Source organism: Salmo salar, chromosome ssa11, assembly GCF_905237065.1.
Source record: "Salmo salar chromosome ssa11, Ssal_v3.1, whole genome shotgun sequence".
NCBI lineage: Eukaryota > Metazoa > Chordata > Actinopteri > Salmoniformes > Salmonidae > Salmo > Salmo salar.
Window position 1 is genome coordinate 78396173 of NC_059452.1, and position 65335 is coordinate 78461507.

The window sequence follows — 65335 nt, forward strand, 5'->3', positions numbered from 1 at the left end:
AAAGGTGCATACACTGAATGCACAAAACCAACAGAAAAAAACAAAACAAAAAAACAACAACACACAATTAACCTCCTAACTAAAGGGAGGGAAGGGAGGGTGGCTGCCGTCAACGACGGCACAGTACTACACCCCCCCTCCCCAACCCACCTATATTGGAGGTGGCTCCGGTTCTGGCCTACTGTCCAACAGACCGTAGACAGACCTGTTGGGCTTAGGACAGTAGGCAGACTTCTTTGGTTCTGGTTCGTGGGCCGACTCCGTCGGTCCCAGGCTGTAAGCAGACTCCTTCGGTTCTGGGTTGTAGGCAGAATCATCACAGTCATAGTTAATCAACTTTATTTTAGAATTGTGACCAGACTCACCCGGTTCTGGGTCACAGGCAGCTCCCCTCAGTCCCGGGTCGCAAGAGGTTGTCGGATACTCTGGTCCGCACCCCGGTGTCGGATCCTCTGGGCCGCACCCCGGTGTCGGATCCTCCGACGGCCCTGACCCAGGATTCACCAGGCTGGGGAGACATGATGGATGCCTGGCCCTGGGCACAGGCACAGGACTCACCAGGCTGGGGAGACATGACAGAGGCCTGGCCCTAGGCGTAGGCACAGGACTCACCGGGCTGGCGGGCGTCCCTGGCCACTCTGGCAGTTCAGGGCAGTCTGGCCACTCTGGCAGTTCAGGGCAGTCTGGCCACTCTGGCAGTTCAGGGCAGTCTGGCCACTCTGGCAGTTCAGGGCAGTCTGGCCACTCTGGCAGTTCAGGGCAGTCTGGCCACTCCGGCAGTTCAGCGCAGTCTGGCCACTCCGGCAGTTCAGCGCAGTCTGGCCACTCCGGCAGTTCAGCGCAGTCTGGCCACTCCGGCAGTTCAGCGCAGTCTGGCCACTCCGGCAGTTCAGCGCAGTCTGGCCACTCCGGCAGTTCAGCGCAGTCTGGCCACTCCGGCAGTTCAGCGCAGTCTGGCCACTCCGGCAGTTCAGCGCAGTCTGACCTCTCCGGCAGTTCAGCGCAGTCTGACCTCTCTGGCGACTGTTGACTGGCGGGCAGCTCTGACGACTGTTGACTGGCGGGCGGCTCTGACGACTGTTGACTGGCGGGCGGCTCTGACGACTGTTGACTGGCGGGCGGCTCTGACGACTGTTGACTGGCGGGCGGCTCTGACGACTGTTGACTGGTGAGACCCACTGGAGGCCTAGTCCTGGGAGGTGGCACAGGACGGACCAGGATGGGGAGACCCACTGGAGGCCTGGTCCTGGGAGGTGGCACAGGATGAACCAGGATGGGGAGACCCACTGAAGGCCTGGTCCTGGGAGGTGGCACAGGATGAACCAGGATGGGGAGACCCACTGGAGGCCTGGTCCGAGGAGGAGGCACAGGATAAACCGGGCTGTGGGGGAGCACTGGAGTTCTGGTACGGACACTCTTTACCCACACTCCAGGCTGAATGCCCACTTTGGCCCGGCACGGGCGGAGAGCAGGCATTGGGCGAACTGGACCCTCCCAGCGCTCTGGAGACACAGTGCGCAACGCCGGCGCAGGATAACCTGGACCGAGGAGGCGCACTGGAGACCAGACGCGCTGAGCTGGCACCATCCGCCCTGGCTCGATGCCTGCACTCGCATAGCACTTGCGGCGGGCTGGTATGTAGCGCACCGGGCTTTGAACGAGCACTGGGGACACCGTGCGCTCCACAGCATAACACGGTGTCTTACCAGTACCATGCTGCTTCCGGTAAGCACGGGGAGTTGGCTTAGGTCTACCACCTGACTCCGCCAATCTCCCCGTGTGCCCCCCCCCAAAAAAAATTGTGGGGCTGCCTCCCGTGTCCGTTGCGCTCCCTCTCCTCATACCAGCGCCTCTCAGCTGTCGCCGCCTCGATCTCCCACTGCGGGCGGCGATAATCCCCAGCTTGAGCCCATGGACCTTTCCCATCCAGGATTTCCTCCCAAGTCCATGACTCCAGAATGCTTTTCTCCTGGTGCCTCTCCTTGTGCTGCTCCTTCCTCTGCTGCTTGGTCCGTTGTTGGTGGGTAATTCTGTCACGTTCCTCGTATTCTCCCTCATCGGAAGATATGTCGAAATCACTCGATGACCAATACGCAGCAGGTTGACTGTTCCACATCATATTTATTTTAGATGGAAACGACAAAACAAAATAAACACGCAGAGGAGAAAGGTGACAGTTTCACAGGTGAAACGAAACACAGTGCAAAATTACAATTACCCACAAAAATCAAACACAAACACACCCCACTATATGGGACTCTCAATCAAAGGCAGATAGACAACACCTGCCTTCAACTGAGAGTCCCAACCCCAATTAACCAAACAGACATACACTCACTAAACTCCACATAGAAATACCTAACCTAGAACCTACCCCAACACTCACAACCCCACTATACCATAACCAAACATAACTGCCACGTTATAACTGCCTTATAACCAAACATAAGCCCCACCAAATATAATACAAAAAAACCTAAGTATATGGTCAGGACGTGACAGTAGACTACTTTATCACTGACCTCAGCTCAGAGTCTCTTAGAGTGTTCACAGTCAGTCCACTGACACCCCTATCAGATCACAGCAAAATCAGACTCTACTTGTACAGAGCTATGCTCAATCATGAGGCATCAAAGCCAAAGGAACTAAAGAAATGCTATTGATGGAAGGGAAATAGTGTGGAAATCTACCAAAAAAACAATTAGGCAACAACAAATTCAATCCCTACGAGACAATTTCCTGAAAAAAAGGTGTGGAAAAACCTAAGAAAGAAATTGAGAAAGAAATTGAGAAATCTATCCAAACAAAAACATAAATACCCAGAAAACCTGAGCCTACGCCTTCACTATGGTGAATCACTAAAACAAAACAGAAATACACTACGGGAAAATAAGGAACTCAGCTCATTGTAACAAACAGAAAACATATACATAATCAAATACAAATCTTAACATCAACTATTAAAGACTACCAGAATCCACTGGATTCTCCAATTACATTGAATGAAATACAGGACAAAATACAAACCCTCCAACCCAAAAAGATCTGTCGGGTTGATGTTATCCCAAATAAAATGATAAAATATACCCACCACAAATTCCAATTTGCTATACGTAAACTCTTTAACCAAAGACGGATCACCCCAATCCACAAAAGTGGAGACAAATTTGACCCCAATAACTACCGGGATATGCGTCAACAGCATCCTTTGGAAAATCCTCTGCATTATCATTAAGAGCAGATTCATACGTTTCCTCAGCGAAAACAATGTACTGAGCTAATGTCAAATTGTATTTTTAGCTAATTATTGTATGACAGACCACATAATCACCCTGCACACCCTAATTAAAAACAAACAAACCAAAACAAAGGCAAAGTCTTCTCAAGCTTTGTTGATTCAAAAAAGCTTTCAACTCAATATGGCATGAGGGTCTGCTATACAAATTGATGGAAAGTGGTGTTGGGGGAAAAACATACGACATTACAAAATCCATATGCACAAACGACAAGGGTGTGGTTAAAATGGACAAAAAACACACACATTTCTTTCCACAGGGCTGTGGGGTGAGACAGGGATTCAGCTTAAGCCCCACTCTCTTCAACATATATATCAACAAATTGGAGAGTGCACATGAACAGTCTGCAGCACCTGGCCTCACCCTACTAGAATCTGAAGTCAAATGTCTACTGTTTGCTGATGATCTGGTGCTTTTCTCCCCAACCAAGGAGGGCCTACAGCAGCACCTAGATCTTCTGCACAGATTCTGTCTGACCTAGGCCCTGACAGTAAATCTCAGTAAGACAAAAATAATGGTGTTTCAAAAAAGGTCCAGTTGCTAGTACCACTAATACAAATTCCATCTAGACACTGTTGCCCTAGAGCACACAAAAAGCTATACATACATCGGCCTAAACATCAGCACCACAGGTAACTTCCACAAAGCTGTGAACGATCTGAGAGACAAGGCAAGAAGAGCCTTCTATGCCATCAAAAGGAACATAAAATTCGACATACCAATTAGGATCTGGCTAAAAACACTTGAATCAGTTATAGAACACATTGTCCTTTATGGTTGTGAGGTTTGGGGTCCGCTCTCCAACCAAGAATTCACAAAATGGGACAAACACCAAATTGAGACTCCGCATGCAGAATTCTGCAAAAATATCCTCTGTGTACAACGTAAAACACCAAATAGCCGAATGCATGCAGAAAAGAGCCATTCAATTCTACAACCACGTAAAAGGAAGCGATTCACAAACCTTCCATAACAAAGCCATCTCTTGCAGTAGTACTGTAGACTACTTTATCACTGACCTCAGCTCAGAGAAAGGAACCTGGAGAAGAGCCCCCTAAGCAAGCTGGTCCTGGGGCTCTGTTCACAAATACAAACAGACCCCACAGAGCCCCAGGACAGCAACACAATTAGACCCAACCAAATCATGACAAAACAAAAATCAAATGACTTGACACATTGGAAATAATTAACAAATATACAGAGCAAACTAGAATGCCATTTGGCCCTAAACAGAGAGTACACAGTGGCAGAACACCTGACCACTGTGACTGACTCAAAATTAAGGAAATCTTTGATTTCTATGTGGAGAGGGTCTGCCTTCGGCGGCCTTTCTCAATAGCAATGCTATGCTCACTGAGTCTGTACAAGTTTTAATCACTCCCATCTCCAGTCCTACACGGAATGCACACACAATCGATGGGTTTAAAAGTGGAAAAGGTTAAGTTAATTTATTTAGCCTTAGCTTCTAACGTAGCTGTCTGTTTCCAAATTAACCTATGATACTGTATAGGAGTATCCATTTCAGACTTTTTCTTTTTCTAAAAGCTTGTCAATTTGATAAATTAAACAAAGCATTATCATAAAGAGAAAAAAATACTTATTTTTATAGTGCTCCCATATAGAGACATGTTTTATGGATAGGGATTTAGCGATAAATTAATGTTTGTGTGTTGGCATGGTGTAAGGAATGTTTATGGGTGAATAGTGAAGTGAGACTATGTGTAATTGGAAACGATATTGAGGATGTGTATGTGTGTGAGTGTGTGTGTGTGTGTGTGTGTGTGTGTGTGTGTGTGTGTGTGTCAGTGGAGGCTGCTGGGGAGGGCGGCTCATAATTATGTCTGGAAAGGAACTAATGGAATGGCATCAAAAGCATGGATCCCATGGGTTCTTTGTATTTGATACCATTCCACTAATTCTGTTCCAGCCATTACCACTAGCCTGTCCTACCCAATTTACGTGCCACCGACCTCCTGTGGTGTATATATGTGTGTGTGTCTGTGTGCGCTGCATGGGTGGGCTGAGTTAGAGGACAGACATGGTCTGATACGTGGCCAGACAGTCACAGCCGCAACCAGCCATAAATAACAGGTTGTTCAGAAATACCAGCTGGAGCGTCGCCCCCCTTTGCCCTTTCTCTCTCTCTCCAATTTATCTCCCCATCTCCTTCTCCCCCTGACCCATCTTTATCTCCTTCGATCCCTGTCACGCTTGCCACTTTCAGTCGCCATCCGTTGTCCTCTGTTGTTCACCATGATAACATACAGTAGGTGTTTGTCTGTCTGCTCAGACACCTGTTTTCCTGGCCATATTTACCCTTGGTAAGCAGTTTTGTTGTCACAGAGGTGTCCTTTATTGGATTTTCTACATATACTCCCTCAATATTACCCCAGTAGGTTGGTATGTCCTGTTGCACTTCAGAACTGGAAGGTCATGTTCTGAAATAAACCTCAAATATCATCCCAATTCTAATATCCCAATCAACCAGTTTTGTGACTTCAGTATGCTGATGCCGATATTGGCATCATTGTGAGGTAGAGTATTTTGTTTTATTAATCAGTGTGGTAACTGCCTGGTAGATCAATATAAATATGTAGTATATCGCTGAGGAAAGTATTTTGATCAAATCTATGAGCAGAGCTGTGTGCTGAATGTCATAGTGAATAGCATAGATGGGCGTGGCTGGATAGTGCTCGCTAGTGTGGGGAGAGGGACGTAACCTGGGATATGGCGTGAGTGAATCAGCACCAAACTGTACTGGGATGGGGTGTGTGTGCCGGGAAGGAGGGAGGAGGAGGGAGAGGGGGTTGACGAGTCAGAGGCTCTGGGGAGCCGAGCTGCATGGGGTGAGGGTGGGGAGGCAGTGATGTCATATCGAGCATTTGGGGCGGAAGGGTGCATGGAAAATGAGATGGGAGGGGTTATCCAAGATCTGCAGTTTATCTGCAATGCATCAGCAGCAGCTCTCTCTCTCTCTCCCTGTTTCTCTCCCTCTCTCTCTCTCTCTCTCTCACTCTGAATTTGTGAGTAGCATAAGGCAGATGCAGCATGTTCTACTCTAGATGGTCCTTTAATGACTTCTATGTAGCCACACAAATTAAACCATTCCCTATTTCCCCTCCCAGGGGAGATATTTTCAAAACTGTTTTAGTTAGATAGCCTTAAAATAGTGTGTTGGGTTTAGACTGCATTTAAATGTGGCTACAGTAATTGCCACTTATAGGGACAGTGGGTAACTAATTAAGTCGCTCTGCTAAAATGTAAAATGTACATCCTTCCATCCATTGACTACAACCTTGTGTCATTGTGAACGTTTTCATCCCAATAACATATTTCTCCCTGCCCTGTGATAGAGATGGAGCATTCGGAAAGTATTCAGACCACTTCACCTTTTCCACATTTTGTTACGTTCACCGGGAGTCTATGGATCTGGAAGACGTGCTGCCCCATGAGCTGGGCCATCTCTTTGGCAGAGGGTAGCTTGGGGAGAGGAATGACGTGGGCGGCTTTGGAAAACCAGTCCACTACTGTCAGGATGGCGGTGTTGCCATCAGACGGGGGAAGACCCATGACGAAGTCCAGGAATATGTGAGACCAGGGACGGTGAGGGACAGGCTGTGGTTGAAGAAAACCAGCCAGAGCTTGCCGAGGAATCTTGTTCTGCGCACAGACCGTGCAGGCGGCGATGAACGTGGAGACGTCAGGGACCATGGTATGCCACCAAAAGCGTTGTCGCACAAAGGCCAGGGTACAACGGGAGCCTGGGTGGCAGGCAAGCCTGGAGGAGTGGGCCCACTCCAGGACCAAGGAGTGGACAGCGTCAGGCACAAACATCCGGTTATCTGGGTCCTATAGCGGCGTGACAGCAAATCTGGCTTGATGTTCTTGGATCCTGGTCGGTAGGAGAGGGAGAAGTTGAACCGGGTGAAGAGCAGGGCCGACCTAGCTTGCCTGGAATTGAGATGCTTGGCGGTGCAGAGATATTCTAGGTTCTTGTGGTCGGTCCACACAATGAATGGATTATCCGCCCCCTCCAGCCAGTGCCTCCACTCCTCCAATGCCATCTTCACTGCGAGAAACGATTCCCCACATCTTAGTTCCTCTCCATGGCATTGAGGCGATGGTAGAAGGCGCAGGGATGTAACTTGAGGTCCAGGGCAGAACTCTGGGACAGGACAGCCCCCACACTGACATCCAAAGCATCGGCCTCCACCATGAACTGGGGGGACGGGTCAGGATTAATCAAGATGGAAGCTGTGGTGAAATGGTGTTTGAGATCCCGTAACGCCCGGTCAGCAGCTGGGGACCACGTGAACCGAACCTTGGGAGAGGCGAGTGCAGACAGGGGGGAAGCCAGGGTGCTGTAACCCCGGATAAATTGGCGATGACATTTGGCGAATTTCATTAAACATTGCAGCTGCACCCTGGACGTAGGCTGAGGCCAATCCACCACCACTCTCCCTGCAGCGATGGTGTAACCCAGGAATGGAATAGTGGAGCGATGGAATTCACACTTCTCCACTTTCACAAAAAGCTGGTTTTCCAGGAGGAGTTGGAGAACCTGTCGGATGTGGAACACGTGTTCTTGGGTGGAATGAGAGAAGACGAGGAAGTTGTCAAGGTAGACGAAGACGAACCGGATCAACTAGTCGTTAGCCTGGAACACAGCTGGGGCATTGGTAAGGCCAAATGGCATGACCAGATACTCGTAGGTTGATGGGAGTGGTATTGTGAGTGACCCGGCCTATAGACCGCCCGCCCAGCGCTCTAATGTCAATAGGAATGGAGAGGGGCTGAGTGGGGATGCCACACTCGGATGCCAGGGTAGCGTCCAAAAATCTCTAATTTGTCCGAGTCGATGAGTACCCGGAGAGATTTCGACTGGTTCCCCCACAGCAGGAGGGCATGGAAAGGGGTGCGAGTAAGGTGAGAGGAAAAGTTCTCCATAAGGCCCACCAGAGTACTCGACCCTTCTTGATTAGCCTGGTTTTTTAATGGGCAGGTGGCTACGAAATGTCCCATAGCTCCACAATATAGACAGTTCTGGGTGAGGAGTCGGCGTAAACACTCAGCCGGAGTCAATCTAGCCCTGTCCAGGTGCCCGGACTCAAAAGGAGGTGAGCCGGCAGCCCTCGGTGATTCTCGAGAGAACTCGGGTGACGTCGGGTTCACTCGGATATGTAGATTTCGGGGATCTCGGGATTCTTCGGAGACGAAAAGGGAATCAAGGGCGAAAGAGGGTGACAGGGCACAGATTTCCTCTCCCTCCTACCTTCTCGAAGCCGTACATCAATCTAGATGGTCAAGGCTATGAGGGAGTCACAGTCCATGGGCAGCTCCCAGGCTGCAAACTCATCTTTGACCACCTCCGATAATTTGTGAAGGAACATATCGAACAATGCTTCCGAGTTCCAGGCACTCTCAACCGCCAACATGCGAAAATTCACTGCGTAGTCTGTCACACAACGAGAGTCTTGACGTAGGTGGAGTTTACGAGCAGCCTCTCTCCCGGACAATGGAGAATCAAACACCTTCCGAACTTCCGCCACAAACTCCTCTAGACTGAGGCAGACGGCGGACTGTTGCTCCCACACCGCCGTAGCGCAGGCGAGTGTCCTCCCAGACATCAGCGTTATGATGTACGCTATCCTCGAGCGGTCCGAGGTGATCGAAGAAGGCTGCAGCTCAAAAATGAGGGAGCACAGGGAGAGAAAAGCCTGGCAGGTCCCGGAATCTCCAGCAAGTGCTCTGGAGGAGGTAAGTGGGGTTCTCGGGACACTGGGGCAGGCTGGGAGATTACGGGTGTGACCTGCTGCCCAGTGTGGAATCCGCGGAATTGCAGTCTCGAATGCCTGGTCATGGTGTTCTGCCAGGGTATGGAGTCCCTCCATAAGACATTGCAGTAACTCCTCGTGTCGTCCAATGGTGGCTCCTTGCAGGGAGCTGGCATTGTGGACCTGGTCTGAGTCTGCTGGGTCGGTTGTGGCCAGTTCATACTGCCACGTTTTAGGGAAGACCCAGATGCAGACAGTGTCGAAGTAACACATTTCATTACTAGAACAGGGGGAAGGCAAAACGACAGGTCAAGGGCAGGCAGAAGTCAGTAATCCAGATCAGTGTCCAAAGGTACAGAACGGCAGGCAGTCTCAGGGTAGGCAGAGGTCAATAATCCAGTGCGGTGGGACAAGGTACAGGACGCCAGAAAGGCTCAGGGCAGGTAGAACGGTCAAAACCGGGAAAAACTAGAAAACAGGAACTTTAGAAAAGAAAGGCGCAAGGAGAAAACTGCTGGTAGGCTTGACAAACAAAACAAACTGACAAACAGAGAACACTGGTATAAATACTGAGGGGAGATGGGAGACACCTGGTGGGGGGTGGAGACAAGCACAAAGACAGGTGAAACAGATCAGAGTGTGACATGGAGTCCACCTGTGGTAAATTGAATTGATTGGACATGATTTGGAAAGGCACACACCTGTCTATATAAGGTCCCACAGTTGACATGTCAGAGCAAAAACCAAGCCATGAGGTCGAAGGAATTGTCCGTAGAGCTCCAAGACAGGATTGTGTCCAGGTACAGATCTGGGGAAGGGTACCAAAAGAATATCTGCAGAATTGAAGGTCCCCAAGAACACAGTGGCCTCCATCATTCTTAAATGGAAGAAGTTTGGAACCACCAAGACTCTTCCTAGAGCTGGCTGCCCAGCCAAACTGAGCAATCGGGGGAGAAGGGCCTAGGTCAGGGAGGTGACCAAGAACCCGATGGTCACACTGACAGAGCTCTAGAGTCCCTCTATGGAGATGGGAGAAACTTCCAGAAGGACAACCATCTCTGCATAACTTAGGCCTAAACAATCAGGCCTTTATGGTAGAGTGGCCAGACGGAAGCCAAAAGGCACATGACAGTCCGCTTGGAGTTTGCCAAAAGGCATCTAAAGACTCTGTCTCTGGTCTGATGAAACCAAGATTGAATTAATTGGCCTGAATGCCAAGCATCACATCTGGAGGAAACCAGGCACCATCCCTACGGTGAAGCTTGGTGGTGGCAGCATCATGCAGTGGGGATGTTTTCAGCAGCAGGGACTGGGAGACTGGTCACGATTGTGGCAAAAATGAACAGAGCAAAGTACAGAGAAATCCCTGATCAAAACCTCCAGAGTGCTCAGGACCTCAGACTAGGTCGAAGGTTCAACTTTCAACAGGACAACAACTCTAAGTAGACAGCCAAGACAATGCAGTAGTGGCTTTGGGGCAAGTCTCTGAATGTCCTTGAGTGACACAGCCAGAGCCCGGACTTGAACCCGATCTAACATCTCTGGAGAGACCTGAATATAGCTGTGCAGCAACGCTCCCCATCCAACCTGACAGAGCTTGAGAGGATCTGCAGAGAAGATGGGAGAAACTCCCCAAGTACAGGTGTGCCAAGCTTGTAGCATCATATTTTCTGTGTAACCAACTGCACTGTTGGTTATGGGCTTGTAAGTAAGCATTTCACGGTAAGGTCTACACTTGTTGTACTCGGCACATGTGACAAATAAAGTTTGATTTGATACCCAAGAAGACTCGATACTGTAATCACTTCCAAAGGTGCTTCAACAAAGTACTGAGTAAAGGGTCTGAATCCTTATGTAAATTACTTATTTTATTTTTTTATTTTTAATACATTTGCAAAAAATTCTAAAAACCAGTTTTTGCTTCGTCATTATGGGGTATTGTGTGTAGACTGATGAGGAAAAAAATGAGTTTCATACATTTTAGAATAAGGCTGTAACATAACAAAATGTGGGGTATGAATATTTTCCGAAGGCATCATATCCACAGATAATAAATAATTTATTTATGACAAACTGAGCATGGAAGCCATATTGGAGCCGCCTCATTGACCTTCTTTGAAGGAGCTGTAGGTTCTTTATCATGGGAACAGAGATGGCAGTCTCCAACATCCATAAGGAAATGGTAATGGCACTCCCTCACCCAACCCAGGTATTCTACAGACTATTGATCCAACATGACTCAAATCTATGGGTCTGTACAGCCCTGCAGTAACGCTTCCTTCATCAATGGCACCCTGGCTCTGAGACCCCTTGTTTGTAGTCTGAGCCCACCATGTGAAGTGCCCAAATGGGCTTTAGGGGGTCTCCTCTTAGCTGGTCTGTCTACGCTGCAAGGAGTCTGTATGAACATGAAAGTCAGAGTTACTGAGGACACAGTGCAGCACATTGCTCTAACACACAAAAGCACACACTCTTTTGTACTGACTAGGTTTTGCCCTCATGCTGAGGTTAAAAGCGATGTGCGCTAAAGTCAGCTATTTTTCATCAGGGAAGGACGTGAATGGCTGCCCAACCACCAGCAGAGTGAATAGATTAACCCTATAATAGTGTATGTGACTGGAATAGAATATCTCTAATGCATTTACATCGTCTCTTTCCTCCATCTAATCTTACCCCCGCTCTGTCTCCCTCACCCATACTCTATTTTGGCATATCTCCTCCTCTCTATCCCTACCTCTCTATCCATCTCCCACTCCTCTTCTCCCCCTTCTCCTCTCCTTTATGTCTCTCTTCCCTCTACTTATATTGCTCTATTATTTTTGGCAATTCACTGGAGATCAGTAAACTGACACACAGTTTTTTCTGCATTCACCATCACACTCCTTCTCCTCTGCATTCCCCCCTCCCCTTCCATCTCTGCACTTCTTCTCTTGTTTCTCCCACTGTTTCTCTCTTGCCTATAGGTTCTATATATTCCGAGTAAGATGCCTTTGGTGGTAAAAATGTCCACTGTCAGAGAGAACCTGCCCAAATACCATTGCAATACAGTGACCTCAACTGACTTTGTCACAAACCCCCGTATTGTCTGCGGTCAAAAATAACATGGGTTAACCATATGCCCTGTCTGTCCGTATTATCTCTGGTTGTGCCGGCTCAGCTAAATCAGACACTGAGTGAGTCAATAGTAGCGCCATGAAAGATACACCACTTGGAGTACATCCCTCATGAAAAAGTACATCTGAATTACTACTGATCACTACTACACAATATCTACACAAAACCTACTGGTTTTACTACTTTATTGCTATTGAGTTGTGTAGTAAACCAGTAGTGATTTATGTAGTAATTTAAGTAGTAATGAGTGAGAAATTGGGAAGTTTCACTACTGGTGAATACTAGATATTTCCTCCTAAAATCACTACATTATTCTTCCTTAATGACTACTGTGTAACTACTGAGCTTTTGGGTATCTACTACTTAAAACCTAAACATACCTACACAATTCCTCTTCGTATGTTCCCTATTGAATTACTACACATTACTGCTGTATGCCTACTCAATCTCTATTGAATTATTACTGCCAGGGACATCTGTGTGTGTAGCGTTGTGTCACTATGGATCACTACTGAATTAGTCCTGATCCTTATTCATTTCCTACATAAACCCTTTTGAATTACCATTGAAAACATTTATTGACATAAAGATCCGTTGTGTTGAACACTGTGCGATGTTTAACAATGAGAATGGCAGAACGGTGAACTTACTAAATGACTGAGAGTTTGACTGTGTGATATTAGGTTGCTTCTTGTGTAAATATTTTCCGTCTGGATTTTAATTCTTGTTAATTCATATTCTTTTTACAGAATATCTAAAATATTCTGTAACAAGTGTTGTTTTTGTGCTCAATGGTGGATCTATACATAATTATACATAATTATTATTTATGTCGCTACTGACATCATCTTGATTCACTACTGTGTCACTACTAGACTAGTGCACATGTTATTTCCTGAAGTTTCTAACTGCAGTTATAACATCCAAAATTAAATAATATGCTTATACAAACTTTATTGCAATATTTTATTTATTGAATTATGTATTTACACTTTTTTTTATTCATCCCTTTGAGGCTTTGTCTTCATTCAGCTTTGATTTAAGCTTCTTCAGATCCTCTTTATTGTTGCAGCCACATTTCTCCACCACGTACAGTAACTGTTTAGAAAATAAAGACAAGCAGAAGAGAACTAATTATAAACCATTTTCAATCATCTGCTAACAGAGGTCATATAAGACAACACAGAAAAACATTTGATAAACAATATTAATCTTACCAACAATAGCCTCCAGTCTTCTTATGTCGAGGGCCTCCTTGGTAACAGGTCAAAAGAGGTAAGAAGAATTGGTAAGTATACCAATATGAACATACCGTACATTTGCATACAAACACAGCATGGCGAAAACAAAGGCTAGATAGCTACATTTCAAGGGAGATAGGAAACAGCTAGGCTAAAATCAATACAACTCTATGACAAGGCTAACGGCTAAGACTGTTTTGGCTAGACAACGACATGAAAGTATTCATAAAACATAAAGGAAAGTTACATTTTACAGATGGTGCCAGCATAAAGGCTATGAAAGACAGGATGACAATGGATGGAAGATGATTACATTGGGGATTGTCAAATACAGTAGCTAGCTAACAACAACCAACTACTTCCTGTTTTGTCTTCTTCTGCAGTCGCGAAAAGCCGGTGTAGTCTGGCTGTAGTGTTGTGATATTTATTTACTACCAACATCAAGTAGTAAAAAATCTACCTGATTACTAATGAAAAGCCTGTTTAGTAAAGCTATATAGTGTTTTGACTACTTATTTACTTCCAACATCAACATCAATCTACCTGACTACTACTGGAAACCCGGCTGTTTTCCTACTGAACACTACAAAACTCTACTTGTGTATCTTGACTAGTGTGTAACCTACACATTCACTACACAGTCTCTGCATAGTCACTACTGCACGAATAGGTTTTGTACAGTAATTAGTACTTTTTCATGAGGGATTACATAGTAAGGCACTGTCTGTATGTGTGTATCTATATGGCTCTGCATCAGCCTTTCTGTATATATTTATGTGACTATTCTGTGTATTTGCCTATGTCTATGTGAGTTTGCCTTTGTCTGCGTTTTATCGGTTTGTGTGTTGAAGACAATCTCACTGTGACTTCTTGTGAATTTTTGTTTCTCTTCTGGTAAAGCTGTGTGATGTGCTGTGTAATTGGCAGATTTGTTTTGCAGGCGTAATGATCTCTTCCAGATGTAATTAGCCCCCGTGTGTGTGTGTGTGTGTGTGTGTGTGTGTGTGTGTGTGTGTGTGTGTGTGTGTGTGTGTGTGTGTGTGTGTGCGTGTGTGTGTGTGCGTGCGTGTGTGCGCCAGCCTTAGTGTCAACACTGGGACACTGTGGTAGACTGCTGCAAGGCTGTTTTTCTGTATTTTGAAAGATTTTGGGACTATATCAACAATTGACTAATAGTTTTTGGGTGGAGTTTTCCTTTAAGCCATAAAGTCTCACTCTGGAGGGTACTTGTTAAAGATAGATGAGAGAGAAGGAAGGAGATTTAAGAAAGGGAGAGGGAGCACACTGCAGACTCTCTTGAAGGGAGGGGAGTGTAGAGGGCGCATGAGTGGTGCATTGAGATGATTAGTAACTGATGACGGAGGAAGATAAACAAGGGGGATGATACAGTAGAAGGAGGCGCTGTAGGTTCCAGTTCACCCTGGGAGGCAAAGAAAATAAATATCTATTCAAAAGAGGTTACATAACAGTCGGATCCTGCAGTGTGAAATATACAACTTGCCACACTCTGATGGCAGGAAGCCTCTGGCTGGTGTTTGATTAATTTGTGACTTATCTACCTCTTGAACCCAATCAGTGGGACTGATCTAATGGTGTCTAACCAATGAGAGTGAAGAAAATGAAGTGTGTGTGTGTGATTGACAAGCATTTCGCTACTCTCGCAATAACATCTGCTAACCATGTGTATGTGACCAATACAATTTGATTTGATTTTGTGTGTGTGTACTAAGCCTGTGTTTACACAGGCAGCCCAATATTGATATTGTTTCCACTAATTGGTCTTTTAACCAATCACATCAGATCTTTTCACATCAGATCCAGAGCTGATCAGATTATTATCAAAAAAATAAGCAGCTTTGATATTGCAGATTATGGGTTCTATCAATTTAATTGTTTGCGTCATTTCTAATCCCCCTTATTTATTTTTATAGATTTTTCTCCCAACCCTACCATCCTTCGCCTGATTGGAGTAAACTAATGGACAACAATACTTCTACTGCTACTTATAGCTATTTTTGCTCACATGTCTGGTACATGTACGTGTAGTTAAATAATTGTACATATATTCCTAATTTCCTCTTTCTGCAAGTGTTGGGTTTTCACCCAAAGCGGCCAATCCACCATTAATTCTGATCAGTACTGTACAGTACAGGTGCATCAAAGCCGGGACCGAGAGACTGAAAAACAGCATTCACTAGCACAGACAGGCTGCTGCCAACATACAGACTTGGAATCATTGGCCACTTTAATAAATGGAACACTAGTCACTTTAATAATGCCACTTTAATAATGTTTACATATCTTGCATTAGTCATCTCATATGTATATACTGTATTCTATACTATCTATTGCATCTTAGCCTATGTCGCTTTGACATTGCTCATCCATATATTTATATATTCTTATTCCATTTCTTTACTTAGATTTGTGTGTATTAGGTATTTGTTGTGAAATTGTTAGATATTACTTGTTAGATATTGCTGCACTGTCGGAACTAGAAACACAAAGCATTTCGCTACATTCGCAATAACATCTGCTAACCATGTGTATGTGACCAATACAATTTGATTTGATTTTATCTTAACTCCAACTCTCCGATTTCCACAGATGAACTCATCTTTCCCAGTATAATTTTGCTATTTCCTTTTACAATACATCCCTTCATTTTACTAGGATGTCTTACGAGGGTCCTGAACCTCCCTATTTGTAACATTTCTACCGATATTGCCCTAAAATAAATATTTTACCCAAGAGTATAATGATATTTCCCATTGACTGATCGTGGTTTTTCAGATCACCTAACAATACAGTTCGCAGGTCCACCGGAACCCAGATTTTTTTGACATAACAACCATTCTGAAACCTTGCTCCAAAAACGAGCCACCAATGGGCAATACCAGAAAATAGCTCTTGATTCTCTCTTGATTCAGAATCTGCACAAGGCTGACTGTTCAATGCCCAATATATTGAGCATTATTTTTGTAGCAAGTATTTTATATAATAGCTTAAATTGAAATGAATGGATTGATGTGTCAATTGTTGTTTTATAGGTCAGTTTATAGACCCGATGCCAAGGTATTGGGACATCAAAAACCTGTTCCCAACTGACTTGATTTTTATATGGCATTGCTGGCAAACCTTTTGACTTTAAGTGAAACTGATACATTTTTTGATTTATACTAGGCATTGTAAGCCAGTCATAATTTTTATGAGTTGATCTGAATGGTCAGAAGACCAGTTAGTGAAAAAAATATTAGAATTGGGATGCCTGTGTAAACAAGGCTGATCTCAAAACATTTGAGCTTTATTATATGGGGCTACTCATATAAAGCTGCCAACCAGGAATCAGGGAGGGAGGGGCACAGGCTGAGGGTGAGGCTGGAGGGAAATAGAGGGGCGAGTTATCCACAAAAACACAGGATCGGTCTGGTAAAGCCAATCGTAGTGCCTCTTTATATTTCGCAAGCGAGAGGGCAAAATCCCTCAAGTCATTGTGACTGCTGCTCTGTCTCCCTGTCCCGGCTGTGAGAGGGTGCAGACAAGGACACGCCTGCCTTAACAATGTCCCAGGCATAGGTCCCAGATACTGAAACCAATCCCTCATCCCAAATGACAAGTGTGGGTAGAGAATTTGGATTTGCCTGACTCTATGTCAGGGCTCTCCAACCTTGTTCCTGGAGAGCTACGGTCCTGTAGGAAAACTTACAGGAGGCTAGCTCTCCAGGAACAGGGTTGGAGACCCCTGCTCTATGTGGTTCTATAAAGGAGCTATTTAGTGTATAGTGTTATTTCTATATTCCTCCGTGTCCATGTATCACCATTGACTCAGTAGATACATTAAACAGGCTGTTTAATACTGTAAACACTTTGCTGCTGGCTCTCTCGCTCTCTTTGTTAGGGAAAGGGAAATGTGCTGCGTATGCAGGGAGGCTGGCTGGTGTTTGGTGCAGGAGACAGGCGTACTATATAATGGTGCCACTTCTTTTGCTATGGTGGTGAGCTACCTTCGCTTTTACTAACTGTGTGTGTGTGTGTGTGTGTGTGTGTGTGTGTGTGTGTGTATGTCCAGGTTCAGTTTGGTAGGTTGTAGATGACAGTCACACTGCCCTCTGCTGGATGTGCCCCACTCACTGCAGGTTTCTCTGCTCTAGTGTAGTTTATAACAGATAGTAATAAGGAAGTTCTTCTGGAAATACAGAGTTAATAGCTAAATCTAGTGGAATGTATAACTCATTGGTAGAGTTTGTTAGAGTCTTCTGAAGGCTGAATCCTGTGCATTAACCTTAAAGTATGTATTCAGTGTTATTGTCTTAGAATGTATATGTGTAGTCCACCTTGTTTCCTGCATATCGCTATCACAGCATTGAAAAAAAGGTTTGTCTGTTGGGTCCTTTGAGACAAAGCTAGAAATGATAGTAGCTAGGTACTAGACTGTCTCTCTGTGAACAGCACTGAAGCATACTGTATAACAGTAGAGGCTGCTAAGGGGAGGATGGCTCATAATGTCTGGAACGGAGCAAATGGAATGGCATCAAACACATAGAAACCATGTGTTTGATCTATTTGATACCATTCCACCAACACCGCTCCAGTCATTACCATGAGCCCGTCCTCCCCAATTAAGGTACCACCTACCTCCTGTGCTGTATAATGTGGTTTCCTCCTATGAGACAACACTGATCCACCACTGACTATGTGACTGACATATTGATGAGAATATCTTTCTCTGGCACCTGCTTGGAATTATGTAATAGAAAATTCTAACTCATTAAATGCACAAGCACGAGGTCAGTTGTCACAAGGTAAGGAAAGAGTCAACCATGATTATTTTCTTACCTCAATGTTTGAGTGCACATTTTCTGTTTGCCTTTGTGTAATTTAAAGCAGGGGCATCAGAGCGGCATTCTGGTATTCTATGTGTGATAATGAAACAAAAGAGGATTAAGTAATACAAGAGTCAAAAGGTAAGATTCTGTAGATGTGTTGCTGGGACAAAAAAAACTAAGCCCAAACTTGGGTAACAAGAATAAATACAGTTGTATTTCTAATTTGAATCCTTTGACGAAAAGGCTAGTTTTCCACTTTATTCTCAGGGGAACGTTTGGCACGTACTCGCATTGCAAAATTATACTTTCCCTCTCCCTTCTGACAAAAGGACTAAAATATGCTGATAAAGTCTAGACTATTCCCTGGTATTGAGAATGGTGCATTGCAATGCGGTTTGGTTTTGGGCATCAAAGTAAATATGGCAACCCGAGGGAGAAACTGTTGCTGTTTCATCTTTTGCTACTAAACAGCTTTTATTCACCTACACTACATAACCAAAAGTATGTGGACACCTGCTTGTCAAACATCTCATTCCAAAATCATTGGCATTAATATGGAGTTTGTAACGACTCTACGAGAGGTGGGTGTAGGAGTCAGGCGCAGGAGAGAAGATAATTTCAATCACAAGAGTTTAATAAAGTCCATCAAAAAACATACAGGCAACGGATCAAAAATACACAGTCCAAAAATGACCAAAAGAATGAAATCCAAAGGACATAACCTGAATGAGAAATGAACAAAATAACGTTACCCAACATAAAACAGGGAAACAAAAATAAACCCGCACGACACAAAGCGGGTAGAAAGAAAATAAATACCCACACTAATCAACCCTAACAAGGAACAGGTGCACAACCAAAACAGACAAGACTAAACGAAAAGGAAAAAAGGATCAGTGGCAGCTAGTAGACTGGCGACGACGACCGCCGAGCATCACCCGAACAGGGAGAGGAGCCACCTTCGGTGGAAGTCGTGAAAGAGTTGGTCCCTCCTTTGCTGGTATAACAACCTAAACTCTTCTGGGAAGGCTTTCCACTAGATGTTGGAACATTGCTGCGGGGACTTGCTACCATTCAGCCATAGGAGCATTAGTGAGGTTGGGCACTGATTTTGGGTGATTAGGCCTGGCTTGCAGTCGCTGTTCCAATCCATCCCAAAGGTGTTCATTGGGGTTGAGGTCAGGGCTCTGTGCAGGCCAGTCAAGTTCTTCCACACCAATCTCAACAAACTATTTCTGTATCGACCTCGCTTTGTGCACGGGGGCTTTACAGTTGGCACTATGCATTCAGGCAGGTAGCGTTCTCCTGGCATCCGCCAACACCAGATTCGTCTGTCGGACTGCCAGATAGTGAAGCGTGATTCATCACTCCTGAGAACGTGTTTCCATTGTTCCAGAGTCCAATGGTGGCAAGCTTTACACCACTCCATCGGACGCTTGGCATTACCCATGGTGATCTTAGGCTTGTGTGTGGCTGCTCGGCCATGGAAACCCATTTCATGAATCTCCAGACGAACAGTTCTTGTGCTGACGTTGCTTCCATAGGCAGTTTGGAACTCAGTAGTGAGTGGACCACCGATTTTCATACACTACGCGCTTCAGCACTCAGCGGTCTCGTTCTGTGAGCTTGTGTGGCCTACCACTTCACGGCTGAGCCGTTGTTGCTCCTAGATGTTTCCACTTCACAATAACAGCACTTACAGTTGGCAGCTCTAGCAATGCAAACATTTGACTAACTAGCTGTGTGCTCGATTTTATACACCTGTCAGCAACGGTGTGGCTGAAATAGCCAAATCCATTAATCTGAAGTGGTGTCCACATACTTTTGTATATATAGTGTACTACCAGAAACAATGCGCAGTGGTTATTAGAATCTGTCTATGTGTCTCTGTCTCCCTGTTATTTCACAAAGGCTATGTTCCAGTTTGCTTTTATGAGCCGGGCTCTCCTAAAGATTTGAAGACCTCACACAGACTGCTAGCAGCCATTTAGCCAGCCTCTGCAGTTTCTGTCTCATGAAACATGTGCGACGTTAAGCACAGTCATCAGTCACTTACATCTATCTGCATGATATCCTGTTTCCTGACCAACTAACACTGACGCGGCTCTGATATTCAGGCCACTGACTGACTGAACTATAGTAGAGTTCCTGTCTAACGACAATGTCCGAAAACAAAAATAAAATACCCTTCTTCCCTGTTATGAATGTTTCAAAAGCTACAGTATGGTTGGTCACTGTATACCACATGGTATTTCTGAACTAATATGAAAATGTCCCCTGTCTGGTATGAATTTTATGACAACTGCAATCCATTCTCCCAGAGTGGAGCAATGTACAAGTTTGATGAGATTCTGTATGTGATATATGGTGTGGCTGAATAATTGTGAATCAGTGTGTCCTTATTTCATATTGGTATATTGGAGAAGTACAGGTTGAATAAACCAGACATTTTTACCAGTGGGTTGGGACAGCAGTGGGGGGATAGATGGGTTAGAGACCAGGTTAGGGGTGTGTGGGTGGGAGGTATGACTCTGGCACCAGGGTGCTGTCTCTGATCCTTTCCAAAAGTGGTGAGTCATCTCTATCTGGGCGGGACACCTCCCTCACTCCCTCCCTCCTTTCCTCCCTCCCTCCATCCCTCTGCTGCTATGCCTATTCTGTCTAAGTAATTCATGGTTTCCCTGGAAGCCCAACAAATGCATTTCATACACATAGCCATATGAGTAACAGGCAAACCAGGTAAAAATGTAATTTCTAAATATCAATGTAATATTCGGTGTGTACAGTGTGCCATAGCTCAGTTAATAGACCCTTGTTAAAATGTGCTGAGCAGCTCTTCAACGATGCAGACACAAAGCTGGTACGGCTGCATAGTGAAGCTAGAGTCACGTATAAGGAAATGAGAGGGGAGAGAGTTGGGAGAGCAGGTGTACTAACTAGCCTTCCTCCTTAGCCTTGATAGAGAATGAAGCAGGTCTTTACCTGAGCTCGGCCAAGTGTGAAACACAAACTGTCACTCAGTGGCACACATACATGCATGAGCACACACACACACACACACACACACACACACACACACACACACACACACACACACACACACACACACACACACACACACACACACACACACACACACACACACACACACACACACACATTTTCTTAATGCAATGGAGCTTACTCATGTACCTGACACCATTTACTTAGAACTGAAAATCAGCAATATATTTTGCTAACCAAAAAGTTACATATTAGTTTCTAACTGTCTACAGGGATTCATGTAATACTCATTTATACATAACCCAACATCTTTAGTGGTTAGCCATAGTTTGACCTTTTAATGAATATTCTTATAGTAACCTGTTGGTTGAACCTCCCTCTCCTATTTAGTTTCATGTTCCTTCTATCCACTTTTTCACTTTCTACCAGACAGATACTCCCTCTCTTCTGTCTGTCCTCTAAGCCTTTCTCAAAATAACATATTTTATGTTCCTGCACCACTTGTGTTTCATTCTCCCTCTCATCCTCCTTTCTATTTTTCATCTATTCTAATGTGGAGCCAACGCCCAGTTTCTGCAGTGCTGCGCAGTCTCTCCCCTCCTTTCCTCTCTGTCTCTCTGCAATGAGGGGGAGGAGGGAAGAGAGGAGAGTTTCACTATCACTCAGTAGCTCGATGCTGCAGTGCACCTAAGTTGGCCATATATATGAACATAATACACATTTAGATCAGATTGTTGGTCATTGAAATCTTTTGTCAGTCACTTGCCTATACCCTCGTTCAGTAACAAGGTTATTATAGTTTTGGTTTCTATTCGTTTATAAATTTTTATTTGGAATTTAGTTTAGTTTCAGTTAGTTTTCAAACCTGATTTGCTAGTTTTTATTTAGTTCCAGCTGTATAAAAATGCAGTATTTCTATTTCGTTTGTATATTATTTAGCTTCAATTTTAGTTTCAGTGTTAGGGACAGAAAGCATGTGTTGGCCATGTTAGGAGCCATTTGTTTTGTATAGTTTTTTTTGTGTGTGTTTTCTAGGATGTCACTTCTTACTGGGGGGCAGTAATACATACGGTGATGGATGAGGTCATAGGTTAGGTTAGGTTAGGGGCAATCAGCAGTTGCTACATCCATTTTTGGACTTATAAAATAATTATATTTACCCATTGATTCTTGAAGAATATAACTTATAAATGCCTCATGAGATTACTTCAACTATCAATCCCCATCAGAACCACAAATATAAGCTTGTTTTTCTCCAATGTTTGTGAACAAAGTAAATGTAAACAAACATTGTAAAGCCTCAAAACATGGCTCAAACTTTAATTTGTATATCATGTATCGTCAGTTCTTTGAACCAATAGCTATGTTTATGAATTTGAATGGTTACATTTCTTCAACCACATCCCTCAGCTTTTATTTTTAACCAAACTGTGGTGGGGAAAATCTTTGTTATTGTTTCAATTGCTTCAATTACCGATTGGCCCTTTAAATTATAAAGTAACCAATCCAATGCTATTTCACTTCAGTAGGACATCATGTTAGCTAGCTAGCTAGTGATAGTTAGTGACAGTGATGTAGTCTTGGATATCCCAGACCTTGGAGCATCATGAGCTAGGCAAGCAACCCGTCTGTCTAGACTAGAGAGACTAATAGTGATGCACAAATTAGGCATTGCCATTTCCTGTCAGCATTTACCCGCCAGATTCAGTAGCTTGAAAACCCCTCAAAAGCTTAATTAAAAATAAAAATAAAAAGTTTGTTTTGGAGTGAAATATAATATTTTCAGTATAGTTTTAGTTTTTCAAAGGGTTTGTATATTATTTTATTTCAGTTTACTAAATAGTTTTTTATGATTTGTTTTAGTTTCAGTTTTATTTTACTATAATAACCTTTCTCAGTAACTCGCAATCACTTATCCAAAGACTAACAATTCACAGACTCACTCATCTGAAAGTTCAGTAACTCATCTAACCACCTGCTCTCTCACTCATACATTCCCTCAACTACCCTATCTAGGGACAATCCTTCCCAGCCATCACTCTCAGCTCTTTAATGTGGTGTAATATAAAACTAGTCTGGAGATGGGGACAGTAATTGGAGCATGGAAAGAGGCCAGGGTTAAATTGCCTCAGCGAGGAGGATGGAGCCATAAGGAGAGGAGAAATAGATGTTGAGGTATTACATGAGCAATGATTCACTCAATCCTTCAAAGCCAGCAGACTTCAGATGCCTTGGTCTGTGACTGAGAGCTCTGTAGAGTAGAGCTATCCCAAGATGCATGTCTGTGTGTCTGACACATCTAACTAATGACATGGAGAAGCAGAGGAGCCACTTCAGGAGAAGGGAAATAGGGGGTTTACAGAGGTATAGTGTACCATAATGTTTTCATTTAATGTCATACTAATCTGGGAAATCATATGTTTGGTCACATCTGCACCAGATCCATATCCCATCAGGCACTTTTTGTGATATCCTTGAGTGAGAGTGTCAGTTGAATGAGGTCAGGTCCAATAGATAGAATATCAATAGACCTGGCTTAATCTATGGAACAATGGAGTTGCCGGTTGCAGAATCACTGCAAAGCAAACACATTTACGGTAATGTATTACTTGTCAAAAGGCAATTCGACGTGCATTGATCGGCAAGCAGTGGCACTATTCTCAGGAGGCAGGGCAATCTAGCCCTCAGAGGTCAGCACATTTCTAGGCAGGACCAGGGAGAAGCCACTCAATAACAGACACTGCCACTCTGCAACGCGGGCCTGTACTGGGTTCAGAAAGAATGGGACGGTCCAAGAATTAATCAACACCTTTTAGAAGATCTCATTTTACCCTGCAAGCCCTATGACATACATTTGGATGGATGGTTTTCTCATAAACTGTGAGGATAATGATGGGGTACCAGCCTCATACACTCCGAGTGTACAAAACATTGGGAACTCTTTCCATGACTGTTACTGTCACGTTCTGATCTGTTTCACCTGTCTTTGTGATTGTCTCCACCCCCCTCCAGATGTCACCCATCTTCCCTGTTATCCCCTTTGTATTTATACCTTTGTTCTGTTTGTCTGTTGCCAGTTTGTTTTGTCAAGCCTACCAGCGCTTTTTCCCTCTGTTCCTGTCTCTTGATTGTTCATGTTTTCTAGTTTTCCCGGTGTTGACTTTTTCTGCCTGCCCTGACCCTGAGCCTGCTTGCCGTTGTCATGACGTTGGCCTGTGGGTAAGGTTTATGACCCCCCCCCCCCATAAATACCTTTCCCCCTTCCCCTCTCTTACTGACCCTACTGAAGGACTGCTGTCCTGTTAAATATAGACAGTCTGGGAACATCAAACAAATGTGGAAAGGTACCACACATTTTGTTAATAAAACCAGTTGGAAATATGCTTGGGAACGTAATGAGTATGTATGTCAGTTCGGTTGTCATCTGAGACATTATGACTGATGACAGGACGACATAAACTGTATCTGAGAAAGTATACACCCCCTTGTTATCAGAGTCACATGGAATTGTTATGCAATTGAAATGTTTGATATTGAAAATGTTTGTTAGGAGATGAAATGTAATTTTAGCTTCCGAATGAGAGATTTGGGTTTTCATAAGGAAAGTGCCCTGCTTGGCTGATTTCTTTTGATTTTCCCATGATGTCAAGCAAAGAGGCACTGAGTTTGAAGGTAGGCCTTAAAATACATCCACAGGTACACCTCCAATTGACTCAAATTATGTCAATTAGCCTATCAGAAGCTTCTAAAGCCATGACATCATTTTCTGGAATTTTCCAAGCTGTTTAAAGGCACAGTCAACTTAGTATATGTAAACTTCTGACCCACTGGAATTGTGATACAGTGAATTATAAGTGAAATAATCAATCTGTAAACAATTGTTGGAAAAGTTACTTGTGTCATGCACAAAGTAGATGTCTTAACCGACTTGCCAAAATTATAGATTGTTAACAAGAAATTTGTGGAGTAGTTGAAAAACGAGTTTTAATGACTCCAACCTAAGTGCATGTAAACTTCTGACTTCAACTGTACGTGTTCCTCTTGTCCAGATGTGTTAGGGCCGTGTGAATAGCGATGGAAATGGCAGTAGGAAAATTGGAGTTGAGTTTCTTGGACACTGGGGCGATGGTGGTCTCCTTGAAGCAAGTGGGGACTACAGCCTGTGACAGGGACAGGTTGAAGATGTCCGAGAAGATGCCCGCCTGCTGGTTAGCGCACACTGAGGACGCGGCCAGACATGACATCTGGTTCAGCGGCTCTTTTGAGAGTTTTCCTCACGTCAGCCTCGGAGAGAGGTTGGCTCAGTATTGTAGAATGTGTTAAGCTCGTCTCATCAGCATTTCAGACATAGAGACAGAACGTTTGCATTATTCTACTCTGTGACAGGAAGCAGCACTGCAGGCTTCAACAGGGGCCACTCAGATACATTCTGAGCGTCTGCCAAGGGCTTTTTGCCCCCAAGCACTTTGTTACTCAGAGTGGCTACACCACGGCCAGACTGTAATTATCGATGGTTCCTAATGGACGTAACACAATTGAGTAATTTATGAATTTCCATTAATTTCGCAGATAAGCTTCATCAAGCTGGAAAATATATTGGAACGCTATGGATAATGGCAGCAAGAACCGATAGAGTTTAACTAAAGGCCCAAATATTTGTGTAGAATCATTCATGCTGGTGGATGCTCCTACAGCTTGCAAAAATAATGTAAAAATGATACAATACTTTGTAGGTCAATACTGTATGTTGTATTTGTATGTTTTGTTGTAGGCTATGTTGTATATGGTTGTATATCACAGGATGCTGCTGAAGGGAGAATGGTTCATAATAATGTCTGGAATAGAGTAAATGGAATGGTATCAAACACATGGAAACCATTTGTTGATGTATTTGATACCCTTCTGTTCCATCCATTACTATGAGCCTGTCCTCCCCAATTAAGATTCCACCAGCCACCAATGTTGTATGTTTTTTTGCAGTTGGTGATATGTCCTCTCTGATGGACTGAGTTTGTAGCCTACTCATGATTTTACTGCCATCTATAAGATCTATAGTGTTGAAGCACCTGAAAAAGAGACATGTTGTTGGACTATGTGAACTGTGCTCATTATAACAGTATTCTAGCCTACTCATGACTAAATTAAATATTTGTTTATATATATATATATATATATATATATATATATATATATATATATATATATATATAAATAACATCAATAAAAAAAGCGGAATAGTCACATACAAAAAAATTATTCATAAACTTTTTACATTGCACCTTTTGTTCACCAGATATGGAAACCTAGGATGGTTTAATTGATGCATGGAATTTTGAAAAGGAGCTAACAAAGCAACTATGTAGGGAACTCAGACGGTAGTCACTAGTTAACACAGCCACAAAGTCATAAACCTTGCCTATTTCTTAAATTCAGATTTTAAACCTACCCACAATGCAAACCGTACAGTGCATTCGGAAAGTATTCAGACCCTTTGACTTTTTCCACATTTTGTTACGTTATTCTAAAATGGATTAAATTTTAAAAAATCATCATCAATCTACACACAATACTCCATAATGACAACGTGAAAACAGGTTTTAGAAAGAAAAACAAAAAACAGAAATACCTTATTTACATAAGTACTCAGACCCTTTGCTATGAGACTCGAAATTGAGCTCAGGTGCATCCTGTTTTTATTGATCATCCTTGAGATGCTTCTACAACTTGATTGGAGTCCACCTGTGGTAAATTAATTAGATTGGATATGATTTAGAAAGGAACACAGCTGTCTACATAAGGTCCCACAGTTGACAGTGCATGGCAGAGCAAAAACCAAGCCATGAGGTTGAAGGAATTGTCCGTAGAGCTCCGAGACAGGATTGTGTCGAGGAACAGATCTGGGGAAGGGTACCGAAATATTTCTGCAACATTGAAGGTCCCCAAGGACACAGTGGCCTCCATCATTCTTAAATGGAAGACGTTTGGAACCACCAAGACTCTTCCTAGAGCTGGCCGCCCAACCCAACTGAGCAATCGGGGGAGAAGGGCCTAGGTCAGGGAGGTGACCAAGAACACAATTGTCACTCTGACAGAGCTCCAGACTTCCTCGGTGGAGATGGGAGAACCTTCCAGAAAGACAAGCATCTCTGCATCACTCTACCAATCAGGCCTTTATGGTAGAGTGGCCAGACGGAAGCCACTCCTTAGTAAATGCACATGACAGCCCGCTTGGAGTTAGCCAAAAGGCACCACAAGAAACCAAGAGTGAACTCTTTGGCCTGAATGCCAAGCGTCACATCTGAAAGAAATCTGGCACCATCCCTACGGTGCTCATGGTGGTGGCAGCATCAGGCTGTGGGGATGTTATTCAGCGGCAGGGACTGGGAGACTAGTCAGGATCAAGGCAAAGATGAACGGAGCAAAGTACAGAGAGATCATCGATGAAAACCGGCTCCAGAGCGCTCAGGTCCTCAGACTGGGGTGGAGGTTCACCTTCCAACAGGACAACGACCCTAAGCACACAGCCAAGACAACGCAGGAGTGGCTTTGGGACAAGTCCCTGAATGTCCTTGAGTGGCCCAGCCAGGGCCCGGACTTGAACCCGATCGAACATCTCTGGAGAGACCTGAAAATAGCTGTGCAGTGACGCTCCCCATCCAACATGACAGAGCTTGAGAGGGTCTGCAGAGAATAATGGGAGAAACTCCCCAAATACAGGTGTGCCAGGCTTGCAGCGTCAAACCCAAGAAAACTTGAAGCTGTAATCGCTGCCAAAGGTGCTTCAACAAAGTACTGATTAAAGGGTCTGAATATTTATGTAAATGTGATATTTCAGTAAAAAAAAAAAAAAGCAACAATTTGAAGATGTGTCACTCCTCCAAAGACAAACAGGATATCTACTACCATTTGGCCAATGATGAGGGCTGAATGGCCAGGAGTGTCTTCAAACTACTGCAGTTTGACGAGGAGTTTGGCTTGATCTAAGACAAGAAGGCCATTTGGGTAAACTTTTCTGGGCATAGTTCACTAGTTCACCCTAAGTCAACATCAGATATTTATGGCTTATGATATTGGGTATCGATGGATGTTGTAAGATATAACATCATGCCAAAGGAATAGGAAGATGAGTTTTATCATCCATATTTGTAATGTTACTTGTATATGATTTTCACATCCATTTCTCCTTCCCAGGTGTGAAGAGGGCAGTAGGCCTGTGTGCTGCCTCATGCCCCGTGTACACTAGCACGCGGTGCAGCGTGGTGAAATACCGCTTCCCATTCATTTTCAACAAAAGGAAAGTGGTGAGAAGCGGAGAGGTCAGGGGACCGTTGGGCATCACAAACATAGCATGGAAGGCATTGAAAAAGTTCTACATTTCCCATCTTTATGCAAATCACCAGCGACGACCGCTGGGCGATGACCAATCATATCAAGTGGTTCCCATGACGAATTTGAAGCTATGGGACCCAACGCTGAAGACTTTCTTCAGCAAAGATAGCTGACAAAAATACTAGGATGTCAGCAAGCGTAAGTAATTATAACGTCATAACAAATAATGCATAACATGTACAGTTGAGAGGAATATGTTAGTTAATGTAGAGACTAACAATTATGCATAGTTATGTCAAAGTAAATTTACAAAAATCGCTATTTAGCAAGCTAGGTGACAAGCTAACATTAGCCAGATAGCTAGCTAGCTTTATGGCGTTGTGACATGAGTATGCAATTGTAGTTAGTGTTTAGTGTTTTAGGGACTCCTGAGAAAACCAGGCTGTCATCTTGTGAAACAGTGGATGTAAAGAAACTAGCAAGCTAAAGCATTTAATGCAAATTGAATGTACAACTTTGTAAGCTTGCCTTGCTGATATTTGCCATGCAATGCAGCTGAAGTAACGTAGCTAGCTAACTATGTTCTTGCTTATTGTGCAGTGGAGGATAAAAATACCTGTATGCCTAAGGATGCGTAGCTAGCTATGTAGCCGATCTGTGTATGGACCCTAAAACGTTTGATATAAATATTGGTTCAGAACCTAGCTATGAACCTCAGCTATCATAGCCGGTTGTATCAACTTCAAAACAGTCTGAATTACATTAATGTAGAATATAATATAAATGTATGCCAATGATGCAAGTCGTATATACATGTAGTTATTACCATGCATGAGATCCCCACATTGTAGCCTGTACATTGAATATATTCACTGATCATGTACTCTACCTTGGCAAATAAAGGTCCAGTTCAGGTATGAATGTGTGGGAGACATTCCTTTTCTGTCCTATCAAACTCCAGTCTTTGAAAAATGCTGTGTCTGCATGTATGTATTACAATTATAAACTTCAACCGTGTCTACAAATCCTGGTTCTGGGACATAAATGGTTACATATTTTAACTATGCAGTAGACTAGAAACATGATTTAACTTGTTAAAGGCTGATTTGTAACAGAATTTAAAAAAAACAGTACACTACACCTATGCATCATGTAAATAATCTAAAACCGGTTCATCTCAATATCCAATTTCCTTCAACTGCACTGATCTGAGGACACAGGAGTATTATTTCATCAAATGAGAGACTTAATTTCAACCAGTAGAGAATGTGAAACACTTTATGGAAAGAAGTTCATTATCATTAAGTGTTATAAATACATAATTCATGCATTCTAAATATTATAAATACAAGTTCAATCTGTTCTTCAATGCACATCTAAAAACAGAGGAAGAAAGAGGAGGTGGTGAGAGAGGTGTAAAAGACAGAAAGGGAAAGCGCTAAGAACAGAGGAGCAGGGAATACAGCATATGATTAATGAATTACAGTGCTACCCTAATATTCTCTCAGTTCATCACAATTACATAATAGTGTCTCTAGCGGTGTCTCCTAACCAGCCGTTGGCTCCCAGTTGGCCCAAAGGTTATCTTAAGAGCGGGTGGGGTGGCAATGTCCGGGACTGGGGGTTGGCATCCTCTTTCACATCAAAACATACCTGCAGGCGAGAGACAGATGGAGAGAGAGATAGAATAGAATAAATACAAATGTAAAAAAAGTTTTGAACATGCTAACACTGTCGGTCATCATAAGGAGGTGAAATGCAAAACTGACCTTGGATCATTAACTCCGGGACTACTACATCGCTATCTGAATTTCAATGTAAAGCATCTCTTTAATAATATATCCTGTTGGCCTGACCGAGTGACCTCTCATCATGCTGTGCCCTCTATGTAGCCAGTTCAGATGCGGGAGGGGTTCACCCACACAGCTGATATAACCTAGAGGATTTAGGGAGAAGGGGAGAGAGGATGAAGTGAAGAGGAGAGAGTATGTTATTGAGAAAATAAGGTAGTTAAGGAGACAGTGTCCAACAAGAATCTCTGTGTGTGGCCTCACCTGGTGTCCACACTAAGTGGCTGCAGAGTACTTTATACTGAAAAACATGGACAGACACACGGACAAACAAAGCAAATCAAATGTATTTGGTCACACACACGTTATTAGCAGATGTAATTGCAGGTGTATCGATATGCTTGTGCTTCTTGCTCTGACAGTGCAGTAATATCTAACAAATTACACAACATATACCCAATGCACACAAATCTAAGTAGGAATGAATTAAGACTATATACACATATGGACCAGCGATGTCCAAGCGGAACAGACTAAGATGCAGTAGAATAGTATAGAAAACAGTATATACATATGAGATGAGTAATGCCAGATATGTAAACATTATTAAAGTGGCTAGTGTTCAATTCCTTAAAGTGGCCAGTGATTTCTAGTCTATGCCTATAGGCAGCAGCCGCTAATGTGCTAGTGATGGCTGTTCAACAGTCTGATGGCCTTGAGATAGAAGCTGTTTCAGTCTCTCGGTCCCAGCTTTGATGCACCTATACTGACCTCGCCTTCTGGATGATAGTGGGGTGAGCAGGTAGTGGCTCGGGTGATTGATGTCCTTGATGATCTTTTTGGCCTTCCTGTGTCATCGGGTGCTGTAGGGCAGGTAGTTTGCCCCTAGTAATGCGTTGGGCAGACCGCTCCACCCTCTGGAGAGCCTTGCGGTTGCGGGCGGTGCAGTTGCCATACCAGGCGGTGATACCGCCGGACAGGATGCTTTAAATTGTGCATCTGTAAAAGTTTGAGGGTTTTAGGTGACAAGCCACATTTCTTTAGCCTCCTGAGGTTGAAGAGGCTCTGTTGCGCCTTCACCACACTGTCTGGGATGTCCATTTCAGTTTGTCAGTAATGTGTACACCCAGGAACATGAAGCTTTCCATCTTCTCCACTGCGGTCCCGTCGATGTAGATGGGGGGTGCACTCTCTCCTGAAGTCCACGATCGTCTCCTTTGTTTTGTTGACGGTTTGTGAGAGGTTGTTTTCCAGGCACCACACTCACTGAGCCCTCACCTCCTCCCTGTAGGCTGTCTCGTCATCATTGGTAATCAAGCCTACTGCTGTTGTGTCATCCACAAACTTGATGATTGAGTTGGAGGCGTGCTTGGCCACGCAGTCATGGGTGAACAGTGAGTACAGGAGGGGGCTCAGCACGCACCCTTGTGGGGCCCCAGTATTGAGGATCTGTGGAGTGGAGGTGATGTTTCCTACGTTTGCCACCTGGGGGCGGCCAGTCAGGAAGTCCAGGACTCAGTTGCACAGGGTGGGGTTCAGACCCTGGCCCTCGAGCTTAATGAGCTTGGAGGGTACTATGGTGTTGAATGCTGAGCTATAGTCAATAAACAGCATTCTTACATAGGTATTCCTATTGTCCAGATGGGATAGGACAGTGTGCAGAGTGATGGCGATTGTATTGTCTGTGGATCTATTGGGGTGGTAAGCAAATTGAAGTTGGTCTAAGGGTGTCAGGTAAGGTAGAGGTGATATGATCCTCGACTAGTCTCTCAAAGCACTGAGAGCTGCAGGGCGATAGTCATTAAGTTAAGTTACCTTTGCCTTCTTGGGTACAGGAACAATAGTGGCCATCTTGAAGCATGTGGGGACAGCAAACTGGGATAGGGAGAGATTGAATATGTCCGTAAACACACCAGACAGCTGGTCTGCGCATGCTCTGAGGACACGGCTAGGGATGCCGTCTGGGCCAGCAGCCTTGCGAAGGTTAACACGTTTAAATGTTTTACTCACATAGGCCACGGAGAAGGCGAGCCCACAGTCCTTGGTAGCAGGCCGCGACGGTGGCACTGTTTTATCCTCAAAGCGTGTGAAGAATGTGTTTAGCCTGCCCGGAAGCAAGACATCGGTCTCAGTCTCAATATAGTGTAGTTAAAGAAATAATGAAGTGTCTTACTATTCGTGATGGTTGGCCCTCTTGCCTACAGTTTTCTTTGAAGGTGGAAGGAGCCACAGTTATACACCTGAGCCTGCTTACTGCACAACACAATCCATCAATCAGATTGATACATTAGTGTGTAGGTGTGGGTTATAGGGTGTCTAATTGTTCTAAATTTTTTCAATATGGGTGACTCAAAAGAGCCTGTTTTGCTTTTATACAGACATCACCCTTACCTAAACAGCACCCTCGCCTGAGAAGTAGAAATCAAAGGGAGAGAAACTGGGAATTGAATAACTGCAGTTGACATAACTAAGTAAATGGAAGAATACTCTTATTGCAATGTGGATGGCTCTTTTATTGTAGTCTATGGTGTTGCCAGGGAACAGCACCCTCTTCAAAGAAGTAGGAGCTGAAGATCTCCCGCACACAGATTGCCTCTCTTGCTGCGTTGTTGGACCCCTTCCTTGAAACATTTCAGCAGAGCAGCAGACTTCTCCTCTGGCACATGGCGGCGAGCTGCAGATCCCATCCTGGTTCTCATGTCCATGCTAATGAAGTTATGCAGGACACAGGTGACCTTCACACGCCTGAATTCCCCCAGGAGGCAGTCCCAGAGGGCCCTTGTCACGCAACCTTGAACTGTTGACAGTCATTTTGAAGATCTGCAAGGTATCTGTAGGAATATAATGTCATTATTAAACTTTCACATCACCAGGTCATTGTGGATATTCAAATTATACAGCACTGAACATTATGTTACTATTGTCTCTGTCCTCACTTCTAGGGACTGAAACTACACAAAAGTACCTTCCCTATTCAGAATAGCCTACTCTCTCACTTTGACAGTGATATTTAATTCACTTATCTAGCTAGCTATACCATATGTAAAGTTGGCCTGCACTGTAGCTAGTTAGCTAATAATACTTTATTTTAGAAATGAATTTACTTTCTTGAATAGGTTCTCCCAGCCATGTGGAGGACTTGAAACAGGGCAGTATGTAATGTCTTGTGTGTAGGTGGCAGGGAAATCAGGCGCAGGACAATCGAACTTCGTATAAATGGAGTAGTTTAATAAAACTCCAAAACCAAAGTGCATAATAAATAAAAGTGGGTACAAGACCCCGTCGCGCACCATTCCATAATACACAAGCATACAAACAAAACAATCTCTGACAAGGACATGAGGGGAAACAGAGGGTTTAATACACAACATGTAATGAATGGGATTGGAACCAGGTGTGTAGGAAGACAAGACAAAACCAATGGAAAACGAAAAACGGATCAATGATGGCTAGAAGACCGGTGATGTCGACCGCCGAGCACCACCCGACCAAGGAGAGGCATCGACTGCCGAAGTGGTGACACTGCAATATTTTTCACCAGAGCGGTTTAGTGCATATTACTATTTACCTGTGAGTAAATTCATGAAATGGAGAATACCCATTTAATAACCAGACCTTCATACAAACGTGCTATGCTGAATTCTTGATGCACAATCAAACGTGCTGTTATATGCTGCCAGCACACCCACAGGTGAGCCACTCTGTGCGGCTGGAGTGGCACGCGCAATTTACCACGTACTAATGTACACGAGCCGTCAGGCAGCTGGAGCCAGGTCCTCAGCCATAAATTCAGGTTGGTCTCACTCACTTTCCTTCTCCTCTAAGCATGGTTGGCAGTTAGTATGTGGTGTTATTGAATAGTGTGCATAACACTAATACTGTTTTGTTATCTGATTGTTTGACATAGGAGAAGAGTAAGGAGGTGAAGATTGTGGTGGTGGACCCCCAGGCCATGACTCCTCTCCCAGGGGTCACACAGATCCAGGGAGACATCATAAAGGTAACAAGGAAAAGTCTGTCCCACAAGGACCTGTAGAGACTGCACACTATTCTGGAACACTGAATTGGCTGCACCATTGGCTGGATTCCAGACCTCTCAGAGAAGGAAGTGCAAGTCATCATCAAGGGCAGAGGGACGGGTATAAGTGCTTGGTTTGGAATCAAGCCATTGTGTGACAGATTTGGATCAGGCACTCAAATTGTATTTCAACAAAGCTGGTGGGTCAAAAATATCTGTTGCTTTAATATTTTTAGATCTCCACTGCCCAGAAGTTCATCTGCATTTTGAAGGACAGCCTGCAGACCTGGTAATGTTTGATGGAGCACCAGACGGTTAGTGTTCTATTCCCTCTGGTTTCAATGTAGGCATTTAGTTACATGCTTTTCTTTTAGTGGCCACTTTGGAGTTTGTTGTTTTGTCATTGGACTATTTGCGTATGGCTTCTCTCATTGGTCATTTTCTGGCTTGTCTCCATAGTGACGGGACTCCATGATGTGGATGAGTACGTTCAGGCTCAGCTCATATTAGCTGCGAGTACCACACTGCAACAAGTGTTATATTCAGTTGAATACCAAATGGCTGATCCAGTTATATGTATTGTTCATCCCTTTACAATATTTTGTTAAATATACCTTCTCAGGCACTAAGCATTACAAAATCGGTACTGAATCCTGAAGGAACGTTTGTTGCAAAGGTAGGCTGAATGTTGGATGAGAATTTCATTGATGTAGTGGGTTTGGAACTTTGTGGAATTAAATTAGCTGTGAATGTTGTCCTATCCTGTGGTTCCTGTGTAGATATTCCGTGGAAAAGACGTCACCCTCCTGTAATCCCAGTTTACGATCTTCTTTAACATTTTGACGTGGGACCAGGGACCCAACTGAATCATAGTTCCTTTCCTCGCCTGTGGGAACCTGAGTGCCTTTGAGTCAGACCGGACTTACCATCTCTAAATCAAATCAAATCCAATGTTATTTGTCACATGCGCCGAATACAACCTTACAAATACAACCTTACCGTGAAATGATAGGCTAATTGACATAATTTGAGTCAATTGGAGGTGTACCTGTGGATGTATTTTAAGGCCTACCTTCAAACTCAGTGCCTCTTTGCTTGACATCATGGGAAAATCAAAAGAAGTCAATCAAGACCTCAGAAAAATAAATGTAGACCTCCAATAGTCTGGTTCATCCTTAGCAGCAATTTCCAATCGCCTGAAGGTACCATGTTCATCTGTACAAACAATAGTATGCAAGTATAAACACCATGGAACCACGCAGCCGTCATACCACTCAGGAAGGAGACACGTTCTTTCTCCTAGAGATGAACGTACTTTGGTGCGAAAAGTGCAAATTAATCCCAGAACAACAGCAAAGGACCTTGTGAAGATGCTGGAGGAAACGGGTACAAAAGTATCTATATCCACAGTAAAACAAGTCCTATATCGACATAACCTGAAAGGCCGCTCAGCAAGGAAGAAGCCACTGCTCCAAAACCACCATAAAAAAGCCAGACTACGGTTTGCCACGACACATGGGGACGAAGATCGTACTTTTTGGAGAAATGTCCTCTGGTCTGATAATGACCATTGTTATGTTTAGAGGAAAAAGGGGGAGGCTTGCAAGCCGACGAACACCATCCCAAATGTGAAGCACGGGGGTGGCATCATCATGTTGTGGGGGTGCTTTGCTGCAGGAGGGACTGGTGCACTTCATAAAATAGATGGCATCATGAGGAATGAAAATTATGTGGATATATTGAAGCAACATCTCAAGACATCAGTCAGGAAGTTATAAAGCTTGGTCGCAAATGGGTCTTCCAAATGGACAATGACACCAAGCATACTTCCAAATTTGTGGCAAAATGGCTTAAGGACAACAAAGAGTGGCCATCACAAAGCCCTGACCTCAAACCTATAGAAAATGTGTGGGCAGAACTGAAAAGGCTTGTGCGAGCAAGGAGGACTACAAACCTGACTCAGTTACACCAGCTCTGTCAGGAGGAATGGGACAAACTTCACCCAACTTATTGTGGGAAGCTTGTGGAAGGCTACCCAAAACGTTTGACCCAAGTTAAACAATTTAAAGGCAATGCTACCAAATACTAATTGAGTGTATGCAAACTTCTGACCCACTGGGAATGTGATGAATGAAATAAAAGCTGAAATAAATCACTCTCTACTATTATTCTGACATTTCACTTTCTTAAAATAAAGTGGTGATCCTAACTGACCTAAGACAGGGAATTTTTGCTAGGATGTCTTTGGCTAAGGTGTATGTGAACTTCTGACCTTAACTGTATATTCTGATATGTCCCTATGCTGTTTATTTTAGAAGTGTCACGTATGCTCCCTCTCAGGCCTCTAGGTCACCAGACTGCTGATTATTACTCACACCTGTCACCATCGGCACGCACACCAGCGCTTATTGACACTCACCTGGATTCCATCACCTCCTTGATTACCTGCCCTATTTATGTAACTTCCTTTGCTTCCTTCCCAGTTGTTATTATTTCTGTTTCTCTTTCATGTCGGTGCGTCGTTAGTGTTTCTTGTTTTGTATTATGTTCAGTTTATTTATTAAAATATTCTCTCCTTGTACTTGCTTCCCGACTCTCAACGCACATCGTTACAAGAAGTCCAACTTTCACTCCCTCTCCAGGCTGTAACTTCATAGACACGATACTTCATAGGTTTTAGGTTTTATTTATTCGCACCAAAGAAAATAAGTGAAAGACAAAACGGTACAGATAAAAAACTGGTAAAAATGGTGTGCATGGAGGGAAAGTTTACCTGGGACGTGACAGAATGATATGCCTTCATGGCTTTTGATTGAGCAGGCATCTTGTCAACGTTCCTCACTCCCTGCACTTGTTAATAGTCCATCATATGTGAAAAAAGCCACTTATGACTGTAATCATACCCACTGTATACATTGACAGCCCGATTTGCCTGAATCATGCTTTCCACCCTGCATTGGATGATATGGTGTTTTCACAGTGGAGGGAGAAGGGGCTCACAACAATCGGTAACATATATATTGATGGTCATTTAGCTTCATTTGAACAATTACAGGGTAAGTTTAACATGCCAACAACACATTTTTTCAGATAGCTCCAAATCAGGAATTTAAGGACACATCCACAGTGTGGCATTAAGACAAATAATCCTACATTAGATAGCCTGATCCTTGTCAAACCCCATTCAAAAGGGTCAGTCTCTAGACTGTATGATGTGCTACAGGCCCACATAGAGGTATCCACAGACACTATTAAAAAGGGCTTGGGAACAAGAACTTGGTTCAGAAATTTCAGATGAGGACTGGGTAGAAGCTCTCAGGAATATAAACCACAGTTCAGTGAATGCCAGGCACAACCTTGTTCAGTTTAAGGTGATACACAGGTTACATTACCCAACAGTAAAACTGCATAAAATATTCCCGGACTCCTCACCACTGTGTGAGAGGTGCAAGCTGGATGAGGGGACGTTGACCCACTTATTTTGGACATGTCCTAAGTTACATGTTTACTGGGCTCTCATTTTTGATGACTTATCTAAGGCCTTCGATAGAGTTCTAGCCCCAGACCCATTGATCGCTCTGTTTGGTTACAGTTGATGGGAATAACCAGGAAGGGAAGGCTGTCTCTTTTTGTATTCTATTAGCCAAAAGGCTCATATTGCAATTTTGGAAACTGGAGACTGTACCTTTTAGGGAATGTAATACATATAGAGAAGATTCTATACAATACCTCCAATAGAAGTCCAATGTTTTACAAAATATGGCAGCTGATACTGGATAAATGGTCTAGTCCTGCTTCATAACTGGGTTGATGATCTGCTGCTACTCTGTGCTGTACTCCACTCAATATTTATTTCTGGCTTAACTACACTGCTTGTAATGACTATATGCTGTCTTCTTATACATGTACCACCTAATAGGATTTTGTTTTATTTTGTGTATGTGTGAGTTAAGTTTTGTTTTGTCCTCTAAGTTGGCCATCCCATTCAACATTTTACATTTACATTTTAGTCATTTAGCAGACACTCTTATCCAGAGCGACTTACAGTAGTGAATGCATACATTTCATTTCATGCATTTTTTTGTACTGGCCCTCCGTGGGAATCAAACCCACAACCCTGGCGTTGCACACACCATGCTGGCGTTGCAAACACCATGCTCTACCAACTGAGCCACAGGGTACCAATTTGAGCCACAGGGTACCAATTTGAGAGTGGTTACATTTCTCCATCCCCATCCTTCAGCTTTTTACCGAAAGAGGAGCAGGGAGACTTTGTTATTATTTCTACTGCTGATTGCCACTTTAAGAAGTTAAGATGCAGATTAAATACACACCAACATATGTTACAGATACTATATAAAAATCCCATCACTCATACAGTTAGTGAACACACAGTATCCAGCACAGCAAACAATCAATCAATCAAATGTATTTTACAAAAGCCCTTTTTACATCAAAATAATAACCACAGTGGTTATAGAGGGTGCAACAGTTCAACACCACAGAAGCAAATGTCCGTTGGCTTTTCATAGCTGAGCATTCATAGGTTGAAAGAGAGAGTTGAAACAGTAGGACTGGGACAAGGTAGCACATCCGTTGAAACAGGTAAAATTCCACTCCAATTCCCTTTATCTTTGAATTGGCTGTTGAATGGCCTGCTGCTTCTCCATTTTCGGGAACACCATCCCGCTCCCCCAGAGTGATCGATAGTATATCTTGGCACTGAGATGATTGTGATTCTGAGCTCTCAGGTTCATACAGCGATCTCCCTCTCTGTCAGCTCCTCTGTGGCGTAGAGGGGCAGGACTCTGTTGTATACTGATGGTCGTGAGCTCAATCTAGCAGTACAATGAATGTCAATGTTTGTATTGCGGTATGTTTAAAAAATATATATATTGGAAAATAATAAACATATGATAAAAAAAAAGAAGACAAAATGGTGTGCAGGTGAGGTTGAAAGCCCAAAAGGTTAAACAAAGCTTATTAATTATATTTTTACATGATATATTCAGAATACAAGAAAAAACAAATTTGATTATGTGTGAGTGTGAGAGTTAGGCTGCATTGAGGGGAATATTGGGTAGTTTGGTTCATCAATCTTTGCTTGAAGTTATTGAGGGATGATGAGGTTTAGGCAATGTGAAGATAAGAATTCCAGAGTATGGTACCTCTGTATCTGATGTGAGATGACTACACTGCGTGCACAATTATTAGGCAAGTGAGTATTCTGATCTTATCATTATTTCTATTCACATTTTCGAACTCCAAACCATATAAACTTGAATGCTTATTGGATTTAATCATTTTCAGGTGATATGTATTTGTGTAATGAGGGAGGGTGTGGCGAAAGTGAATAACACCTTATATCAAGGTGTGCATAATTATTAGGCAGCCTCATTACCTCAGGTAAAATGGGACAAAAAAGAGATTTAACTGACACTGAAAAGCCAAAAATGTAAAATGCCTTTCAGACGGATGCGACACTCTTTAAATAGCTACACTATTGAGGTGTGACCACCGGACAATCAAACGTTTTGTTGCGAATAGTCAACTGGGGCGCAAAAAACGCATGGGGAAGAAAAGGCGCAAATGAAATGAAAGTGACTCTTGATGGACCAAATGGAAGGGCCCGTGGCTGGATCAGTAATGGACACAGGGCACCACTTTGAGTCAGGTGCCAGCAAGGTGAAGGAGGGGTACTGGTATGGGCTGCTATCATTGAGGATGAGGTAGTTGGACCTTTTCGGGTTGAAGATGGACTGAAACTCAACTCCCAAATCTACTGCCAGTTTCTGGAAGATTCTTTCGTCAAACAGTGGTACAGGAAGAAGTCCTCAGCATTCTAGAAGGCCATGATCTTTATGCAGGACAATGCTCCATCACATGCATCCAAGTTCTCCACTGCTTGGCTAGCCAGCAAGGGCCTCAAAGATGCCTGAATAATGACCTGGCCCCCTTCCTCACCTGACTTAAATCCTACTGAGAACTTGTGGGCCCTTCTCAAACGTGAGATTTACAGTGATGGAAGACAATCCACCTTTTTGAACAGCATTTGGGAGGCTGTGGTTGCTGCTTCAGCAAAAATTGATCGTGAACAGATCAAGAAACTGACAGACTCCATGGATGGAAGGCTCATGGCAGTTATTGAAAATAAGGGTGGCTAAATTGGTCACAGAATTTTTTTGAAAGGCCAGAAATTTTATATAATTGTCATTTTGTGTTAGTTATCTGTTACACTTACTCTAAAAATTGAGAATAAATAAGTGAGTTGAGAGAAATTATTTTTGTAATTTAGTTGCCTAATAATTCTGCACACTAATAGTTGCCTAATAATTGTGCACACTTATATACACTGCTCAAAAAAATAAAGGGAACACTAAAATAACACATCCTAGATCTGAATGAATTAAATAATCTTATTAAATACTTTTTTCTTTACATAGTTGAATGTGCTGACAACAAAATCACACAACAATAATCAATGGAAATCCAATTTATCAACCCATGGAGGTCTGGATTTGGAGTCACACTCAAAATTAAAGTGGAAAACCACACTACAGGCTGATCCAACTTTGATGTAATGTCCTTAAAACAAGTCAAAATGAGGCTCAGTAGTGTGTGTGGCCTCCACGTGCCTGTATGACCTCCCTACAACGCCTAGGCATGCTCCTGATGAGGTGGCGGATGGTCTCCTGAGGGATCTCCTCCCAGACCTGGACTAAAGCATCCGCCAACTCCTGGACAGTCTGTGGTGCAATGTGGCGTTGGTGGATGGAGCGAGACATGATGTCCCAGATGTGCTCAATTGGATTCAGGTCTGGGGAACGGGCGGGCCAGTCCATAGCATCAATGCCTTCCTCTTGCAGGAACTGCTGACACACTCCAGCCACATGAGGTCTAGCATTGTCTTGCATTAGGAGGAACCCAGGGCCAACCGCACCAGCATATGGTCTCACAAGGGGTCTGAGGTTCTCATCTCGGTACCTAATGGCAGTCAGGCTACTTCTGGCGAGCACATGGAGGGCTGTGCGGCCCCCCAAAGAAATGCCACCCCACACCATGACTGACCCACCGCCAAACCGGTCATGCTGGAGGATGTTGCAGGCAGCAGAACGTTCTCCACGGCGTCTCCAGACTCTGTCACGTCTGTTGGGCTGTAAGCACAACCCCCACCTGTGGACGTCGGGCCCTCATACCACCCTCATGGAGTCTGTTTCTGACCGTTTAAGCAGACACATGCACATTTGTGGCCTGCTGGAGGTCATTTTGCAGGGCTCTGGCAGTGCTCCTCCTGCTCCTCCTTGCACAAAGGCGGAGGTAGCGGTCCTGCTGCTGGGTTGTTGCCCTTCTACGGCCTCCTCCACGTCTCCTGATGTACTGGCCTGTCTCCTGGTAGCGCCTCCATGCTCTGAACACTACGCTGACAGACACAGCAAACCTTCTTGCCACAGCTCGCATTGATGTGCCATCCTGGATGAGCTGCACTACCTGAGCAACTTGTGTGGGTTGTAGACTCCGTCTCATGCTACCACTAGAGTGAAAGCACCGCCAGCATTCAAAAGTGACCAAAACATCAGCCAGGAAGCATAGGAACTGAGAAGTGGTCTGTGGTCACCACCTGCAGAACCACTCCTTTATTGGGGGTGTCTTGCTAATTGCCTATAATTTCCACCTGTTGTCTATTCCATTTGCACAACAGCATGTGACATTTATTGTCAAACATTGTTGCTTCCTAAGTGGACAGTTTGATTTCACAGAAGTGTGATTGACTTTGAGTTACATTGTGTTGTTTAAGTGTTCCCTTTATTTTTTTGAGCAGTGTATATAAACCAGTCAAAAGCTTGGAGACACCTACTCATTCCAGGGTTTTTCTTTATTTTGACTATTTTCTACATTGTAGAATAATAGTGAAGACATCAAAACTATGAAATAACAAATATGGAATCATATAGTAACCAAATAAGTGTTAAACAATTCATCCTTTTTTATTTTTTTAAAACCTGCTTATCTTAATTTCCATAATTAACTAATAATATTCGTAGTAATGTAGGCAGTTCATGCAAAGGTTTGTTACCTCTAACCAGGATTGCCATTACAAAAATTACATTTTTTGGCAAGCAATTATTTTAGCAAACAATTGATTGTGATTCATCCTATATTGTCCCTAACATCTTTACTCCCTAGCAACAGTTATGGGATACCCCCACACACACACACTCACACACACTCAACCCCTTTCCCCCACAAACAACCATAAACTCAAATGCTCAACAGTTGTTCCATTCCAGAGCCCATCTAAAGAAAGGACTTGATTTACAAATGCATATACAGTTGCAGCTGTTTGAGAAGGCATGCAAAATTGAGCAAAAATGTGCAAAAATTGGGAGTTTTGATTAACCGTCGTCAAGTCCTAGGTGATGGAAATCAGATTCACCCTATTCCTCTGAAACACACGCTGGTCCCCCATTGTGACCATTTTCCAAAGCGTCTCTGTGCAGTCAGACCTTTGATTATTTTGTACCACCAGGGCCACAATAATATGCCCCCTCTCTGTCCGAGTGTGACCCCCTCACCATGGGTTACTGCAGCTAGTGTTGCCAGCACTGGCACTACCTGGGTGGGTGCACCCCACCGGAATCCCCACAGGCTAGGTACAACGTCGTCAAGTTTCTCATTAACAGCTTTGAGAATTTCCTTGAATATTATGTACTCCCATCATGGGGCTTGGGCGTTGCAGGACCAACCCTGCCAGGAAGGCTCAGAATCTTGAGGGGCTGGTGCTACTTTAGTAGGTCTCTGACCGCATTCATCTTTCTGATTTGACTGTGTATAGGCTAGGCCCATAAAACAGATAAGGACTTCTCCTTAGTGTATGGGTCGCTCTCGTGGGTATCTAGGGTATAGGGTTGGGGACCTATCCATCATGATAGAACAATAAATAATAAATAATTTTATTTCAAAATATATCTGCACAAAATTGAAAGCTCTCTCTCACAACCCCTGCTCACGAACACACATGGGTGTAAGGACAGATGCTGGAGATGAGAAGCAAGTACAGGGAGTGAACATGTAATAAACAACAGACAGGAACAAGAACAGTGTCTGGACAGGGGAAAACTAACGACATCAACGACTATAATGCTGACACGAGTAACCAACTGAGGAACAGACAGATATATAAGGGTAATGGTAATGGAGTCCAGGTGAGTCCAATATTGCGCAGCTGCGTGTAATGATGGAGACAGGTGTGCGTAATGAAGGGCAGGCTGGCACCCTTGAGCGCCAGAGAGTTGGAGGGGGAGCAGGCGTGACAATGGGCTCTGAGATTTGCAACCGTTATCCTTTTTCACTCACTTAACTCCACGCTATTCTAAACACAAAAACAGACACCCCACCTTCCATCACAATACATCTTCACATACCCACATACTGTGCCTTCTATGTCCTCTATTTGCTGTGTTTTATCTCTACCATGGTGATTGAGTACTTCTGTGTTCCAGTTCCTTATATTTTAAGATGTATTATTTCGCTAATCATCCTTTCTTCTAATGCTGTCTTATCAATTCATGAAATACTGTAAATGGAAAGTCTAATTCTAATTATTTTCCAACATTCCCTATCTAGAATGGTGTAGTTTAGTTGTAGTTTATTTCTTTAACAATTGTTGTATTTTATTACTTTTCTATATTTTTTTTATTACAATCCCTACCATGGCTAGTATCGGGTATGTAACGCCCTGGCCATAGAGAGGGGTTTTTAGTTCTCTATTTTGTTAGGCCAGGGTGTTACATGGGTGGGCGTTCTATGTTTATTTTTCTATGTTGGTTTGTTTCTTTGGTTGGTCGTGTGTGGCTCTCAATCAGGAACAGCTGTAGATCGTTGTTCCTGATTGAGAGTCATACATAGGCAGCCTGTTTTGACTTTGGGGTTTGTGGGTGATTATTTTCTGTTTAGTTTTGTACGTAGCAGAACTGTAGGCTGTCGTTCGTGGTTTGGTTGAAGTGTTTCTATTAATTGAATATGAACACTCACCACGCTGCGCTTTGGTCCCCTACTTCCACAGACGACGGCCGTTACAGGGTATTACATTATTCGACTCCTTTATTGGAACTTTGTAATATTTAGAATAGCCATGGAGTAGTCTTTCTGTCTCAGAACATTTGGTTATCAATATAAAGTTTATCAACTACGAGAACTACACGTTTCCCTTTTAATCTATTCTCCTTGAAGATTGGGTACAGAGCTTTGGCCATTCTGCAATTTCCTTCGGAAATTGATAATTCATGCCTATTTTCGTGCCAGCAATTCTTTTACCCAGGCTTTCAACCATTATTTTCTATTTAAAGAAAGCACATTTGACAATGACTGGGCACTCATCTCTCTGTCCGAAACGGTGTACGCGTTCGATTTGGATTTTGTCGACAGCTTCGCTCAGGATCTGATGCACTAAAATAAGGATCTCCCTCACTACACCCTCAGGAACTTCTCCTTTTTCTCTTGGATACCAGTAAGTACCAGATTGGCTCTCGTGGATTTAGTCTATATGTCAAGTAAGGCTTCTCTCAGAAAGATGTTCTCCTTTTAAAGTTAATTAACTTTAATCTTATTGACTGTCCCTTTTAGCTTGTTTCTTTTATTCTCCATTGTCACAGCTTTTTCGTCACTCATCTCATCTCCTTTATATCTTTACTGACTAATTCAAGTATGCCCAGTTTGTCTGCCATTTATCGGTTTTAACAGATCGGTTTCCACCCTTACCATTCCCGGTGGTGAAAAGCTTAAATCGTATGTGTCTTTCGAGGAGTCTTTGGGTGTTGCTTGTTTTCGTAATATTTGTCGATTCATTTCTCTAGCCTTATGATTTGTTTTGTTATCCAGATTATTACCCACCAGTATGTGAAGTGCTAATATCTAACTTACAGATATTGAATTTTACTTTATCTGCTCTGCTATGTTCAGTCTGCCATATCTGTTAGTTTTGCCATGCTTTCCAACATGTCAGTTCATCAACTTTCTGCCCCGGTCAACTGTAAGTGCTGTTATTGTGACGTGGAAACGTCTAGGAGTAACAACAGCTAAGCCACGAGGTGGTAGGTCACACAAGCTCACAGAACAGACCCGCTGAGTGTTGAAGTGTGTAGCGCATGAAAATTGTCTGTCCTCGGTTGCAACACTCACTATTGAGTTCCAAACTACCTCTGGAAGCAACGTCAGCACAAGAACTGTTCGTCGGGAGCTTCATGAAATGGGTTTCCATGGCCGAGCAGCCGCACACAAGCCTAAGATCACCATGCGCAATGCCAAGCGTTGACTGCACAGAGATCTTCTTCATCAGTCAGGCTTCAAGACAGGTCACTCAACCGAGACTTCTCTTTTCTGTGTCATGGAGGCTCTCCTTACTGCCAAAGCTGACTCTCTCCTCTGTTCTTATCATCCTAGATCTATCCACTGCCTTTGACACCGTGAACCATCAGATCCTTCTCTCCACGCTCTCAGGCTAGGTGTCTCAGGCGCTGCACACTCTTGGATTGTATCCTAACTGGCAGACCGCTCCTACCAAGTGACGTGGAGAGGATCTGTATCTGCACCACGTACTCTCACTACTGGTGTCCCCCAGGGTTCTAGGCCCTCTCCTCTTCTCTCTATACACCAAGTCACTCGGCTCTGTCATATCCTGACATGGTTTCTCCTATCATTGCTATGCAGATGACACGCAACTACTTTTATCATTCCCCCCTTCTGACACCCAGGTGCCGTCATGTATCTCTGCGTGCCTAGCAGATATCTCAACTTGAATGTCAGACCACCACCTCAAGCTCAACCTCGATAAGACGGAACTGCTCTTTCTCCCGGGGAAGGCCTGCCCACTCCAAGACCTCTTCATCAGTTAAACTCCAGTGTGCCCTCCCAGAGTGCAAAGAACCTTGGTGTGACCCTGGACAACACCCTGTCGTTCTCTGCAAACATCAAAGCAATAACCCACTCCTACAGGGTCATGCTCTACAACATCCATAGAGTACGACCCTACCTCACACATGTCGCAGCGCAGGTCCTAATCCAGGCCCTTTTCCTCTCCTGTCTGGACTACTGCAACTCGCTGTTGGCTGGGCTCCCCGCTTGTGCCATCAAACCCCTGGAACTTATCGGGAACACTGCAGCCTGCCTGGTTTTCAACCTTCCCAAGTTCTCTCATGTCACCCTGCTCCTCCGCACACTCCACTGGCTTCCAGTCGAAGCTCGCATCCACAACAAGACCATGGAGCTTACCTACAGAACAGCAAGAGGAACTGCCCCTCCCTACCTTCAGGCTATGCTCAAACCCTACACCCCAACCCAAGCACTCAATTCTGCCACCTCAGGTCTATTGGCCCGCCCACCCGTATGGGAGGGCAGCTCCCACTCAGCACAGTCCAAGCTCTTTTCTGTCCTGGCACCCTCATTCTGGAGCTGAAGCTAGGACAACAGAGTCCTTGCCCATGTTCTGAAAACATCTAAAACCCTACCTCTTCAAACAGTATCTTAAATAATTCTCCATATCACCTCAACCTCAGCACTTGCATTTCACCCCCCCTACTGTACATTGAACCTTTTATCTCATTTGAAACAGATGCAAATGCTTCATCATTTCAACAAGGCAGTCGGAACATGGGGATGAGGCGAGTTGGGACTGTGTATGATTGACTATGCTAAAGTCAATGACGTGTCAGTGCTGGGTGGTACTAGTTCAAGTGTGCCTGTACTTCCACCTGTTGTTGAACTTCCTCCACATAATTTATCTGTTTCCTGATTTGCATAACTGCCACACTGCTCTTCCTGTAGCCTGATGTCATCTGTTCCCCTCAGATGAATGGTGTAATATCTTACTGGGCAAGAAATAGATGTGCAAAGGGTTAAAGATATTATCAATTTACAGAGGTATCCCTGATAATTATGTAGAGTAGTTTGAACATTTTCCTATTCTGTGCGGTTTTAAATATATAATTATGTTTTTGAATATATAAAATACATGTATTATATTACAGCATTACAATTTTATGCTGGTGTGTGGTTCTGTTGTCCTGACGTTACATCATTCCAGCTATCAGGCAGTTGAGGGGCTTTTTTTCTCCCTCCTGGAGGATGTTGGGATATGGAGGAAGAAATGGGCACAACCACAAGGGATCACTGAGTTGTTGGGCAACATTATTGTTTGATGGTTGGTACCTTTATTGCCCAGTTGATGTGGATAAATGATTGTGCGAGTTAGAGAAGCAACAAAGTTTTTTTTATTGTCCCACACAGGGTAGGTGCAGTGAAACGTGTTGTTTTACAGGGTCAGCCACAGTAGTACAGCAGGGTTAAGTGCCTTGCACATCGACAGATGTTTCACCTTGTTGGCTCAGATATTCAAACCAGCCACCTTTTGGTTACTGGTCCAATGCTCAGCTATCTGCCACACAGGTAGATATTTCAGAGGTTCAGTAGAAAATGGAGAAGGGTAATGGTAACGACAGGGGTGTACTCTAACCACTAGTTTGATCTGAAACACAGTATAGTTAAACTGTCTGTCTCATGACGCCTGTGTGTTTGTGCTTATTCTGTTTGTCCTGTAGAAGTGACCACAGGGGATGTACTGATCTTTCACTCACACTTGTATATTTCCAGAGTCGAACAAAAAAACGTAAACAGTTTCTTTCCTCTTGGGGATCGAGGGTAACCTAATCCCACTGACGGGATTGCTAGCAAGGCGGGAAATTCAAAACATCAATCTAATAATTTCAATTTCTCTAACAATCAACTATTTTACACCATTTAAAAGATAAACATCTCCTTAATCGAACCACATTGTCCGATTTTCAGAGGCTTTACGGCGAAAGCATAGTTAGATTATGTTAGGAGAGTACATAGCCAAAAAAGTACACACATCCATTTTCAATTCAAGGACAGGCGTCACCAAAAGCAGAGAACCAGCTAAAATGATGCACTAACCTTTGACAGTCTTTATCAGATGACACTCCTAGGACATTATGTTAGACAATACATGCATTTTTGTTCTATCAAGTAAATATTTATATCCAAAAACAGCATTTTACATCGGCGCGTGTCGTTGAGAAAATGTCTCCCCCAAAACTGCCAGTAAATTTACAAAAAAATACTCATAAAACGTGGTTAAAGTATTAAACTGTTATTCAAAGAATAACGGTTGCATTCTGAATGCAACCGCATTGACAGGTTTCAAAATAACTTTACTGGGAAAGCATACTTTGCAATAATCTGAGTTCTCTGGTCAGAAAAATACACTAGGCTATACAGCTAGCCGCTATGTTGGAATCATCTAAAACCATCAATAACATTAGCAATATCCCCTTACCTTTAATAATCTTCATCAAAGGCACTTCCAGGAATCTCAGGTCCACAACAAATGTTATTTTTTTTTTCGATGAAGTTCATAATTTATGTCCAAATAACTCCATGCTGTTCCGTGTTAGTGCGTTCGGTAGGCTACTCAATGGGAGGGAAAAGTCACAACAAAGTCAAAAAAGAAATCTATTTACGTTCATTCAAACATGTCAAACGTTGTTTAGCATCAATCTTTTGGTCCATTATTAACGTGAAACATCAGTAATATTTCAACCAGACCTCTCCTGTGTCTTGAAACAAGTTTTGAAAAATGTCTCGCCTCACATGAACGTGCATGTGCGCGCAATAATGAAGTGACGACCTCCCAGGGACGTCAACTTCCCTTCCTTTTCATTCGGTCTCTGTTCATCAGACGCTTCAAACAACTTTATAAAGATCGTTGACATCTAGTGGAAGCCATAGGAAGTGCAAAATGAATCCTTTGTCACTGTTTTATTACCAATGACTTGAAAATAGTACAGTACAACATTTTCATTTCCTGCTTGTATTTTCTCAGGTTTTTGCCTGCCATACGAGTTCTGTTATACTTAGAGACACCATTCAAACAGTTAGAAACTTCAGAGTGTTTTCTATCCAAATCTACTAATAATATGCATATTTTACACTGCTCAAAAAAATTAAGGGAACACTTAAACAACACAATGTAACTCCAAGACAATCACACTTCTGTGAAATCAAACTGTCCACTTAGGAAGCAACACTGATTGACAATACATTTCACATGCTGTTGTGCAAATGGAATAGACAACAGGTGGAAATTATAGGCAATTAGCAAGACACCCCCAATAAAGGAGTGGTTCTGCAGGTGGGGACCACAGACCACTTCTCAGTTCCTATGCTTCCTGGCTGATGTTTTGGTCACTTTTGAATGCTGGCGGTGCTTTCACTCTAGTGGTAGCATGAGACGGAGTCTACAACCCACACAAGTGGATCAGGTAGTGCAGCTCATCCAGGATGGCACATCAATGCGAGCTGTTGCAAGAAGGTTTGCTGTGTCTGTCAGCGTAGTGTCCAGAGCATGGAGGCGCTACCAGGAGACAGGCCAGTACATTAGGAGACGTGGAGGAGGCCGTAGGAGGGCAACAACCCAGCAGCAGGACCGCTACCTCCGCCTTTGTGCAAGGAGGAGCAGGAGAAGCACTGCCAGAGCCCTGCAAAATGACCTCCAGCAGGCCACAAATGTGCATGTGTCTGCTCAAACGGTCAGAAACAGACTCCATGAGGGTGGTATGAGGGCCCGACGTCCACAGCTGGGGATTGTGCTTACAGCCCAACACCGTGCAGGACGTTTGGCATTTGCCAGAGAACACCAAGATTGGCAAATTCGCCACTGGCGCCCTGTGCTCTTCACAGATGAAAGCAGGTTCACACTGAGCACGTGACAGAGTCTGGAGACGCCGTGGAGAACGTTCTGCTGCCTGCAACATCCTCCAGCATGACCGGTTTGGCGGTGGGTCAGTCATGGTGTGGGGTGGCATTTCTTTGGGGGGCCGCACAGCCCTCCATGTGCTCGTCAGAGGTAGCCTGACTGCCATTAGGTACCGAGATGAGATCCTCAGACCCCTTGTGAGACCATATGCTGGTGCGATTGGCCCTGGGTTCCTCCTAATGCAAGACAATGCTAGACCTCATGTGGCTGGAGTGTGTCAGCAGTTCCTGCAAGAGGAAGGAATTGATGCTATGGACTGGCCCGCCCGTTCCCCAGACCTGAATCCAATTGAGCACATCTGGGACATGTCTCGCTCCATCCACCAACGCCACGTTGCACCACAGACTGTCCAGGAGTTGGCGGATGCTCTAGTCCAGGTCTGGGAGGAGATCCCTCAGGAGACCATCCGCCACCTCATCAGGAGCATGCCCATGTTGTCAGCACATTCAACTATGTACAGAAAAAAGTATTTAATAAGATTATTTATTTCATTCAGATCTAGGATGTGTTTAAGTGTTCCCTTTATTTTTTTGAGCAGTATATTTTCTGGGCCGGAGTAGTAACCTGTTTAAATTGGGTATGTTTTTCATCTGGCCGTGAAAATACTGCCCCCTAGCCCCTAGAGGGGGCTAGGGGGCAATAAAGCCCCAAAAGCTTTCAGCACATCATGTCAAGCACATCTCTGACAAACGACTTCTCAGAAACATTGTCTGCAGGATATTTCTTGCAGAAGTATGAGTGCAGTGTGGTTGTGGTCAAGAGCTAGAGCAGGCGAGAATAGCTACAAGGCTGTGACTGGTAGGCCTTCCCAGAAATTATAGTCTTCCCACAAACTTAAACCTGTTAGTGGTATGTGTAATTACACATTGTAATTACCAATCACCTATCACCGTATAAGTAATGCTTTATATCACTATTTGCAATTTGCAAATGTCATACCTACTTCTTCACATTTCAACCCACCACTTTCTTTCTTCGATATTTTCAGTAATGATGCTAGTATAAAGGGGCCCTCAAGGACCAGATAGGCCTACCTCCAAACTAGTTAACCCAAATCACATATAGCCAGATAGAGACCCATTTCTTAAAATTTCCATAGATACCCACTTTTACAGACAACCATATAATGTATAGACAATAGGTCTGCCCCTCTACCAGCAGTTTCTGGTAGTTTATATTTCATTTTGTCCAATGAGAAGGGGTCTATTAGGTCTATGAATCCATGTACTGATTTTGAGATCCTAATTTTCAAATGATGGCCACTGAAATTAGCATTGTATTGTTGTTTTGGTATTGGAAACTACAGGGCCCCTAAATGTGGAAACTGAAATGTTAGGTGGAACATCAAGACTTGGGAACTCATTTGTTCAACTGCTGAATAAATCCACAATGGTAAAGGTTGCCTAGAAATATCCTTGGTCTCCCCCACCAGGGATCAATCAATTGTCTCTTTTCGATATACATTAGCCACCTGAATAAAGTGTCTAACCAAGAGGTTGGATGCAATAAATCATCTTTGACAAGTTAAAGTGCCTTCTCCAGCTATCACTTTACTGTTCATCTATATTTTTCGTAAGCCGTATTGAGGGTTCATTGCATGGGCAGCAATTTAGTGGATAATGAAAAAAGAAATGTTATTCAATGTGACTTCAGACCTGCCCACAGTCACCATATCCTCTTTGGGCTGTCCTGTGTCCTAAGCACAGATCTGCTCTCAAGTCAGAATCTCAATAGTTGATGGCAGAAAGTGGAAAATATGGCTCTGTTTTTTATTTCCATCAATATATTAAGAGTGTATAGTGTGTATTTTATGTTGACATGTTAACTGAAATGCCTTCTTTACGATATCTTCCTGTTTTCCATGTTAAAATTGTGGCCAGTGATGCAGTAAGAAAATGTTAGTCAGGAATGTATTACATCATGTCAAACAACATTAGTTGTGGAATGATATTGGAGATATCTTTCATACACCATTTCTTTCATACACAATTTGTCACAATAGGAGTTTGGACCTCAGGACCGGTCCTTGCCGTTCTGTCGACCTAGGCAAGACCAAACAATTGTGGCCCCAAAAAATAGAGTAGTCCCAGTAAGCAAAATGACTCTGAAAAGACGTCTAAAATACCTACAGTGCATTCGGAAAGTATTCAGACGCCTTCACTTTTTCCACATTTTCTTAAGTTACAGCCTCATTGTAAAATTGATTAAAAAAAAATGTCATCAATCTACACACAATACCCCATAATGACAAAGCCAAAAACTGTTTTTAAAATTAAAAAAATTAAAAAATAAAATATGTATTAAATATAAAAATAGAAACTCCTTAAGTATTCAGACCCTTTCCTATGAGACTCGAAATTGAGCTCAGGTTCATCCTGTTTCCATTGAACATCCTTGATGTTTCTACAACTTGATTGGAGTCCACCTATGGTAAATTCAATTGATTGGACATGATTTGGAAAGGCACACACCTCTCTACATAAGGTCCCACAGTTGACAGTGCATGTCAGAGCAAAAACCAAGCCATGAGGTCGAAGGAATTGTCCGTACAGCTCCGAGGCAGGATTGTTTCGAGGTACAGATCTGGGGAAGGCTATTAAAAAATGTCTGCAGCATTGAAGGTACCCAAGAACACAGCGGCCTCCATCATTCTTAAATGGAAGAAGATTAGAACCACCAAGACTCCTCCTAGAGCTGGCCATCCGGCCAAACTGAGCAATCGGAGGAGAAGGGCGTTGGTCAGGGAGGTGACCAAGAACCCGATGGTCAATCTGACAGAGCTCCAGAGTTCCTCTGTGGAGATGGGAGAACCTTCCAGAAGGGCAACCATCTCTGCAGCACCCCACCAATCAGGCCTTTATGGTAGAGTGGCCAGACGGAAGCCACTCCTCAGTAAAAAGGCACATGACAGCCCGCTTGGAGTTTTCCAAAGGCACCTAAAGGAGTTTCAGACCATGAGAAACAAGATTCTCTGGTCTGATGAAACCAAGATTGAACTCTTTGGTCTGAATGCCAAGCATCACGTCTATAGGAATCCTGACAACATCCCTACGGTGAAGCATGGTGGTGGCAGCATCATGCTGTGGGGATGTTTTTCAGTGGCAGGGACTGGGAGACTAGTCAGGATCGAGGCAAAGATGAACGTAGCAAAGTACAGAGAGATTCTTGATGAAAAGCTGCTCCAGAGCGCTCATGACCTCAGACTAGCTCCCCAAATACAGCTGTGCCAAGCTTGTAGTGTCATACCCAAGAAGACTTGAGGCTGAAATCGCTGCCAAAAGTGCTTCTTCAAAGTACTGAATAAAGGGTCTGAATAACTTTTTTGTCATTATGAGTTATTGTGTGTAGATTGATGAGGAAAATAAGTTTTAATCCATTTTATAATAAGGCTGTAACGTAAAAAAATGTGGAGAAAGTCAAGGGGTCTAAACACTTTCCAAATGCACTGTAGCTATACCTTCCTGTTGTAGTATGCTGTGAGTCAAAAGAAGGCACTGAGTGCGACTTCTACAAAGACCACCACATCTATAAAGGAAGTCCATTCCAGTGTTTACCAATTCACATTGTTCTGGAATGAGTTCAAAAAGTGGAACAATACTGAAATCGATCTGAGATGTGCTATTCTACAGAATGGACAAAGAGACAATCTTCTCAAAACGTAGTTATTCTCGAAGACAATGTGAGCAGTGAGTGACTGTTTTACTGTACTCCAAAGCACTTGTTTAGTTAGCATTAAACAGACGGCACCTTTTCCCTAGGATTTCATTAATTGACTTCATATATTACCTTCACAATTCACAAACAGATCTCCTTGGAAATCCGAGTCTGTGCAAAAGGAAGGGAAATACCTCACTCTTTGATGTGGGGCCAAACATGGCAACTTTTACCTGAACAATAATGCCTCACACTTTATAAAACAACCCTACACACAAAATGTCTGTGTGGGGAGAGTGGTGGAAGAGGAGCTGTTGATGAAGAGGACCAGTACTGGAGATATCTTCATCACATGTGCTGTAGAGCTGGTCGAAAAGGATGAAGATATTGTCACATCACAGCCTCAGTATCCCCATAGATGTTGAGGAGGACTAGATCCTATAAATTGCTCAGACATTTTAACATGACAATACTCTGTTAATCTATTACTGTATTACAAGAGTGATAAATTACTGTTGGACATATTTCAATATTTTATTTATTTCAGTTGTAAATCCTCCTGGAACCAACATTTCCTCCCCAGTTTTCAGTTCCATCCCTCCTGGAGAGGAGATGGCAGTCAGCAATACAACAACCGAAGGAGAAGGTGAGTAACATTGGTTTACAGTGTAGGATTCTGTTGCTAGTAAATGTACAGGTATTGTTTAGTTCCTAAAATATCTCAACTCCTTAACTCTTAGTATTTTGATGGTCACTCTTAGTAAGGTCTATTTGCATGAACATTCTAGCTACAGAATCATTCACTAACCATTTTTCAGTTTGTGTCCTTTTACTCATTCTGCTATCTTGGTCTGTGCTGTGTGTCCTCCAACGCAAGCGTGGTGCATGCCTTCAGATAGGCCTACTCATATCCCAGTGATATTTTGTTCCAAAGGCTACTTTAAATTATTTTCAGAATTGCCAAATTATCTCTCTCTATCTCTAGAAGGGTTTCTAGGCTGGCCTGCAAATACTGGTTAAGAATTGTTTATTTATTTTAAACTACCATTATGTTTCCAATATTTATGCACATTAATAAAACTGAGTGTACAAAACCTTAGGAACACCTTCCTAATATTGAGTTGCACCCCCTTTTGCCCTCAGAACAGCCATCAGGGCATGGATTCTACAAGGTACTGAAAGCGTTCCACAGGGTTGCTGGCCCATGTTACCTCCAAAGCCTCCCACAGTTGTGTCAAGTTGGCTGGTACTGGATCTCTACCCCGAATGGCTCGGTCCATCAACATCCCACAGATACTCAATTGGATTGAGATCTGGTGACTGGGCAGGCCACAGCAGTAAGCTGAATTCACTGTCATGTTTGTGGGACCATTGCTGGACAATCCTTGCCTTGTGGCATGGGGCAATATTGGGGCGGCAGCGTAGCCTAGTGGTTAGAGTTGGACTAGTAACCAAAAGGTTGCAAGTTCGAATCCCCGAGCTGATAAGGTAAAAATCTGTTCTGCCCCTGAACAAGGCAGTTAACCCACTGTTCCTAGGCTGTCATTGAAAATAAGAATTTGTTTTTAACTGACTTGCCTAGTTAAATAAAGGTAAAATAAATATAGCCTTGTGGCATGGGGCATTACCCTGCTGAAAAATTCATTTGCAGATGGATACACTGCTGCCATGAAGGGATGCACCTGATTGGCAATAATGTTCAGATATCCTGTGGCATTTAAACGTTGCTCCACCTTTATCAAGGTGCCCAATGTGTGCCATAATAAACACACCCCAAACCATCACACCACCAGCAGCCTGTGATGTTGACACACGGCATGATGAATGAATGCATGTACTCATGTGGTTTTCTCCCAGTAGTGTGAAGCAGGAGCCGGGATTCATCAGACCAGACAATGTTTTTCCAATCCTCCTGTGTCCAGTGTTTTTGTTCCTTAGCCCACTGCAATTGCAGTTTCTTGTTTGGTTTTTTTTTTGTTGCTGAAAGAAGTGATACTCTGTAAGGCCATCGGCTGTCATACCCCATTAGTGTCAAGCTACAACGAGTTGTGCATTCTTTTATGGGACTTCGGGCACCAATGTTGTACTGGACTGTCAGTTGACTAACTGTAGCCCGTCTGTTGCTCTGAACAATTCGTGTCAGGCTCCTTTGTCCTCTTTCATCAATGACCTGTTTTAACCACTGGGCTGCCGTTGGCCGGATGTCCTTTGGGTGGTGGACCATTCTTGATACACACAGGAAACTGTTGAGCGTGTAGAACCCAGCAGCGTTGCAGTTCTTGACACACTGAACCTGGTGTGCCTGGCACCTACTACCATACACCGTTCAAAGGCACTTAAATATTTTGTCTTGCCCATTCACCCTCTGAATGGCACACACTCAATCCATGTCTCAATTGTCTCAAGGCTTAAAAAGGATTATTTAAGATGTCTCCTCCCCTTCATCTACACTGATTGAAGTGGATTTAACAGGTGACATCAATAAGGGATAAATAGCCTTCACCTGGATTCACCTGCTCAGTCTACAGTATGTCATGGAAAGAAAGTTTTGTACACTCAGTGTATATCCGTCTGAATGTACTGCATTGTCTCGACAGAAGCCCACTTGCGCAGGAAGACAACACCCCACCTTGTGTCCGTGAGTATGTGGGCTGACTAAACCACTACTGCCTTTCTTTGATCAGTGTTTTATTTTCAATCATTCTCTCATTTGAAACAGATTCTGTCAACACAAGACCAAGGGACAGTGGTGGAAAAAGTAGTCCAAAGTTATACTTCAAAGTAAAGTTACCTTAATAGAAAATGACACAGGTAAAAGTGAAAGTCACCCAGTAAGATAATACTTGAGTAAAAGTCGAAAAGTATTTGGTTTTAAATGTACTTAAGTATCAAAAGTAAATGGAATTGCTAAAATGTACTTAAGTATCAAAAGTAAAAGTATTAATAATTTCAAATTATATTATGCAAAGCAGACAGCATAATTTTCTTATTTTTTGTTTTTATTTACGAATAGCCAGGGGTACACTACAACCCTCTGATATTAATTTACAAACAAAGCATGTGTTTAGTGAGTCCGCCAGATCAGAGGCAGTAGGGATGACCAGGGATGTTCTTTTAATAAGTGTGTGAATTGGACCATTTTCCTGTCAAAATCTAAGAAGTACTTTTGGGTGTCAGGGAAAATGTATGAAGTAAAAAGTACATTATTTTCTTTAGGAATGTAGTGAAATAAAAATAAAAGTTGTCAAAAATATAAATAGTTAAGTACAGATACTCCCAAAAACGACTTAAGTAGTATTTTTACTTAAGTACTTTACACCACTGCCAAGGGATGAGGTGAGTTGGATTGAATAAGTGCAATGTGAAGTAGGCTAATATGCACTTGACTTCCACTTTCAATAATACGGTTTGAACTTTGAATTTTACTCCCCATACCACATGCATTGATCAGATCACAAAACCTAGCAATATACTGCCAATGGCAACCCCAGCTGCACATAACTCGAAGTGACTTGCGTTCTCTCTTACAGGAAGAGGACACTAGTCTGCAATATGCTACAGCAACATCTACCAGTGACCGAGCAAGTCTGCTTTATACTACTGTGACATTTACCGGTAACCAAGCTGGACCTGGGTGCACCAAGATCAAGTTTGCAATGACTGGAGACTACGCCCTCTTAGCAGAATAATAGAATAAGAAAGACTGTCTTGAAGAAAAGTTTTTAGTTTTTCTCATAGTTAACTTACGTGCCTTTCCTTCAACCTGGTGATGCACTTACAAAAAATAATAATAATATCACCCTGCTTGATTTACATATCTTCTACTCTGTGGACACCATGTCTTCCTGTAGTCTGTAAACATCAGTTCCTCTCAGATTAATGGTATTATCTTACTGGGCTATAAATAGATGTGCAGAGGTTTTAGGATAAGATTAATTTCAACATGTATACTTGATAAATGTGTAAATGAACAGCTTTCTTGATTTATAAGTCAATATGTCATTTAAAAGTTGTGTGTGTAAAATGAGAAAACCACAGAGATAAAAATAGTTTTTTTATATTGATTCCGTTTCTCTGTATTGCAGAACATTCTTAATAAACCACTTCACTAACTGTTAGAGGAAAGCAATACAAAAGGACTCTTGATTTGCAAGCTAACATGGTGGTTCTGTTTGGAACTCATTCTTCACCCATGCATTTTCACATTTATGTGCAAAGCTTTAACTAGAGGCAAATGAAACCCAAAATAGAATTGCATTAATGCAATCACATTTCAAGTAGATCATTCACACTGGAATCCTTTAAAAATGATTTCCAATTACAAATGGTTCCTGCTAGTTACAGTAGGCCTGATTCGGCCCAAAGTAATCTCAGAAACACAGAACGAAATGTCACATTTACATAACTCTCATATCCCATATGCTCCTGACAGACGTATCCTTTTTGTCACAGACGTTAGGAGAGACTATATCAAACCTGTCTGACACTGCCCTGGATTATGGACCTCTGCCTGCCCTTGACCTGTCTTTTGCCTGCCCTCTGTTTGGTCAATAAACATCTGTGATTCGAACTGTCTGCATCTGGGTCTTATCCCGAGTCGTGATAGACTAGGCCCAACCAGATCAGTCTTTATCTAAACCTGCACTTGGAGCATGTTAGAGCTATAGGTATGATCGTTGTATATGAAATGAAGCACCATCACAAGAGGGTGATAGGTGGGAGCTACTGTTTTACCATTAAAGGAGACACCATACATTTGATCAGTGTTTCACCCTTGTACTACTGTGGCATTGTCTGAGTCAGCCAAATGCTCTTGGGTATATTTATTGATAAAAGCATGTCTGAGAGCACTCCTCGCCTTCGTCCTGAAAGCATCTCTCATTTCCATATATCCTGTTTCACTTCTCACTCTGAGTTATTTATAACAGGTGACAGGTTTGGGACCTTAAAACAACTCTTAACCATGATCCAATTAATGTGCTGGTACCTTGTGTGAGCTACGTATTATTAGCAATAATATTATTGTACCCTATAATCAAATGTCAAATAATTTACTTTCACAACTATTTATTGTATTGTACTTTTGGCTGGAATAACAATTATCTATAGTCTCTCTTGAACTACAATTAAACAGATGCGGGTACAGTATGTTTCTCTTGAATATTCTTTCTCTTGGTTGTTTTGTCATTAAGCATTAGGGATGCTTTCTGTGTGATTTGAATAGGCACCGGTAATAAAAGACTGAGTATTAAGCACATAAGGGAAATATTTTCCCCAGATCTAAATGCTGCACGTTTTGCAATTTGAATACATTTGGAATGGACACAAAACATTGTTTCCTCATTGTGATACTTTCATTTATATATTTAGAAAACTTTTCAACAAAATTATTTTTAATCAACATACGAAGTGGAGGAGGGCATACTCTCGAACCCCAGCAAATGTCATGGTGGTGTTGTGGAACACAGTTAATTAAGAAAGATTACAGGAGAAATGTTCTATACATTTCTCATTGAGATCATTCATCCATTTGGTCAAACACTCTTTACTTCTCCTGTCACAGATATGGTGACTGAGTACATCATCATATGGATGGCCGTGATCGGGTCCATAATTCTACTTGTAGTGTTCATATGCTGTATCACCTGTCTCCTCTCTCTGAAAGCAAAGAGTATGTGAACCTATATAAAACATGCTTATGTAATAGATACCACATAATCAGGACTGATCAGACAGATTCATTAATGTACATCATTATGTTACTGTCATAGGGAACAGGCATCTCATCGCAACAAGGTTAGTAGTGTTGTACATTATGAGTAAAATGACACAACACAGTAGACTACATACTGTTCAAATGTGAATGCTTATCTCACCTAACTATGTCTAACAGATGGCCCAGTGACCAGACAATGCAAGGAGATCCTACCATAACCTGTATGTATGAAGCCACAGAGAAGTATATGTAAGGCAGGCCTATAATTATGTTGTGAGATATACTGTACAGTGCCCTCTGTATTTCTTGGGACTATACTTCAAAAGTTTGGATTTGAAATCAAACAGTGATGACGAGGTTAACATGCAGACTGTCATCTTTAATTTGAAGATATTTTCATCCATATCGGGAGAACCGTTTAGAAATTACAGCACTTTTGGAAAATAGTCCCCCCATTTTAGGGGACCCAAAGTATTGGGACAAATTCACTTAGTGTATTCGGAAAGTATTCAGACCCCTTGACTTTTCCACATTTTGTTATGTTACAGGCTTATTCTAAAATGGATAAAATATTTTTTTCATGATGCTGCCACCCTTCCCCAGATCTGTTCCTCGACCCAATCCTGTCTCGGAGCTCTACGGACAATTCCTTCGACCTCATGGCTTGGTTTTTGCTCTGACATGCACTGTCAACTGCGGGACCTTATATACATTTACATTTACATTTTAGTCATTTAGCAGACGCTCTTATCCAGAGCGACTTACAAATTGGTGCATTCACCTTATAATATCCAGTGGAACAACCACTTTACAATAGTGCATCTAAATCTTTTAAGGGGGGGTTAGAAGGATTACTTTATCCTATCCCAGGTATTCCTTGAAGAGGTGGGGTTTCAGGTGTCTCCGGAAGGTGGTGATTAACTCCGCTGTCCTGGCGTCGTGAGGGAGCTTGTTCCACCATTGGGGTGCCAGAGCAGCGAACAGTTTTGACTGGGCTGAGCGGGAACTGTGCTTCCTCAGAGGTAGGGAGGCGAGCAGGCCAGAGGTGGATGAACGGAGTGCCCTTGTTTGGGTGTAGGGCCTGATCAGAGCCTGAAGGTACGGAGGTGCCGTTCCCCTCACAGCTCCGTAGGCAAGCACCATGGTCTTGTAGCGGATGCGAGCTTCGACTGGAAGCCAGTGGAGAGAGCGGAGGAGCGGGGTGACGTGAGAGAACTTGGGAAGGTTGAACACCAGACGGGCTGCGGCGTTCTGGATGAGTTGTAGGGGTTTAATGGCATAGGCAGGGAGCCCAGCCAACAGCGAGTTGCAATAATCCAGACGGGAGATGACAAGTGCCTGGATTAGGACCTGCGCCGCTTCCTGTGTGAGGCAGGGTCGTACTCTGCGAATGTTGTAGAGCATGAACCTACAGGATCGGGTCACCGCCTTGATGTTGGTGGAGAACGACAGGGTGTTGTCCAGGGTCACGCCAAGGCTCTTAGCACTCTGGGAGGAGGACACAAGGGAGTTGTCAACCGTGATGGCGAGATCATGGAACGGGCAGTCCTTCCCCGGGAGGAAGAGCAGCTCCGTCTTGCCGAGGTTCAGCTTGAGGTGGTGATCCGTCATCCACACTGATATGTCTGCCAGACATGCAGAGATGCGATTCGCCACCTGGTTGTCAGAAGGGGGAAAGGAGAAGATTAATTGTGTGTCATCTGCATAGCAATGATATGAGAGACCATGTGAGGATATGACAGAGCCAAGTGACTTGGTGTATAGCGAGAATAGGAGTGGGCCAAGAACAGAGCCCTGGGGGACACCAGTGGTGAGAGCACGTGGTGCGGAGACAGATTCTCGCCACGCCACCTGGTAGGAGCGACCTGTCAGGTAGGACGCAATCCAAGCGTGCGCGGTGCCGGAGATGCCCAGCTCGGAGAGGGTGGAGAGGAGGATCTGATGGTTCACGGTATCAAAGGCAGCAGATAGGTCTAGAAGGATGAGAGCAGAGGAGAGAGAGTTAGCTTTAGCAGTGCGGAGAGCCTCCGTGACACATAGACAGGTGTGTGTCTTTCCAAATCATGTCCAATGAATTTAATTTATCACAGGTGGATTCCAATCAAGTTGTAGAAACATTTCAAGGATGATCAACGGAAACAGTGTGCACCTGAGCTCAATTTCGACTCATAGCAAATAAGGTATTTCTGTTTTTATTTTATAAATTTGCAAACACTTCTAAAAACCTGTTTTCCCTTTGTCATTATGTGTAGATTGATTTTATTAATTTAACTAGGCAAGTCAGTTAAGAACAAATTCTTATTTACAATGACGGCCTAGGAACAGTGGGTTAACATCTCTCCTTCCAGTTCTCTGCTGCCAATGACTGGAACGAACTACAAAAATCTCAGAAACTGGAAACACTTATCTCCCTCACTAGCTTTAAGCACCAGCTGTCAGAGCAGCTCACAGATCACTGCACCTGTACATAGCCCATCTATAGTTTAGCCCAAACAACTACCTCTTCCCCTACTGTATTTATTTATTTTGCTCCTTTGCACCCCATTATTTCTACTTTGCACTTTCTTCTACTACAAATCAACCATTCCAATGTTTTACTTGCTATATTGTATTTACTTTGCCACCATGGCCTTTTTGCCTTTACCTCCCTTATCTCACCTCATTTGCTCACATTGTATATAGACTTATTTTTCTACTGTATTATTGACTGTATGTTTGTTTTACTCCATGTGTAACTCTGTGTTGTTGTATGTTGTCGAACTGCTTTGCTTTATCTTGGCCAGGTCGCAATTGTAAATGAGAACTTGTTCTCAACTTGCCTACCTGGTTAAATAAAGGTGAAATAAAAAATAAAATAAATAAACTACCTTGTTCAGGGGCAGAACGACAGATTTGTACCTTGTCAGCTCGGGGATTTGATCTAGCAACCTTTTGGTTACTGGCCCAAAGCTCTAAACACTAGGTTAACTGCCGCCCGCCCCGATGAGGAAAATGTCTCATTTAATCCATTTTAGAATAAGGCTGTAACATAACTAAAAAGTCAAGGGGTCTGAATACATTCCGAATGCACCGTGTACGTGTTTGGTCCAATATTCCTAGCTCGCAATCACTACATCAAGCTTGTGACTACAAATTTGTTGGATGCATTTGCTGTTTGTCCTGGTTGTGTTTCAGATGAATAGAAATTTATGGTAAATAATGTTGTGTAATTGTGTCATTTTGCAGTCACTTTCATTATAAATAAGAATAGAATATGTGTCAAAACACTTCTACATTAATGTGGATGCTACCATGATTATGGATCATCCTGAATGAATTGTGAATAATCATGAGTGAGAAAGTTACAGATGCACAAATATCATACCTCCAAGACATGCTAACCTCTCACCATTATAATAACAGGGTAGGCTAGCATTTATGTGTCTAACTTTCTCACTCATCATTATTCATGATTCATTTAGGATTATCCAAAAAGTATAAAGGCAAAAGAAGACAAAATGCTTCACTGTCCCAATAATTACGGAGGGCACTGTATATGGTGAGATGTTTACTACAATCCATGTTAACATAACATTTCTGTGATTCTGTCTTTACAGCCAGTGACACAACAAATCCTGCAGAATCTCAAGAGGAAAAGAGGACAGTAGAGGTAAACCAAAACTGTGCGTTGTGTATACAGTACAGGGAGCTGGCACACCTTCCTAATGATTGAGTTGCATCTCCCCCTTTTTCCCTCAGAAGAGCCTCAATTCATCGGGGCATGGACTCTACAAGGTGTCGAAGGCGTTCCACAGGGATGCTGGCTCATGTTGACTCCAATGCTTCCAACAGTTGTGTCAAGTTGGCTGGATGTCCTTTGGGTGGTGGACCATTCTTGAGACACACGGGAAACTGTTGCACATGAAAAACCCAGCAGCGTTGTAGTTCTTGACACAAACCGGTGCGCCTGTCACCTACTACCAAACCCCGTTCAAAGGCACTTAAATATTTTGTCTTGCCCATTCACCCGCTGAATGGCACACATACATAATCCATGTCACAATTGTCTTTCACCTTGATCCACCTGGAGAGTCTGTGTTATGGAAAGAGCAGGGGTCTTTAATGTTTTGAGCAGTCAGTGTATAACTACATTATAAATTGAAGACAGTAAGAATTGTGCTTTCTTGCAAGGATCTGATTATTTGATGTTTCCATTTAAATGATGATGTGCCTTCCTCCCTATGTTTCAATAACAGAAAAGTGAAGATGAATTGTGCTATGCCACTCCGTCCCATGCTGGTGCTCCTTCATCCCACTTGGTCAAGTTTGAGCAAGGACATGAGTATGCCACTGTGGTCATACACGGACCAGACATGAAAGGATATCTTGTTTAATGGATAGAGTGTCTATATTCTTTAAACATCCCTATTTTCTTCCCAAGTAATACGTCACATGAATACATTTCTAATGGTCTTGTGATCAGCCAATTTGTCAAAATAAAGTTGTTCTATTCCACCATCTGCTTACCTGCTGTTTGTGTTGTGCAGACCTGTCAATCCCAGGCTACTGGCGGGAAACTAACATACTGTAGCACACAACAATTTTTGCTGCCCAAGCAGGCACTCACCTTTTTCCTACATGCTGAATGCTTGAAAGGTAAGCCATTTAACAATAAAATGATGTAAGCCAATTTACTCTCTCGTATCTTAACACATTTTTTATAACTAAATTAAAGAAGCATGTTGCAGCTGAGTTTATCATCGTCACGAGTTTAGGTCTACAGCTCCATGGTGGGTAAAGTGGCAACGTTTGTTTTCTGTGTGACTGTTACAGACTTCATTACCTCGCCTTAGAAGTAGAAGACACTTTTATACCACTGGATGGCAATGTTGAATCATGTTTTGGAACAATTGTAAGAGCTCCTCGTGCGTTGATTTTTCTGCAATAATCGTGAGTTGTAGGCTACCTATGCCGTTTTGATTTGGATTCCACCTGCCAGCCAGCGGTTTGGTGTAGCTGGCCTGGCCTTATCTTGTGTTTTTACTGTAAGTTTTATTGTGGACTACATATTCAGCGAGGACGACGTCTATGAGTTCTGTTTTCACTCAGTCAGGACTACTATAGTTTTTGTCACGGAGATCTGACAAAATGTTCTTTGTCTGCAGTCTGCACTAATGAAGTAGCCTGAAAATTCAGTAGTCTTATTGTCTTAGATTAAAATGCACCATGTCATCAACAACAATTGATATAGCATTCACCAACATTTCAGTAGGTGGCAGTATTATACATACCGTATTTTAGAAAACCAGGTACAGTATTTGCAAATATATTATATATTCACATAGTGGTATTGACATGTTTAACACATGGGAGGGAAACCAAATTAATTGGAACCAGCCCCATCAGTAACAATGGAATATTGTCTACTTAGGTCTATGTGCCTTGTTTGTAATTTCCCATTTATGCCATTTAGTCGACACTTTTAATTTATACAATCCAGTCCCCCCAGTGGGAATCGAACCCACAGGCCTTGACATTGCAAATGCAATGCTCCATAGACTGAGCCCACAGGACTTGACATTTGAAATAAACACGGAATAATGCCCATATATTCCTGGGGCGATCGAAACCATATTGAAGGATGGACTATTTTTTTGGTGTTTATTGCCTCCAGTTGAAGAGGGACCATTACCATCAGTCAAAACAAAATCCAAAGCTGTCAATCACACCAAAGCCATTTCCCTTCCCTGTTCAGTGCCAGTAGTG

The 65335-nt window shown here is 43.1% G+C and overlaps 1 long non-coding RNA gene and 1 pseudogene across 2 annotated transcripts; both read left to right on the plus strand.

The window, feature by feature from the left end:
* Positions 1 to 28118: 28118 nt before the first annotated feature.
* On the plus strand, positions 28119 to 35363 carry LOC106563352 (putative tRNA (cytidine(32)/guanosine(34)-2'-O)-methyltransferase; annotated as a pseudogene).
* Positions 35364 to 44211: 8848 nt separating this feature from the next.
* LOC106563374 (uncharacterized) lies at positions 44212 to 57791 on the plus strand. 2 transcript variants are annotated; one of them, XR_001319242.2, is made up of 5 exons: positions 44212 to 44471; positions 44817 to 44898; positions 54422 to 54520; positions 56472 to 56512; positions 57405 to 57791. It is a non-coding gene; the product is annotated as an uncharacterized lncRNA (long non-coding RNA). The 2 variants fall into 2 exon arrangements; XR_001319241.2 differs by lacking the exon at positions 44212 to 44471 and having other exon boundaries at positions 44551 to 44898.
* Positions 57792 to 65335: the final 7544 nt, after the last annotated feature.